We start from the raw sequence: 72,089 nt of genomic DNA, 5'->3' as shown, positions 1-72,089 counted from the left end.
TGAAGCCCCACCCTCTTTTTATGATGCATGTACCGGATGTATGGAGGCTACGCAGAGGGAAATTGGGGGGTCTGGCTTGGGAAATAAGAACAGGATTAGAGGAAGGGAAGAGGTCAAAGAAAATGAGGTCATGGGCTGGATCAGAGAGCTTCATTAGCCACACTAGAATCAGAGATCCAGAATTACCCAAAGGACCCACTGCCACATACAAGCTCTCCATAGATCTTCTGTTGTGTGGACTTTCAGTTGATTTTGGAAACTGCATCTTTCTCTTTCTCGCCTCTCGGCTTAGTGGGAAACGATTGAATATAATGAAGAATTTAACATCACTGAATTGGATCCCAACACAGAATATAATGGAACAATACACATCCGACACGCTGACAAAATCAGCAAGTCCTGTGTGTTTCAAGTACGGACATTATCAGGTATGGATCTCATATCCAATTAGATCTTGGGCAAAGCTATTTTCTTTCTTTGAATTAAAAACACTTCAAAGTCTGCTAACAGTTCAAGCAGTTTGCATCATATTGCAATGGAATTGCCCCCTCAGAAGGGTCCCTGGATCTCTGCATGAAACATGTCATCTCGAGGGCAGTGCTGCCCAATGGTTAAATGATCTGGATATTTGGCCATAAGCTCAAGTAGTCCTCGACTTACAACAGTTCATTTAGTGCTGTTCAAAGTTATAAAGGCACTGAAAAATTTGACTTATGACCATTGTTCGCACTTATGATCGTTGTGGCATCCTCGTGGTCACATGATAAAAAATCAGACCCTTAGAATTGGTTCATATTTATGACAGTTGCAGTGTTCCAGGGTCCCCTTTTGCAACCTTCTCACAAGCAAAGCCAGATTCACTTAATAACCGTGTTACTAACTTAACAACTGCGGTGATTCACTGAACAACTGTGGTGAGAAAAGGTCGTAAAATGGAGCAAAACTCACTTACCAACCATCTCACTTAGCAAGAGAAATTTTGGGCTCAATTGTAGTCATAAGTCGAGAACTTAACTGTATAGCCACCCCAGTTACTGCTCATACATAATTTAATTTTTGTTCATAATTTTACTCATCGTTCATGCTGCAATTTTTTAAAATGGTTCACTGTTCTGGTGTTTTATATCCTGATACACATTTTACATTTGTGAGGTTTTATGCATTAACGCTGTATTCTATTGCACCGTACAAAATAAAAATAAATAAATAAAACAGTTCAAGCAGGTAATATCCTCATATAATCCTGCTTTATATTTAGCATAACACAAAGATTTAAATGGGGCTTTCTGGGGCGGTTTTAAATTAATTCTGAGAGCATCATAGGTCTTGTAATTATTGTTCTACTGTTTGGATGCTAAATTTATGGTTATGCTGCTTTGTGCTTTTATTACATTTTTAATATATTTATTGTGGACATTTTATTCATGTAAAATGATGAGAATCATAAGATTGCAGTGGTCTCAAAATCTAATAAATATATATCAGTAAAAAGCCATACAACAAACTTTCATAATTCATAACGTTACCTGTTGTCTTTTCCTATCTGCATCCACTTTGCAACTAAGAGAAAACTTTAAAGTTTAATTTCTTCCTTTTTATTGACTCCTTTGTTTAGTTTCCAGATCCCAACTTAAGTAAAGCCCCTTATAGATATCATGTTTTTAAGCTGGCTCATTTTAATTTAACTTCATCAGGCAGAATAGCAGAACAAACCAGGACTACAAACTCAGCCTTTTGAAACAATAACCTGCATCAAGTATCAAAATGTTTCTCGAGGACTGAACTGTGGCTGTTGATATGACATGCTAACATTTAAATCTGGATTAGCAAATAGAATTGTTCTGTTGTGTACACATGGCTCTAACCTGGTTGGTTTAGTTCTGTTTGCCATGCTAGAACCATTCTCAAAAAGAAAGCACAGCTCATTTTTTTTCAACAAGCAACCATTTGCAGCAATAATCCATTGAGTTATAATGTTATTTTCTAATCATGATCTGTCATTAAATCTGATTAAAAATCATGGTTTATTTTTAGCATTTATTTTTTGTTGTTGTTTTTGCTTGTCCCCATCCATTTTATGAGATATTGGCAAGATAGAAAATGGAACAAGTGGGAATGAGGTGAACAGACTAGAATTACTTGATTGACCTATAAGAATGACTCTCATTTATATAAATTTAGATTAGAAGTTATGCCTGAATGTAGCTTTTTCTTGGCCATCTTTGGTTGATTTTTATTTTTGTTCTCTTTCCCATATAATTGAGGACATTTTGATAATTCAAAAGAATGAAATCATTGGATCCTTTAAATACAGACAGAAAGATGGTTATTCTCAGTCCTGCCCTAGAAGATTTGAACAATACAGGAATATTTTTTTCTTCTGCATATCTTAATTAAATACTGATTAATTAATTAATTTATTGCCTTCTGTCCATAGATAACACGTGGGTGCCATATCTGTTTGGAATGCTTATATTTATAATCCTATTTACCTTTGGAACTGTATTATACTTCATGTATAAGTATGTTAAACAATACACCATTCAGCAACCCACATCTTTGGTATGTAATTTTCAATTACTATAAAAGTCTCTCCATTAGTTTTTCATCTGTTTTTTTTTTTCATCTACATTATTTTTTATAAATAACTCAAGGTGGTAATATACCCAATACTCCTTCATCCTCCTATTTTCAGCACAACAGTTGAGTTGGGCTGAGAGAGAGATCATGATCCAGAGTTATCCAGATGGCTTTCATGCCTAAAGTGGGACAAGAACTCACAGTCTCCCAGTGTTTTACCCAAAGTCACCCAGCTAGCTTTCGTGCCTAAGACAGGACTAGAACTCACAATCTGTTAGTGATTTGTCCAAAGCCACTCAGCTGGGGGGGACTAGAACTTTGATCACGTGACTAGACCAAACTGGCTCATAAATAATGAATTAAAGTTTCATATTGAAGTCCATATATTGTTAAGTTGCCAAGGTTTTAAAATACTGCTCTAATGTTTTGTATCCCTGGAGAAAATACATATAATTGACACTTAGTTTTGAATTTAATAACCAAAAGGGATGTTAACTTTTAATGAATAATCTAAATTTTAAATTGCATATTTTTATAAGACTCTGAACTAGCATCTAATGCTGAACCTTCTTCCTTGATAGGATTTCAAAGGTATTTCCCGTTTCCAACCTCTCATATTAAATGTGGAGCATGCCCTAAATCCTTATGATTCATCCAAGATAATCCAACCAGGGGTGCATTCAGCTGAGATTATCCAGGGCATGCAAGAAGACCAAAAATTATTTAATCCAACAATGACATCTTACCAGCAACAATCCAAAATGCCACCATTCCAGCCTCTTGCCCAACCCTTGAATGGTCTTTCAGTTGGATATGCCCCGCAAGTGATCAAGAACAGCCGGTTGCGTATCCTAGGAGACAATCCTTCCACATTAACGTATGGATTATGCATTGAAGGGGCCAGCCACAAGGCAAACCGAGGGATTAAGTTTGATTCTTTTCTAAGCAATGGACACTACAAAGCCCAGAGACCAGAAAGGACTAACAAAGAGTTGACCACAATTCAGCAGAAGGAAGGGTTGGTGGTAGAAACCATCCCCAAGATTCAACATCACCCACTTCAGGAAAATGCAAAAGGTCCACCACAAGAATCTCCAAGACTTCTGGGAGAATGGAGACCTACCACAGCGGATAGAAGCGGAGGAAGCTACAGAAAGCAGGCAGAAGTTCTACCTTCCAGCTTAGAAGTTGGCCAAAGTGCTATCTTGGAGGGAGGTGATTCTCTACTGTTAACTGTCTCGCCGCCACACTTATTTGCACACTCTTCTTGCCACAACCTCCCTCAAGATCCCAGTACAGGGCAACTGCCAGCTTTCTGTCTCTCAGCCTGGACTGATAATTTTCTACATTCCAATCCATTTGGATGCCAAATCACAGACTATCCAGTTCAAGAAAGCCAGGGATTAAAAAGTGAGCCTCAGAGTTTAGATATTTCCCCAAATATCCTGGACCTTAATCAACTCAATGGACCTTTCCTCAATTTGTTTAATGACTTGGAGCTGAAGCTCCAGTGGGATGGTAGCCCAGAGGAAGCAACGTCTTAAGCAATTCAAAGATTTGGGGAATTTCTTTCTACAAAATGAAGTGGAAAGCTGATACTTTATTTTCTAACACATTCTGATTGCTCTCCATGAGCTGCATGTCTATGATATGTCTTTAAAAAGAGGAAAACTGCATTCCACATTGATATTTATACTGGCTAAGTGGAAAAGTGAAAATAGAATGAAATAAATATTATTCTATGTTTGACATATAATCTGATAGCGTTTTTTTACAACTGTGGAATACTATATATATATGTGTGTGTGTGTGTGTGTGTGTGTGTGTGTGTATATGTATATGTATATGTATATGTATGTATATGTGTGTGTGTGTGTGTATATATATATATATATATATATATATATATATATATATATATATATATATATATATATATATATATATATTTGTTTTCTTAAGTTTTGGTACTTACATGTATGGTGTTCGGCTTGGTTCGGTATTTTCCCACGTCATTGTAGTTCTTTTAAAGTTGTAGCAACGTTTCAGCAGAATCTCATCTGCCATCATCAGGCTTCTGTATTGTGTCCGTCTGTGGGTCAGACTTTTACAGTGGTTTCAGATTTAAATTTGGGGCAGCCTATTGCTGTGCCAGAATATATATATATATATTTTCTGAGGTTCTCGCGGGTATTTGTATGTGGATCTTTAGTTATTCGGGTTTTCTCCCGTAAGATTGGAAGTATCTAGGCAATGTTTCGATGAAGTCTCATTCAATCATCTTCAGGCTTGTGTCTTCTGCTCTGTGCTTCTTTACTCTGAGAAGCACAGAGCAGAAGACACAAGCCTGAAGATGATGAATGAGACTTCATCAAACTTGCCTAGATACTGCCAATCTTCGCGGGAGAAACCGAATAACAAAGATCCACATACAATACCCGCGAGAACCTCAGAAAACAAATATATGTATGTATGTATGTATGTATGTATGTATGTATGTATGTATGTATGTATGGTATTCAGCTTTGTTCGGGTATTTTCCCATGTCATTATAGTTGTGCTTTTAAAGTTGTAAGATTAAGAGTATCTTGGCGATGTTTCGGCGAGGTCCCACTCGCCATCCTCAGGCTGGTGCTTTCGGCTTCATGCCAGTGCATACCTGTACCCATGAAAATCTACGAAAACATATATATATATATATTCCTCCAAAGACTGCAGGAAATTTGTCAGGAATAAGTTGGTGTTAGTGGAGAGGACTGTATATATATGCGCTATTTTAGCTTTATTTTGTTTTTATTACTCTATCTTTTAAGAAATTATGCCATCTGATTTTAGCAGTGCAATCTTGGGAGCTCCAGGGCTGCAAAAATAATGGTGTGAGTGGGTGATAGGTAGTCCTCGATGTACGACCGAAATTGAGCCCAAAAGTTCTATTGTCAAGTGAGACATTTGTTAAGTGAGTTTTGTCACATTTTACGACCTTTTTTGCCTCAGTTGTTAAGTGAATGATTGCGGCAGTGGTGGGATTCAAATTTTTTTACTACCGGTTCTGTGGGCATGGCTTGGTGGGCATGGCAAGGAAAGGATACTGTAAAATCTCAATTCCCTCCCCACCCCACTAACCTACTTTCCAGCTCCGTTCTCCTGTGCAGGGCAACCAAAGAAAACCCAGCCAATCAGCTGGGACTCAGGAGGCAGAGAATAGATGGGGGCGGGGCTAGTTAGAGGTGGCAAAGAAATCCAGACAAAAAGCACACCCAGAAGGACTAGCTCTTTAGAATAGATAGGATAGATAGGATAGGATATAGAATAGGATAGGATGGATAGGATAGGATAGGATAGGATAGATATAGGATAGATCGGATAGGATATAGAATAGAATAGAATAGAATAGAATAGAATAGAATAGAATAGAATAGAATAGAATAGAATAGAATAGAATCTGGAAGGTCTTCTAGTCCAACCCCCTGCCTAGACAGGAAACCCTATACCACTTCAGACAAATGGTTATCCAATCTCTTCTTAAAAACGTTCAGTGTTGAAGCACTCCCAACTTCTGGAGGCAAGTTGTTCCATTGGTTAATTGTTCTAACTGTCAGGAAATTTCTTCTTAGTTCTAGGTTGCTTCTGTCCTTGATTAGTTTCCATCCATTGCTTCTTGTCCTGCCTTCAGGTGCTTTGGAGAATAGCTTGACCCCCATCCTCTCTGTGAAAGCCCCTCATATATTGGAAGACTGCTCTCGTGTCTCCCCTGGTCCTTCTCTTCACTAGACTAGACATACCCAGTTCCTGCAACCGTTCTTTATATGGTTTAGCCTCCAGTCCCCTAATCATCTTTGTTGCTCTTCTCTGCACTCTTTCCAGAGTCTCAACATCTTTTTTACATCGTGGTGACCAAAACTGGATGCAGGATTCCAAGTGTGTCCTTACCAAGGCGTTATAAATCTTACTTTATTGGATGTTACATTAACAGAATCTTGTAAGACAGAAAATGCATCTCTCTCTGTGTCAGGCTGTAAAAGCCAAGAAAGATCCACGGAGGTTCTTCCAAACAATCTCTTTTATTGTTCCTCAGCCACAGACAGAAATGTTGCCAAGCTGAAGCAGGTGACTTGCATCATGAAATGTACGCGCTGAAACTATTCGGGAGGAGTTATCTTCAGTCTCTTCCTTCCACGCAAGCTATCTAAACTTTGCTGTGTTTCACTCCTCTGGAATGCAGCCCCTGCCTCCTGGGAATCCAGACGACATTCTACCACACTCTCCCCCTCCCCTCCCCTCCCCTTTACGGTCCAATAACCTAGGGAGGGTCCCTTATGACATGTTTGCCATGCCCTCATTCCTTCTAAAGGCTCAGCTATCTCTGATCTTGCCTAATCTGCAGCTCTTCCTCCTATGTCCCAAGATCATTCCCACATACCATTAAAGATTTGGGGTCATACTGAACTGGTTTGCATTGGCATGTTCTTAGCAACTAACCTGTGTAAACTATGGAGGGGAGTGCTCATTTATTTATTTATTTTTATTTTTATTTGTCAGTTGCTTACAAGATAATAGGTATAAGTATAAACATAGTTATTAATACATGGATACATATAAGAAAAATAAAAGAAACAATAGGACAGGGACGGTAGGCACGTTGGTGCGCTTATGCACGCCCCCTAAAGACCTCTTAGGAAAGGGGTGAGGTCAATAGTAGACAGTCTAAGATTAAAGTTTTGAGGGTTTGGGGAAGAAACCACAGAGTCAGGTAGAGTATTCCAGACATTGACCACTCTGTGGCTGAAGTCGTATTTCCTGCAATCAAGTTTGGTGCGGTTAACTTTGAGTTTGTATCTATTGTGTGCTCTTGTATTGTTATGGTTGAAGCTGAAGTATTCATTGACAGGTAGGATATTGCAATGTATGATTTTATATACTATACTTAGATCGGACCGAAGGCGGCATAGTTCTAGGTTTTCTAGGTCTAGAATTTCAAGTCTGGTGGCATAAGGTATTCTGCAACGAGTAGAGGAGTGGAGAACTCTTCTTGTGAAATATTTCTGGACTTTCTCTACTGTGTTAATATCAGATACGTAATGTGGGTTCCAGACTGATGAGCTGTATTCAAGTATTGGTCTAGCAAATATTTTGTATGCTCTAGTTAGTAGTGTAATATTACCAGAGAAAAAACTACGTAGGATTAGGTTAACAACTCTTAATGCCTTTTTGGCGATGTAGTTACAGTGGGCTCTAGCACTTAGATCATTTGAGATGAGTACTCCAAGGTCCTTGACAGAGTTTGGATCATCAACAAGGTCTTGACTATTCAGCCTGTATTTTATTTTGTGATTTTTTTTTTGCCAATATGTAGGACAGAGCATTTATTTGTTGAGATTTGAAGTTGCCATTTGTTTGACCATTCTGATACATAGTTGAGGTCTTTTTGGAGGGTAGCAGTATTGTCTGTGGTGTTGAATAGCTTTACATCATCAGCGAAGAGAACACAGTTGCTCTTAATATGATCACAGAGGTCATTTATGTAGAGTATGAAGAGAGTTGGTCCTAGAACACAGCGTTGAGGGACACCACTGTTGACAGCTACAGAATTTGATAGTTCGCTTCCAATTTTAATCATTTGTTGTCTGTTTGACAGGAATGCTTCTATCCAGTTATGCAGGTGTCCAGAGATATCGTAAGATTTTAGTTTTACCTCCTCATGTGTCCCGGGGGATACAAAATTCTGGTTCTTGCACTTCTGGCTGCCTCAACTATTGTTATTTGATGCTGTTGTATTGTGTCTTTGAAGTTGTCTCTCCATCTTCTGGATCTGCCTTGCATTCTTTTGCCTTCTCCTCTTTTTCTATATGCTTTCTAGGTGTAGAATCCCAAGACTTTCTCTTCAGATGAGCAAACCGCTTCACTTGTGGCTTTTGTATGAAGTTTAAGATTAGTAACTTTCTCCATCATATCAAATGTAACCTTAAACCTACTTTCGTGAAAAATTCTACAGACAGCAATCCTACATATACTCAAAAACAACTGGCATGTCCTACTAGCAAGGGATCTACAGACATGGCGGGTATCACGCCCTTTCTATCCACATTTCCAGATCCTCCACCCATTATTTTTGGCTCCCTTCTTCTATCAGATAAGCATTCCAGGGTGACACATAATGCAGATAAAATCTATGCCAAAGCGTATAAGACCTCATATAGTACAGATAGTCCTCAATTTAAGACTATATAAGAGCCTGGCAAGTTGTGTTGTTTGGGAAACAGGTCATCACATGACTGTATCCATTTTATGAACTTTTTTGTGGTGGTCATTAAGCGAACACTATGCTTAATGTGAATGCCGCAATTGTTAAGCAGGGGCAATGTCTGCTGCGAATCTGTTTTTGTTGGAAACTGGAATAACCAGTTTCTGGTGAAAATATTGTCAATCACAATCACATGACCACGGGACACTGCAATCGGCCATTTATGCAGACTCGTTGATGAGCAACCACAATGCGGTCGTGTGGCTGCAGCAGCGGCTGTTACAGCTTCAGAATTGGATCATAAGTCATTTCTAGAAGATCTGTTGTACCTCTCAAGAGTCGCTAAGTAACCTATCATAAGTCGGTGATTATTTGAGTCACGGTGGTGCAGTGGTTAGAATGCAGGGCTGAAGGCTACTTCTGCTAATCACCGCAGTTCAGGTCTCACTGGCTCAAGGTTGACTCAGCTTTCCACGCTTCAGGTCAGTAAAATGAGGACCCAGATTGTTGGGAGCAAGAGGCTGACTCTGCAAACCGCTTAGAGAGGGCTGGGAAGCACTATGAAGCGGCATATAAGTCTAAGTGTTATTGCTACTTGAAGCAGGTGTTTCACAACTTCTATAAAATTACAGGTAGGTAGTCCTCAATTTACCACCACAGTTAAGCCCAAAATTTATATTGCTAACCAAGAAAATTGTTAAGTGAGTTTTGCCCCATTTTACGACTTTACTTATCAAATTTGCAGTTGTTAAATTAGTAAAATGGTTATTAAGTGAATCTGGTTTCCCCTTTGATTTTGCTTGTCAGAAGGTCGCAAAAGGGATCACCTGATCTCAAGACACTGCAACCGTCATAACTGTGAGTCAGCTGTCAAGCATCCGAATGTCAATTGTGACTATGGGGATGCTGCAACGGTCATAATTGTGAAAAATTGTCATGTCACTTTTTTCAGTGCTTTGTAATGTTGAATGGTCACTGGTGAATGGCTGTAAGTCAAGGATTATCTGTAATGAACAAAATAAGTCCATTTTTTCAGTGCCATGGTAACTTTAAAGGGTGTTTGTAAGTCGAGGACTATTGTACTAATAAATCTGCCTTTACAAACATATAAACCAGGTCTACAAGGTCTATTCAGAAAGCTAACAAAAGAAAAAGCAAACATCCTGGGCAAATCCATATTCTAGATAAACTAGAATCAATACAGCAGGCAGGAACAAACTGAAATAATGCTCCAATAAAATAATAAAACAACAAAGCCAAATAGGTCCATCAGAAACAGCCACTTCAATCCTGACCAGGACAGGTAAGGACAAGCCATCATACATAAAAAACCAGCACACACTCCACTCCATGGTATGAAAATGCTGACAGTGTTACCTGGTTTGGTAATTAAATGTTTGCAAGAAAAAAGCAAAGTTTATTGAACATCAAGATCTCAAACATCAACCTTGAACTGCCCATGTTCTCAACTGTTGCTTTTATTTGAGCCAAAGTTCATCTTTAATTATTGGATTGATTTGGTTTTATTTCCTGCCCTGTTTTTACATTACTTCATATCATATTATTGTTAGCTAACTTGGGTACTGTTTAATGGGAAAATGAGCTATTGGTTTGACAAAAAAATAAATTCATGTTAAAAGATGTCTAACTTTTTACTTTTACTTTTTTTCTAAGAAAAATCAAATATGGAAAAAAATAGTTGCAGAAAACTCAATAGTGGGGCAACCTTTCCTGGAATGTATATTTTAATGATACAATAAATTTGGAGATTAGGAAACTAAACCATATCATAAAACTGCTCATTCAAATGATGAGAAGTGCTGAATTTGACAAGTCTGTGCTTTAATCAAACAAGGAAATATTCTCTTTGCTTTGAGGTATTGTTTCTGTAAATCATGGAACCTCACCCAGCAGAAAAAAATTGTTTATCACTGAACATACTTACAACAGTTTGTGAAATCAATGCACTTTGCTCCAGTTTCAGGGCTAAGGACAGCAAACATTGCAACTTGGTTTACTCAGTGCTGCTACTTTCTATTAAAATAATAGCTCCCCCTAGCCTCTTACCAGTGTAGAGAGAATCCTTGGCTTACTGAATCTCGATTGAACGTTTAATGACCGTTCAAATTTACAGCGAAACTGGAAAAAGTGACATAAGATCATTTTTCACACTTACAACTGTTGCAGCATCCCCACAGTCATATGATCAAAATTCAGATGCTTAGCAACTGACTCATACTTATGACGGTCAATAGGTACTGTCCCGGGGTCATGTGATCACATTTTCTGACAAGCAAAGACAATGGGAAAGCCAAATTCACTTAACAACAGTGTTGCTTAACTTAACAGCTGCAATGATTCACTTAACAACTTAAATCTTAAAAAGTGGGCAAGGTTGAAAAAAATGGTTTAAACTATAAAGCCAGCTGTAACAAGTAGGATGCATACAACACAGTGAATCACACACACACACACACACACACACACACTAGCCAGGGTAAGGGATAACCAGGTCTAACAGGTAAAAAGCATGTTTAAAAGCAGCAAACTAGGTTTACACTTGACCTGGTTAAGCCTGGGCCCTAGAGCACAGGTCTCCAAACTTGGCAACTTTAAGACTCGTGAACTTCAACTCCCAGAATTCCCCTGCCCTAAATACAGCCTTCCTTTTCTTTCTCTGACACTGATGCCAGAGGTGGTATTCAGCCGGTCCTGACCAGTTCTGGAGAACCAGTAGCGGAAATTTTGAGTAGTTCAGAGAACCGGCAAATACCGCCTCTGACTGGCCCCGCCCCCACCTATTCTCTGCCTCCTGAGTCCCAGCTGATTGGCTGGGTCTTCTTTGGTTACCCTGCACAGGAGAACGGAGCTGGAAAGCAGGTTAGTGGGGTGGGGAGGGAATGGGGATTTTGCAGTATCCTTCCCCTGCCACGCCCACCAAGCCACACCCAAAGAACCGGTAGTAAAAAAAATTTAATCCCACCACTGCACTGATCCCCACAGCATCTCTTTCTAGTAGCAACAGGTTTTTAAAAAGGGCTAAATAATTTACATGTGATTTATCCTTTGAGATTAGGAGAGAGAGAAGAGATAATCTCCATGAATTTGCTAACAGTCTAGGTTCTGGATTGTACATGCAACAAAATAATTTCCCCCAAAAAATGAGTGGCAGGATGAATTGGACTATGGTTCTCTCTGAATAGTAATAAAGTGATCCGCAGGAGGGACTGCCAAGCATTCCCCCTCCCCCCTTTCAATTTAGCAGGTGCAGAAAATTACCAGTAGCCTGCCCACCTGCCTTTTCCTTTTTTTTTCCCTCTCCTTTTCCTTTTTTTGCTTGGAACAAGGGGTTTTTAAAAAGTGTGCTTCTTCATCTGCCAAGAGATTTACAGGGCAGGCTTTCTGGAGCAAATGTCCAGGAATTCCATGCCAGCAATACAGTATATCAGGGGTTCCTCTTGCAATAACTGGTTGTGGGCCTGTTGTTTATTCCAGTTTGTGTTTTGGAAAGCAAATTTCAAGCAGGGACCACTCAGGGATCAAAAGGAGTGAAATTCCCCCACCAATACCTCTGGTTTGTCACTTGCTGAAAAGTACGTGCTGAGTCAGAGTTTGCTTGTTTCTGATACACACAAGGGCTGCTTGAGCTTTATCCTGCTTGAATGTCAGTAATCAGTGTAGCAAATTGAGGTAATTGCATAATTGCATTTAATAAGTACACTAAACACAGCAACACGGAGATGCTAGGATTGTATAACATACTAGGCTGAAACAGGGCTGTCATTCATTCTGTTGCCGGAACTTTGGTTTAGCTGAAGTTAAGTGTGCCTTGTATCCTCCAGTAATATTGTATGCTTAGGTGTGTGGGTGTGTGTGTGCATGCGTGTGTTTTACACAATCTTAGGCAGATGAACCTAGCCTATGGACATGTTCTTTGAACAAAAACCAGAAGTAGCCAGGTTTCAACAATCCAAGGTGGGTAATACACACTGACTGACCTCAAAGTGACTCTTGGGGGGGTGAGGGGGTGGGAAATAGGTATTTAAACCCACTATTTCTCAACAAAAAATTCTTGGATTCACATTTATTAAATCAAATTTCAAGGCAGTTCTCAGAAGATCTCAGCAAACGGAATAATTTTCAAGAAACTGTGGTTTTTAATTGATCAGTTATTTGTAATCTTGTAAATTATCCATACTTTCAGTTGTATACAGGTAGTCCTCAACTTACAACCACAACGGAGAACAGAATTTATGTTGCTAAGCAAGGTGTTGTTATGTGAGTTGCGCCCAATTTTACAATCTTTCTTGCTGTGATGATTAAGTGCATCAGTGCAGTTTGCATGTTGGAAAGCTGAGTGGGAAGGTTGAACTCACATGAGCTCAGGACACTGCAACCACCATAAATAAATTAGTTATAACATTATTGGGGGGAATGACTTACAACTTATGACTGTTGCAGCACCTCTATGGTCACATGATCAAAATCCAGGCATTTGACAACTGTCTTCTATTTATGACAGTTGCAGCACCCTGGAGTCATGTGATCTCCATTTGTGATATTCCAAGATGGCTTCCAGCAAGCAAAGTCAATGGGGGAAACTGGATTCACTTAGCAACAAAGGTTGTAAAATTGGGGGCAACTCATTTAACAATCATCTCTCTTAATAACGGAAATTCTGGTCCATCGCCACTGTTTGGAAGTGTGACTTTTTTAGAAGGAAGGAAGGAAGGAAAAGATGAATGGTGGGAAGGGAGGGAGGGAAGATGGATGGATGGATGGATGGATGGATGGATGGATGGAAGGAAGGAAGGAAGGAAGGAAGGAAGGAAGGAAGGAAGGAAGGAAAGGAAAGGAAAGGAAAGGAAAGGAAAGGAAGGAAGGAAGGAAGGAAGGAAGGAAGGAAGGAAGGAAGGAAGGAAGGAAGGAAGGAAGGAAGGAAGGAAGGAAGGAAGGAAGGAAGGAGCAAGCAGAAGAGGCAAATCAAGTTCCTTGATTGTTCATTGTAAATCTTTCTCCTTAACTCCATCTCCAAAAATAAAACAAGACTGACAAATAAATAGAACTACTTTCCGGGAGAAAGACCTTACCAATTCTTCAGAGAGAATTGCAGAGGGAGCAGTTTCACAGACCAGCTCCGTGTGAATAATCCTCAAAAGAAGTCAAGAAATCTATTATGCACCAAACAGAATCTGTTCAAAGCCACATTATGAGCGAGTCTACACAGCTATTCTTGCTAGCTCCGGCCTGACAATGGATATGAATACTCGTGAGCCAGAAAAATAATCCAGATTTCTCAATGCAGAGAGATCATAAATCCTGGGTGGTTTGCTCCATTGTCATTGAAGTGACATGAGATAATTCTATATTTAAGGCGGCAGGGGTGGGCAGTTTATCCTTAGACACATTCTTGTGGAGACAGTCATGCTTAATGCCATCAAGCAAAGGACGGACATCACTTCTATTCTTCTTTAGAACTGAGACCTTCACCAGCCCTGCTCAGGTTTTCCTCTACTCCACTGGGATCCTTAACATTGGGGAAATATTTTTCATCCTTAAGGTATGCAATATTCTCCCCTCTCAAATATGTAACTTGCTTTGAAAAGTTGTTTGAGATTCTTCAATTATATTTTGCATGAAATAAATCCTATCCCACCAGCCTTTTATTTTACAAGAACGTTTTGTTCTGTTCTTTTCTTCTACTTTAAGTTACTATGAAGAGGAATCCAATTAAAAACAAAGGACCTATTCTTTTATATTAGGTCCCAAAATAGCTTATCCTTTTAAAATTACTTCTGTTTATTATTTATGTCTACAGTAGGTTGCATTCCTTTATCAATAAAAGCAGCCTGGCTGAGAGTGAGATATTTCCATCACGCCATATCAAATCGTGGCAACATCTAACCTTAATTCATGACTAATACTTTTTGTTTTAGGTAAATGCAAACTATAGCTTACAGTTTCTGATGAAACAGCAAACTCTGGTTTCCCATAAACAAGGATAGGGTATTTCTAATTCTCATATGCAAGCGTGATGAATATTAATGGGACAAACTCTTAGCATTCATTTTTCTAACACTGAAGGTTGTCTTCATACCATTCTAATATCCTGCCAAGGATTTGTAGAGCTTCAACAACTTGGCACTTCAACCTCAAAACCTGGGAAGTGTTTATTTGTCCTCGACTTCAAACCACAATTGGGACCAGAATTATGTTGCTAAGCAAGGCAGTCGTTAAACAAATCACATCTGATTTTACAACCCTTTTGCCAGAGCTGTTAGGTGAATCACAGCAGTTATTAAATGAATCACAGCAGTTGTTAAGTGAATCAGCATTGACTTTGCTTGCCATAATCTGTCTGGGAAGGTCGCAGTGTTGATTATGGGACCATGTCAATGTTGTGTGGATTATAAATGTGCACACCAAGAATAAGTCTCTATTTTCAGCGTCATTGTAATGTCAAAACGGTCACTGAATGAATGGCTGTAAGTTGAGGACTGTTTCATTATTTTATGATAAAAAAACCAAGTTAAAGTGTTAAAGTGAGTCCATTGCTTCAATCATTTGTCTGATTCTGTCTGGCACATATTCAAGATGAGTCCAGCATGGAGCTGTTGGAGAAAAAAAACTGCTGGCCATAAGGAAGCTCTGCATACAGACACAGAGAGGAACTCCTTGACTTACTTTGTGGCCATTCAAAGTTACAGTGGCATTGAAAAAAAGCGGCTGCTATCATTTTTCACACTTACAACCGTTGCAGCATCCCCATGGTCATGTGATCAACATTCAGGTGCTTGGCAACTGGCATGTATGATGGTTGCACCTTTTGCGATCTTCTGACAAGCGAAGTCCATGGGGAAGCCAGATTCACTTCACAACCATGTTACTAACTTAACAGCGGCAATGATTCGCTTAACAACTGTGGCAAGAAAGGTCGTAAAATGGGGCAAAACTCGCTCTGCAACTGTCTCACTTAGCAATAGAAATTTGAGGCTATTGTGGGTGTAAGCCGAGGACTAACCTGTAATAGCACCTACGAGATTAAGAGCCACATTGCTAAGATGCCACTGCTGATGCCAGAGATGGTTGCAAGTACTTGGAGTCCTTTCTAAGACAGAAGTCTTAGTTGGTCAGCATTGTCTATTTCAAGTTTGTTACTTCAGGTTCGTTTGTGTATCTGGTTGCAAGCTTCATACTCTTTCCCTTTCAGTGCATTTACATTATGAAGGATGGATGATGTGTGTTGAAAAATAATCACATGCAATGAACATGAGATAAATGTGTACAATAAATTGCAAAGACTGAAACTAACATCTGGAAACTGGTGGTTTTTTAATTATTTTTTATTATTCAATTTCCTTTGTTATATATAAAATTTCCATATCCACAATGGCAGTGTACTGTCTGGTTACAATCTCTTTTAAATGCAAATAACAAACTTTATACATTAATTATTATTATTATTCTCTAAATCTATTCACCATAATCTTCGCTTATCCTTATTAAACAATTTCCATTATTTAATTAAACACTCTGTTCAGTTTTGTCGTATAATTAGTTAATATCAAACCTTATAAATATCACATTTATCACCATTACCCTCCAAGTCTAATAATCATAATATTATTTGTTGAGGGGTAGAAAGAGATCAAAAACATTTACTGAGATTGAACCATGGCAAATTTATTTTTGACTGCAATCTCTTCTTTTCGATGTGTGGTACTCTCTTATAAGACCCACATAGTCTTTTAATTGTTTAGGTGAAAATTTAATTCTATTCTTCTTTTCCAACCGTTCCCTTCCATTCATTACCAACTAATTCTTCCTACGATCGTAAAGAATTTCGTAATGATTAGAAAAATGGAATAGGAAGAAATGGCTTTATTTTTTACAAAAGGGAACTTTCTAGACATAAAACTGTCCACCTGTCTTATCAAAGTGTTTCAGTTTGATTAAGAGGAATATGAGTTAGGAGTTGTCACTAAATTTCTGTTTTAATTTTAAAGAAACTTTTCTCCAGCTCGCAGAGTCTTTTTGCTGTGAGATATAGAATCGCAGTTCAGGATTTGTAGATGACCATGAGTTTCTCCATGAGCAAATTCCTCCAGCCTGGAGGAACATACAGAATGTCCTCAGCCTTTGGACTCCATTTTCACAGCTAAATCATCTTGCAATGTGAAGCAGAGTACAGCAGATCCTTTGAGCCTGTGAGCTGCTGAGGATGTCAGCAGAGCATTTGAACAGATATTGATGGAATCTAAGTCTAAAACTCAAAATAAAAACTCATGTTCTACCTCAGAGGCAAGCAAATGTCCTCTTCTGGCAGAGGTTTTTATGGGCCAGAATTCATGCAAAAATCAACCTGTTTTCTTGTATTGTGTCAGAAGGCTGTTGGTTATTTTCACTCCTCTATAAACTTAAACTTGTGATACTTTTCAGAATTAACAGGAAACAGGAGACCTGAGGTGGGTGGGTGTCATTCCACCAGTATTGTCACCCCAGCTTGGATTACAGAAGTACGTTTGCACAACGCTGCAGTATCCATAATGGCATCTTATGATCTTGGAATACAATTTAAGGGGTAATTTTCTCCTCTCATTTTAATCCATAAAGATCAGATAAAGGCAACTGTATTCCTCAACTTATAATTATCACTTAACGGCCATTTGAAATTATGACACATCAGAACAGCTGTTTTACACCCCACAAAGCATTTCTGGCCATCATAAAAATATCACTACACACACACACACACACACACACACACACACATCTATATCAGTCATGTGACTGCATTTGGATGCCTGGCACCTAGCTTGTATTTAGGACTGGTGGAAACCTCCCACAGACACGACTAGTGATTTTTGCCAGTTTCTGGCAAAATACACCCATTTAAAAGAGTGGATTTGAACTTATGACTGCAGCATTTTCTTAATGACCATGGTGATTCATTTAACAACTGCTGCATAAATGTTGTAAAATTAGGTTCGGTCATATAGGTGCCTTATGACTGTAATGACTTAAGACAGGAAATTTAGTTCCAATTGTGGTTTTAAGTCAAGGACTACCAGTATAAATGGATATTGTATTTCTCACTTCCCCAAATCTGAAAAAAGACAATAAGCAGAATATGGCTTCCTCCTATTTTGTGAGTACACCTCTTAGGAGGCAGAATTGTGTAAAGTAGCTATTGATAATCCTCTCCTCCATAAATTGCCTTTACTGTAAAGCCATCCAAGCTGGTAGTCACTGTTACATCTTGTGGTGGTGAATTCCACAGAGCTCTTAGCTGTCCTAAATTTCCCCATAGTTTAGCTTAGCTTTATTGAACTAATCTTATATGAGAGAGACAAGAGTATTTCTACAGTAACTGGTCATTAGAAATTTTTGATTATATAATTACTACCATTGCCTTGATAAGAATTTGCCAAATATATGCCTATTTATACTGCATATAAAGTATGATTTGCAAACATAAAAAAATCCTGGGAAATAGTGCTGTGCAGATCATCAAGAAGCGTGCTTGTTTTTGCATTGCAAATCCTTTCAATTGTGAGATGTTTGAGTTTGGGATGGGTGCTCGTGGTCTCTTTTTCAATTTATATCAGAGGAACAGCACCCATAAAATAGGGCGAGACACAGCTGCCATCTTTTTGACTCCCCTCTCTTGAAACCCCAGCAAAACCATTCCAGGCACCCCTTCAATGCCAGTTTAGGAGCAATGAAAACAATTCTTTTCATCCTTTCTGGTTCAAACGGTGAGTGCAAAATCCCAGCGAATCTGTCTACCACCCATTCAAATCAGCCACCTGTTCAAAATATGTGTTTGTACCTGCCAAGTATCCTGTGTAGAATCTTTTCTCAGCATTGGCAAGCACCAGTTCGGGCAGGCAGAAAGACAGGGGGGGGGGGGGCTTCATTCAAAGCCAAACCTGTTGCTTTTCCTTTTTCTGTTTTGCCCCATAAAAGGAATTACATCACGTTTGCGGCAAAAAGATCTTAACTGAGCTACATCCGGGCTACCTGACACAGATAAGATTTGCTGTGGAAGAAGTGTAAAGGAGTTTAGAACAGGAAGTTCAAGGACATCTCATTCATGGCATTTTGCAAAGGAAAAAATTCTTCTCAGGTGATCCATTACAGTCTTCCTCTTGCAGATCATGAGAACAGCAATATCACTAATAATATTTATTTGCATACTGCTCTTCATCTAATTGTCTTGAAACACGTTGCCACAATGCAATCATCATGCAGTCAATGAAGCATTAAAACAATACGATCAAATCTTCTACTTCAGTCAGAAGCAAACATGTTAAGCTGCGGGGGGAAATGTATTCTGATGTAGGTCTAAAGGCAAAAAGCTCATCAACCTGGCTAGTCACATCAAGAACATCTTTCTTGGATAGTTGAAACTTAGCCATTATTCATTAGTTGCACCACAATATGATCATGTTTGCAGATTTAGTGGGTGTGTCAGGGTTTACCAACAAAATCTGATCATCCAAGCCATTTTGATCCTGAGGTCAATACATCTATACCTTGAGATAGTCTTAGAAGTCATTGGGCAACTTGCACAACTGACTTGAGAATAAGAGTGATATGTCTCCAGTTGTGCAAACTACATCATGGTTGTTCCATTCCATGTTAACTGAAATTGGCAAACCATCTTCACCAAGCAGAAGGCAGCGTGGTCACCTAACCCATTCCTGAGATGTCCATGTGTCCACCTGTCCCCGATGCTCCTAGTCTGGATAAGCTTCCTTGATACAGATGTTTATTGCTTCATCCAGTCAGACTTCCTCAGTCCACTTAGCAATAATTCTCTTTCCTTAGTTCCTCCTCAACCTGTCAAAACACTTTGAATTTTGAATTTAAGAGAACAGTTGTTCATTTGTCTGCTGGATTCCTGAAGCTGGTCTTCTTGTCCTGAGCTTCACCAATGTAAGAGTGATAGAGACATGTGTCCTGAGTATTTATTTATTTTTTGTTTCTTCACTGTAACACATGGGCTATTTTAAAACCTGTCAGTTGTACTCAAGCATAAACAGTTTATTAAAAGTCTTAGCCTGATACATTCTGATTAAAATTTTAAAAAAAATGTTTTCAGGTTCAGTATGCAACATGCCATAAAACCAATTTGAAACAAGGATCTCCTTAAATATAAGGAATATATAAATACAGGGAAGGGTTTTTAATAATTTTTTGAAATTATCAGTATTATCATGTTCTCTCTTGCCCTGCCTCTTCTCATAATATTGTTCAGGGACCAGACTGTATTGTCTGTCATAGTTATCCTATTGTTTTCATACCACCTCTTTCATTATTGAAATGTAGCAAATCAATTAAAGGGAAAAAGAGAGAATAATTCCACCATGATCCAGTTCATGCGTAGCATCAAGCCATCATTTTCTTAAGGAAGTCATCTTTGATTCGGTCTACAGGTTCTGGCTAAACCAGAAATGCTGGTTTATTTACTGCATTAGCTGGATTCACACAACATGCCAAGGTGAAGCCAAAGAAAGTGCTTGATGGCTTTGCATAATATGTGCATCCGGCCAATGTTTCTTGACAGGTAGTGAAGCAAAACTCCTCATCCCTTCTGAAGCCAAAGATTTTTTTACATATGAACCTGAATCAGATTGGTAAGATTCAGAGAACATTTTAAAGTTCCTAAATCTTGATTCATATCTTTTACCAAATATTTGCAGAACAAAAGAGACAGTTGGATACAGCAAAAATCCGCATATGTACAGAATGATATTAAAAGAGAGCTTTCAAATTTAAAAAAAGGTTTACACATTTGACAAGACTCCTTCCTTCTACCAAACCAGACCTCTGTTTTCAAGATGTTTTTCTATTTCTATTCCTGGCTTTCTGAAGATCTGGCTGCCCATGGAGTGGTCCAAAATATTTTGCTACTTGAGGTAAAAGCCAAGATTGTGCTGTTTCTGGGATACAGGAATGCTGACTGCCGTGGGTGGTCCAGAGGACCTCCAGCCTCAGTCCCAATTCCTACCTGCTTGCTCTGACAGCATCTGGCTCTGCTTCAGACAGATGCAACAGCATCACCAACCACGGCTCAATGCCTGTCCATTCCCATCCAGATGTTCCATATGAAAGAGTCCTCTTGGACCCCCAATTTTCTACCCTTCCTGCCAGCTTCTCGGAATGCTGCTTCCACGCAGAGGGATGGCAGAGTTCAGAAAAAACAACTTCTGATGTCTGTTGAACAGCTGGGGTGTGTTTTTTTTTGGTCTCTTTCCAATCTGTTGTTGCCAGATTGTAGATGCCAAAAGGCCAACAGGCTAAAAGGAGTGGGCTTCCCCATATCAAAGGTTCCTAAAATATTTGCCCTCACACCTCCCTTTAGTGTAATCTTAATGTACAGACATCTCCATAAAAATCCAAATGCTACAATGAACATGGAGTAAACGAACAATGAAAACAGCACAATGAAACTTTGGAAAAGGTGGATTTAAACATTGCTGTGCACTTCATAGTTTGGGAAATCCTGCCCTATAGATTATACTTTTTAATAAAACATATAGGGCAGGGTTTCCCAAACAGTGAGTTGTTCCTCCTTTGGAGAGGTGCAGAGAATAACAGAATAACAGAGTTAGAAGGGACTTTGTTGTTGTTGTTGTTATTTGTTTTTTATTTATTTAAATTTTTTATTTTACTTTTAATACAAACAATCCATCATCCATTAAACAATGTGTCATCTGGGTACAAATATCCTGTGCATCAACAATCAAAGTTTCCAACCATAACCATTTACATTAATATTAATTCTCTACTCTTAGCTTATTACTAATATACATAATATGTCTAATTGTTATAATAATCCTCACCTTAATTTATTGACTTCTATTAACTTATTGGCTGTATTTCATTAGTCTTCTTTTGTTTCTAGCTTTCGTATTTCTTCCCTAACCATCGATAAAATGATTCCCATGTCATATAATATTCAGTTCGTTCTTTTGGAAGGGACTTTGGAAGTCTTCAACTCTCTGCTCCAGCAAGAAATCTTATACCAGGGGTGTCAAACTCAACTTCATTGAGGGCTACATTAGGGTTATGTTTGACCACGGGGGGCTGGGAGTGTGCACAGCCAGGGTGGGTGTAGCCAGCTCGACATCACTCATTGAGGCTCCATTTTCAGCCACAATGACCTCCTGCAGCCCTCTGCCAGGCCTTCACAGAGACACCATTGGCTGGTCCTTTGCTGTTTCCAGGGTGGCACCACGGGCCAGATCTAAGTATCCCATGGACCTCATCCAGCCCACGGGCCTTGAGTTTGACACCCCTGCCCTATAGCATTTCAGACAAATGGCTGTCCAATTTCTTCTTTAAAAACCTCCAGTGATGGAACGCCCACAACTTCCGAAGGCAAGTCGTTTCATTGTTCTGTCAGGAAATTACTCCTTGGTTCTACAGATAATCCAAGGGAGGTGTGTGTTAGATCTGGGGTGGATCGGTTCGAAGGAGACGCGAGACCATCTTAGTGAGTTCAGCTCTTTATTTAGGGTAAGAATAGTCTGAATAATACAAGCCGCGGCAGCCCTTCATATAGGGCTGGCTCGCGGCTCTGCGGCCAATGGCAGCGCTTTGAATCTCCCGCGATCGGTGCAGCCAATCGCGGTAGATTCTTAGCGCTCCAATCACGGCCGGGGTTTCGACCAATCAGGTCGCTGTCCGTCCGGACCAATCAGTTGTGAGGGTTTGGAGTATGCTAATATAGTACAGTGTGAACAGCCTCCTTGTCTAGTTCTCAATCACCAGGCTGAATTGGGAGGCCAGGGCAGGTGATGTGACCTCCCCAGCTGTCTTCCAGCAGCCAGGATGAAGTTCTTGAAGAAAAGTCAGGGAGCTGCCCTTCCCTTCCCCCGCCCTGGCATTTGCCACCTGAGATGGTCACCTAACTTTGCACTATGTCTGAATGCTGCATTTGTCCCCAGCCATAGTGAGCTGCTGGTTCCTAAAATTCTTTGGCAGGGTGGATGAATGTGCTTTAGAAGGCCTCATGCATTGAATCCCCCAAGCATTTCAGCTGTGTCCAAATGGAGCCTGATCCCAGGGGGGAGGGCTGGTGGAGTGGATGGTATTGTAGCTTGTCTTTGGCAGCCAACAGCACGAAATGGACCTCGGCCAAGTGGAACTGCATTGTTTCTCTCCCTCTTTCTATCTTTAAGAAAGCAACTGACCTAATCCCATTTTTGTACACCTCCCAGTCAGGCTTCTAAGAGTTTTAAAACATCGACATGACCACAAATAAGCACTCATTAACCATTTCTTTCCCAAGTCTAGATTTTTTATTATTATTAATAATAATAATAATATTGTACTGATTTGGATCTTGGGTTCAGAGATGAAGAAAACTAAAAAAATAATATTCTTGTGAATGAAAACAGACTTTTTCCATGCTCAAATGTGTGACAATACCAAGGAAATGACTTTGGTATTGAAAATGAAAATTATTTTCTTAAGCTTCAAAAGAATGCAGGGGTTGAGCCTTGATGCTTAGAGGAATTTTCAGCTGGGTTTCCTTTTTTTGAAGGCTGGAAAGAAATGTACTGTACATAGGTACATGTTAACCTATGAAGAGTTTAATGCACTTTATTTGGTTCTGTCAGCCTTCAAGATTTTCTCCCTTTGCTTTGCATCTTTGGGCTGTCATAAGTAACGGGGGGAGGAGGGGGGAAAATTATGGGAAGTGAGCTGGAGGTGTTACAATCTAGTATTGTATAAAATGAGGAGGGGGGAGTACATTCTTGCTTAGGTTTCTATTCCTTGCTTAGCTTTCTCTTCTATGCAGCTGCAAACCTTTATCAAAGTATGCCAAGGTCAACGGACAGAAGCCTCATCACCACCTGGAGATGTCCACATGATGATATTCACAACTTTTAATTGGAAGAACCATTTGAACTATTGGGGGTGGGAACATTGCCATTACTTTATATATGTGATTTATGCACCCATTTTCTTAGATTCAGAATTCTTTTGTTGCTACCACTTGATTTCCAGTAAAAGTTATCTTTTCTCTAATTAAAAGAGTCTAAGTATTTCTTTCTTGGATTTTGAATGGAACACCAGCTGACAGGTTCCTTCTATTCTCAGGATGAATGGTGGAGCTGAGCATTTACTGGCCAGATGCTCTTCCTGATATCTATGTGGAGTTTGCAGCAGATATTTTCTCTTTGTGCCCTGATAGAGAAATATCTGTTGTTCTATCCTAGGCAATGAGAGATGTTTCTCTATCAGGGCACAAAGAGAAAATATCTGCTGCGAACTCCACATAGATATCAGGAAGGGCATCCAGCCAATAAATGCTTTGCTCCAATCAGTCACCCTAACTCCACTCTGATAAAAGGGTTGTAAAAAGAAAAAAAATGATTCCTTCTCTTCTTCCTCCTCTCCACTTCTTTTTCAGTTTTATTGAGCAATTTATTCATTTATTTAATATCTATGTCCCCTACAAGGTGACTCTGGACTCTTGATGTTTTCTGGCAGCCAGGAATCCTCTGGTCTCCATCATGGCTACCCACACCTTTTACCACCACAGAGAAGAGGAACAGAAGGCAGAGAGGCACCGTGATTTGCAAATGACTTCACAGACAAGAAAGTCCAAATTCAGGACCAGGTGAGTCTAGGAATTAAGAAAGTCACAGAATACAGGTTGAGAAAAGGGTTCTGAGACATATCTTGTATGACCCATTTAAAATCTAGTGGCTGTGTTTTCACAACCTGCTCAACTTGTTTGGTTGGTTTCTGTGAAAGCTTACCTATTATGTAAATTCAGCTAATTTGGACAGGTTAGGCTTTAATATACAATACATTGAAAATAGATATATTCAGTGGGTAGAGTTTCCATAGCACAGGAAGCTACCAAAACTTAATCATAATCAAACTCAACATATTATGTAAATGCATCTAGCACATCTTAATAATAGTCTCCATTATTTACGCACAAGCTCTCCAAACAAAATATTTTATTTATGAAACATTTTTATCATTCCCCGTTCTTTCATCCAAATATTTATGTTTCTAAATATTCTCTTCTTTTTTTTTTTTTGTCTGCCATCTCAACTTTCTTGGAACAGTGAAGAAGAAGAAAGTTTTACATCTCTGGATAGATCCATCGCATCTGCTCTTGCGCTGACCACTGAAGTATCTTGGTATGTCCAATGATTTACTGGAAGGAATTTTTTTTCTGCGCCAGGCTGGCTTGATAAATATAGTTAACATTGTATTCTGCATCGATGGACTTCTTTTCCCTTTCTGTCAATTATATATTTTGATGGATTTCTCTGAAGGCCACATCCACAGCCAGAGAAAAACTTTATGCAGAAACAACTATTCATTTAGTGAACTTTCAAAGTTACAACAGCACTGGAAAAAGCAACTTATGGCTGCTTTTCATACTTAGGATCACTGCAGCATCCCCATAGTCACCTAATCAAAATTTGGTTGCTTGGCAACTGCACGTATTTGTGACGGTCACATGATCTATTTTTGTGACCTTCTGACTAGCAAAGTCAGTGGGGAAGCCAGATTTATTTAACAACCGTGTTATTAACTTAACAACTCTATTGATTCACTTAACAACTGTGTCAAGAAAGGTCATAGCATGGGGCAAAATTCACTTAACAGCTATCTCATTTAGCAACAGAAAGCTTGGGCTCAAGTTCTGATCGTAAGTTGAGGACTGCCTATATCCACAACATAAACACCTTTATTTTATAAAACAATAACAAATAGACATCTAACAAGATGTCTATTAGTATTTTTGTACAGATACTCCCTGACATGTATATATGATACTAGCATGTATATTTCCATATTAGCAATTTCGTTTATCTCCATATGTCATACGGTGTAATTATAGTAAGTGAATAACCACACATTAATAGTAGAGAAATGCCTCATAAAAATACAGATATGTGTGGGTGAGATTTGATTATTCACCTTTTTCTGGAGCCAGAATAAAACGGAATCAAAAGAGGAGATTCAGGGTTAGCATGAGGTCTATTTCTGAACCTGAAAAACTGGACTTTCCAATTCATGATTACCTTCCTCAGGGAAACCAGGATGAGACGGGAGGCCACTGTACTGGATCTGGAGGAGAGGGGAAAGAAGAGAATTCGCTTTGGGAATGACATGGAAAAGCTAGAGAAGGACGTCATCAGAAACTGCCGGTTCTTGCGGGTGAAGGCTGACAGGATGGCCCTTCGGAGGAAGGTAAAAAATGGGAGGTTTGCAGGGCACCTGGAAGGAGATGGCTTTTAAGCCTTAAAATACAGTCTGCAGAATATAATTTAGCTTTTGGGTCCAAGGAACTATGTAACAAATAGAAGAGGAGGGAGGAATAGTTTTTTAAACTTGTAGCTTTTTATTTTTTCATCTGGACCATTTTTTTTCTTTCCTGTATTATTCTGGGGCAGCAAAGAGGGCTCAATAGTGGTGATGTTTCTGGGATGAATTATTCAGTGTTGCACCATTCTTTCTTTTTTATTGATAGAAAAGTACAATCTATTGGACATAGTAAAACACAAAAGAGTTTCCTGTTAAAAAAAACTCAGTTGAAGCAATTGTTTGTATAACCCTAACTTTACCCATCTTGTGTAGAAGTAAATGTGTGAAGCTGAGCTGTAATCGTCTACTAACAGATTGAGTTTGTCTCAAGATTGTTACAGGAATGCATTATTATTAAAAGGTATTTTTAAGACTTAAAAAAAAACAAATAGAAGAGAATATTTGTAGTTAGGGTTGAACTGTGGAGTGAGTCCTTGATGGACTCTGAACTTTGTGGCTTTCCCTGCAGATGTTTCATTACCCAACTAGGTATCATTGTCAGTGCACTGATATTGTTTTCTAGTTATATAATGCAACATCTGCAAAAAAACTGCCAAGCTCAGAGACCACCAAGGGCCCCAACTATGAAACTGTTTGAGTGCAGTAGTTCTTGACTTATGACTGTTCATTTAATGACAGAAGCTTCTTTGGTTCTTGATATTGTTGAATGAGAAGCAAAATGTTTTCAAAGAAAAAAACCCAAGAAAGTCCAGTTGCCTTTTGGAAAAAAAACACCTTTGGGATAATTACCATGATGTTCTTCTTTACATTTCTCCAGAGGAAGCTTTGCAAGTGTAAAAACCCAGCATAAGTTCCTTTTTAATGTAACCAGCACTGTTGACATATCAGAGTTGGAAGAGACCTTGGAGATTATCTAGTCCAACCCCCTGCTCTCGCAAGAGACCTATACTAGATTTCTGATAAATGGCTGTCCAATCTCTTCTTAAAAGCCTCCAGTGATAGGGCACCCACAACTTCCGAAGACAGTTTGTCCCAACGGTTAATTGTTCTCACTGCTTGGAATTTTCTGCTTAGGTCTAGGTTGCTTCTCTCCTTGATTAGTCTCCATCCATTGTTTCTTGTCCTGACTACAGTTGCTTTGGTTAAATAAGTTGGTCCCCTCTTCCTTGTGGCAGCCCTTCAAGTATTAGAAGACTGCTATCATGATATGTGACATTGAATGACGTGTGACGTTCAATAGCATCCTAATCTTCATTTGTCTTTTCTTTGGAAAAGTTGCATCAGGGAAAGAAAGTTTATTTGTTTTGATGGCAGCCTTTGTACCACGGTAACAGTCCAAATATCACAGAGAGATTTCTAGGCAATTGTTAGTGTAGTACCTAGCCCAGTGGTGGCTAACCTTTTTGGGCTCCTGTGCCAAAAATTGTGCGGCATTTCCATGCCAGCACCCAGAAGGCAATGCATGACCCCATGACCCCAATGCATGACCCCATGACCCCAATGCATGCACGTGCAATCCCCACCCTCACCCAGCCGCCCCATTACCTGCACTGCACTTCACAGCTGATTTTCGGCCAGTTTGAGGCCTTTTTCGGCCTCCCGAAGACTTGAGGAAGGCTTCTGCAGGCTTCTGCAGGCTTTGCAGGCCGAAAACTAGCCCCGTTTCATCATTTCCAGTATTTTTGGAAAAACAGGAAGTGACAAAACGGGGCTAGTTTTCGGCCTGCAGAAGCCTGCAGAAGCCTTCCTCAAGCCTTTGGGAGGCTGAAAAAGGCCTCAAACCAGCTGAAAATCAGCTGGGAGGCACGTGCATGCGCAGTGAGGTAAGCTTGCCTGCAGCTCGCATGCCAGCACAAATGGCTCTGCATGCCACCTATGGCGAACCTGCCATAGGTTCGCCATCACAGACCTAGACTAACCTGGCTGATCTGTGAAAAACTAAGCAGTGGGACACAATTGTTATTTAGATGAAAGACACCCAAGAAATCTCAGATTAGGACCTGCACTGAAGAATTAAAATTTTAAAAATCCTAAAAGATGGCAGTGTTAGATCAGTTCCATATTGTTACATGAAAAATAAATCGAACTGTCCAGGTGACATCCTGGACAATTTAACTCATCTAAAGGGAAGTGTTATTTTAATATTAACATCCAGAGAGTGCCAATAGTTCCCTGTCCCATGTCTGCGAAGGTATTTATAGAAACAGCAAGATAAAAAGTTATAAAACCATCTGCATTCTCGTCCAAGGCTGAAGCGAAGGCGCTACTGGAAAAGGAGGTGATGGGGCTGTTGTCCTGCCGGGCACCCATGTTTTGGGTCCCCCTGAGAGCTCACACAGTCTGGGAGAGGATGAGCGTCACGTTGGAATGCACTGTTCTGGCTAACCCTCAGCCCAAGGTCACCTGGTAAGTGGATCAGGAAGAAAATGTTGGCATCGTCTCTCTGAAACTATGAAAGAAGAACTCATTGTCCCTCTGAAAGATGGGTCTTCCATTGCTGGAAATTTTTAAGAAGAGGTTGAATAGCTATTTGAAAGGGGTCCTTGGGGGTCTCTGAGCTTTCTTGCTTTCTTGCAGACATTTCATTACCCAAACTAGGGGACATCATCAGCGCTAGAAGGGAATGGGGTTTGTCGAGTGGCAGAGAAGGAGAAGAGGAGAAGGAGGAGTGTAGGGTCCTTGGTGTTCTCTGAACTTTCTTGCTTTCTTGCAAACATTTCATTACCCAATGAAACTAGGTAATATCATCAGTGCTAGTAAGGAGTGCAGTTTGCTGTCAGTTTATATTCTAGTGTCTTACCTGTCCATGTTGGTGGGAGCAGCCTTAGAAATTCTTTGGTCAGGCTGTTTGCTGTTGGCTTCTTTGGAGGTTTCTTGATTGGGGTATTGTTTACCTGATTGTTGGTCTGAGCGGGAGTTTATCTATGCAGGTCTGAATGCTGATTACTGGTGGAGAGGTTCTGGGGTCTTTTTTTGTTATCATTTGGTGTGGTCCAGGGGTCCCCAAACTTGGCAACTTTAAGACGTTTTGGACTTCAACTCATAGAATTCTCCAGCCAGCATAGCTGGCTGGAAATTTCTGAGAGTTGAAGTCCACACGTCTTAAGAGTTGCCAAGTTTGGAGACCTCTGGCTCTGGTCAATTGTCTTTTTGTATAGACTATAGATGTTGTTAATATCTATGTGTCTATTGATGGCTAATTTGTCAGATTGCCAGGCTTCTAAAAATTCCCTGGCACTATTGGACTTGGCTTGGGCTAGGATGGTCACATTTTCCCAATGGAAACTATGGTTAAATCTGTCTATACGTTGTAAAAATATAGAGACGGGTTTAACCATAGTTTCAATTGAGCTACAAATATTCTCCTTTATTGAATAGCCATTTCTCTTGCTTGAGCAGGGGGTTGGATTAGAAGGTTGGATTAGAAGGTCGGATTAGAAGAGGGCATGCATAAGTGCACCAACGTGCCTACTGTCCCTGTCCTATTGTTTCTTTTATTTTTCTTATAGGTATCCATTTCATGTATTCATAACTATGTTTACTCTTATACCTATTATCTTGTAAGCAATTGACAAATCAAATTAAAATTTTAAAAAACCCTCTAAAACTAGTCCCTTCCAACTCATGTTATTCTCATGTTCTGAAAAAGTCGCTTGACCTCACCTGCAGATTGCAGATTTTTCAGGATTGTACCCTTTGGGCTTAGAAAAGTGGACATGGTTGAATATTTGATCCTGTTCACAGAAAAATAGCGAGAAGTTTTATGCAAGTGAGGATTTTTTTTTCCCAATGGAACATTTCAATGTGTATGGGCTATATCAGGGGTGTCCAACCTTGGCAACTTTAAGACTTGTGGACTTCAACTCTCAGAATTCCTCAGCCAGCTATGCTGGCAAGTTGCCAAGGTTGGACACCCCTGGGCTATATCGTTTATTCCCTATAATTGTAGGACATGTTATGCCTTGTTGAGGATATGGGAAGAACGGATTTAATACCAGCCGAACCTCCGTTTTGTTTGCTTGCTTGCTTGGATTTTTTTAAGTGATGTTGCAAATGAAATTAACATAGCTTCCTCCTCCGCAGGTGAAAGAGTTTACAGTTGGAAAAACGTTAAATGCATTGCCCAAATTCCAGAAGGGTGTTTTAAAGAATGCATCTGTTGCTCAGAAACCATCCAATCTGGGGTTAAATTTTGATTTAGCTCAAAACTTATTCTCTGTGGTTGTTCTTACAAGCACTTCCCTTTTTGTAAAACAACCAAACTTTTTTCACTTGCTTTCTACACGGTTTCTTCACAACATCACATTCCCCTTCCGCTGGTCTTTTTCTTTTTTAATGGTAGTGGAAGATTTTTCACAAATGCCAAAACTATAAATAAATTGATGATGATGATGGACAATGTTACCTAGTTTGGTAATGAAATGTCTGCAAGAAAAACAGAGAGCACTAGGACCTCATAAACAGTTGAATAAGAGTTCTGTATTGATTTTTAATAACCTTTTCAGTTCACTATGACTGATATACATCTTTTTTCCAGCTGGTGCCTTCCAAATGTGCTGGATTATAAACCCCATCATGCTTGGAAACTCTTCATATATGAAAGACACTAGATTATTTGAAAGAAATGCTGTGGAACTCCTGTGGGAACAGCACCACTCTGCAGAGCCTGAAAAAAGTTTAACTACTTTAATGAAATCGAAAACTCTTCTTTCAAATAGTTTTCAATGTGTGTCGTTAGATCATTCATTCATTCATTCATTCAATTTCTATAGTCGTCCCTCTTAGTCAGTGACTCTGACTGTCTTACAATTCAAAGTGAATAACCCTATGTGATCAATCTTGGTGGACTTTCAACATTTCCAGAAACATCCTGAACACTCTTCATTTTTCTTCTCTTTGTACTTGACCAGGTTTAAAAATGGTGTTCGAATTGACCCTCGTGTTGCTCCAGCAGGGAAATATAAAATGAAGAATGAATTTGGAATGCTTACCTTGGATATCAGGAGGTAACTGATGAATCTAAATAGGATTAATTTTTAGGATGATTGTAAGAATGCACGAAGAAAACAGGAGTCACAAAGTTAAGAAAGCAACAGGAAACAAAGGTTGTGATTACATCCCACATTAACAAAGCTCACTAATGAATAGTCAACTGCACTTTTGCAAGTTGCTAAGTTTAACTACTTTTGACCTTGGTTAGTTCTAAACCTGGATAATTTTTGTGCACAAACCATCTAGATTAATTGATGTTTCATGTACGAAAAAAAATTATGTAGTGTATGGCATATCATACATAATTAGCAATATATATTAACATTGGTAAAACACAATAAAATATAAATGAAAGAAAGATCTACATTCAAATACCAATGTCTAGGCCATCTAACCACTAAAGTGCAGCATTATTTATATCTTTAAAAATCAGATACTGGACCGGTATATGTATATTCAAGTTACAGCCAGTCACCATGTGATCTGAAAAAAATCAATTCTATGAGTTAAGAGATTGTTATGTGAAAACAGGTGAAGAGAAATCAAAATCCACAAATCATGTAATGAAGTTGAGATAGAAGGAGATAAAAAGTCACCACATCATTTGCTTTAACATATGGGCCAGCATTTCCCAACTTTAGCAAGTTTAAGATGAATGGACTTCAACTCCCAGAATTCCCCAGCCAGCACACTTTGGCTGGGGAAACACTGCCTTTGGTCAAATATGGAACAACTGGAGCATCTATTGTTTGCTTTTATTTTCAGATGCTCTTTGGATGATTCCGCCGAATACAGCGTGGAAGTGAAGAACTCTTATGGAGAGGCCAACTCATTTGCAACTGTATTTGTCAGGAGTAAGTCTCGACTTGACGTTGACAAGTGCAAAAACATCCTTGCAAAGTCAAATGTTCTCTGCATGAAACTTATTTCTTCCTCAGATGTACTGTTGCAATACAAGCGATGCGTGTTTTCTGACTAATTCCCATTACTCACTCATTAATCCAAACATTGCCAATTTTTTCTCTCCTCCAGGCATGTTAGAAAAGGATTCCCAGCACTCCCCTAGCTAGACGTTGATCGGCGGGAGGGTAGCCCAACAGCTGGAAAACACCTGGTTGGAAGGCGATTGCCAATTTGGGCCTCCTTTGCAGTTTTCCAACAGTTTTATGCCAAGGGTGTTTCTTCAGGCTAGGACCTAGGTAGAGTTCTCAATCCATTTTTGTCTAAAGTAAAACAAAAAAAAAGAAGCTTGATGGAGGCTAGAATTGGGTTTCCATCAAGTTTGGCATTCTTAGCTGTTTGGAGACTCACCTCTCCTGATTTCAATGTGTGCATTGCAACTTGAACCTACTTGGCTCCTGTGAGTAATCTGCCTGGGAATGAAACCAGTTTCAGAAATCCCTTTCAAACCACTAGCCGCCTTTGCTATGGGGGAGGCCTGGAGTTCTGTCTGGAGGAAACTTGAAACAGTCAACATATGGTGGATCTCCCTGCTTTTTTACCTTTCTAATCTCTACTAGGAAAGAAAGCAGAAACACTTTTTTTTTCTTTTTTGAGGTGCATTCTTCTTGGACTGTAAAACAAGAAAGCGAAAAAAAGGAGAGGGGAGTGGAGTGGAGGGCAGGGTGGGGCAGAGAAGGGAAGGGAAGAGCAAAAATGAATGGAAGTGAAGGAGGAGGAGGAGGAAAAGGAAAGGGAAACGGAAAGGAAAACAAGAGAAGAGAAGAAGGAAAAGGAAAAGCTAGTTCCCCCATTGGAATGGAATGGAATGGGATAGAATAGAATAGAATAGAATAGAATAGAATAGAATAGAATAGAATAGAATAGAATAGAATAGAATAGAAATATGGAATGGAGTGGGGTGGAGTGGAATGGAATGGAATAGAATAGAATAGAATAGAATAGAATAGAATAGAATAGAATAGAATAGAATAGAATAGAATAGAATAGAACAGACTTCTTTATTGGCCAAGTGTGATTGGACACACAAGGGATTTGTCTTGGTGCAAATGCTCTCAGTGTACATAAAAGAAAAGATACATTCGTCAAGAGTCAAGAATCATCAGGTACAATAGTCATAGGGTACAGTAAGCAATCAAATCATACTAGGAAACAGTCAATATAAATCGTAAGGATACAAGTGACAAAGTTACGGTCATACAGTCACAAGTAGGAGAGGATGGGTGAAAGGAAGGAGGATTAATAGTAATAGTAGTGCAACCTTAGTAAATAGTTGGACAGTGTTGAGGGAATTGTTTGTTTAGCAGAGTGATGGTGTTTGGGGAAAAACTGTTCTTGTGTCTAGTTGTTCTGGTGTGCAGGGCTCTCCTAGAATAGGAAAGTTTGAAGGTTGCGCCAATTTCCCCTACTCAGAAAAGAAAGTCCATGTTTTGTGTTCCATCCATATATTTCTTAAAACTGGACTTTCACTATTTCACCAGTGTATCTGTAATCATCATAATTTTTTTTAAAAGCCTGTCTTTATACTGGTGATCTTGTGTATCTGTGGGTCCGTGTAAAAAAAACAACGATCCAACATTTCAACAGTTCGGCAATCCTGGATGACAGCAGGCATAAAGAACAGGACCCATGGTGAGAGGCGAGAGCCTTCCCTGCCACAGCACCCAGTGTCCAATCAGAGCAGAGGCATTTGCCTATCATATAATGAAGCCCTGCAAGCCACACACAGCCACATTTGTGCCAGTAGAAGTCAGGAAATGCTATTTTGGATGCAGAGCAAGAAGAAATGGGCAGAGGCTACGGTGGGCTGGGGTAGATCGCGGGCAATGTGTGTGTTCCTTTCCTTAAGACATGGACACTGAACTGGCCTTCTGTCAGTCAGTCAGATGTGTGAGTCCAACCTTAAAAAGTTGGCCTTGACTTGACTTCATCCATACGAATCATTTAGGTCAAAGTTTTCAGCGACCAACTGTACATTATTATTTGCAAATGAAATGGTGAAGTGCACTTTTATCAATGCCTGTATTTCTCCCTCTCTTCCTTTCCCATTCCCCCATCAACTCCTCTCTAACCTCTTGTAGAATATTATGGGATGGAATCTGGATTTGACTCAGAAATCTATAAACGTGAGTAGAAGTTTACGATCCTTTATAATGGTAGTCTTGGATTTAGCAGACCATGCATATACATAGTGCGATTCTTTGGTTGGTCCATTTTAAAGATGGCTTCAGAATGAACCAGAGGTGAAAAGAAAGCAAGACTTGGATTGCAACGATAACAAAAATAAAATTTGTTCCTGCAACACACTTAACATGGTTACTGAATTAACCCCTTAATAAGGATTTGTACAGTATGTGAAAACATGGACTAACTAAGCAGGCGGAGCTTATGTAGTGATTTAATTTCAAAACAACTAAGATTAAAAATAACCAGTCTGACTGCGCTGTGTGATTGCAGCTGTTAGATATTTGCTTGACCTGATTAAGGATGTTGTACAGACTGCAGCCTGTAGGAGCATCAGTAGGAGGTGCCAAAATCTGCCAGATGGAGGGTCTGGAGTTGTGATCAAAGCTCAACCCTTTTTCTACATGGATGCAGCATTGTTACATACAAAAGGGGGAAGGGCTTCTGTGCAGCTTGGAATCTTCATGGAATAGAAGAAAAAGGGAAATCCTCCTCCAGGGAAATCTTAGACTTGTAAGTCTTCAACTTACAATCATAACGGAGTCTGGAATTGTAGTTAGTCATAGCAGTTGTTAAGTGGGCCTTATTTTACCGCCTTTTTTGCAGTAAGCATTAAGCAAAGTCATTAAATGAACCCATTATACTCAATGGGAGTTTTTTTTGCCAGAAACTGGCCAAAAATGCCAAAAATCAAGGAGATGTGGGAAGTTGTGTTCTCTTGTACAGCCATAAATGTAGGCCAGTAGCCCAGTGCCAAAAATGCAATCAAGCGATCACAAGGGAGCAACCATTGCAACTTTGAAACCGGGTCATAAGCAGTTCATAAGAGGTCTGTTGTAACTTGGAACAGTCATTAAGCGAGGACTGTCTGTACTTCCGGTTAGTAAAAGCTGGGAAGAAAGACCAAGAAGTCATTGAGGGCACCCAATAGTGATGATGGGGAATGAGCAGCTATAATGCACATCAAAGCATGTCCTATGTAGACACCTGAAAAGATACATTTTTGGTAAGTGGTAACTGGGACCTCTTTTCTTCTGCTCTCTCTCACGCACACATGGTGGTCTCTGCATTAAGATTGGCACAGCTGAACACCAGCTTCAAACACTGTGAAAAGAATGGGGCAGAAATGTCCCAAGTCAGAAGAGGCCTTTCCTTCTTTGTTGGCCATCAATGTTCAACCTTCTTCCTAACCTAACATCTGTTTGCTTCTTAGAGAGACTCAGAGGCATAGAAGCTGACTTTGCCAGCACCTTGAAGCCCATCTTTGCTAGAGAGAAGGAACCGTTCACCCTCTTATGCACTTTCACTTCAGATCTTCAGGAATACCAACAAAACATTTCCTGGTTCCGTGATGGTTTGTATATGTAGCCGCAATGCTGCATGAGAAAGCATCCAAATATGCTGCATCAGGTTTAGCAGCCTTTTGTTCCCCATCTTTGGATGCCAATTGTATGAGGGTGCTTTTACAGAACAAAACACTCTTTACTTGGCTACTGAATTGACTCATTTCAGTAGTTTGCATAATACAATGAGCCTGCACTTAACCCAACAGTTTTCACATCTTCATAAAGTTATCAAAGAGATCTATCCCACCTTCCCAAATAATCAAAATCTCATGCAAAGAGTACTGAAATTTTGTGAGGTTTCCAGATGATTTCCAGAATCCTTTATGAGATTTTTTTTTCCAGACATTTTGGCCATCTCATTTCAATTTGTAAGACTTCAGAAAATTGTAAACATTTTTAGGGAGGCAGGGAGGCATGTCACATGGAGGTCTAAAAGGACATCTTAATCTTACCTTGTTGTTTTGAAAAGTCTATATATCCTTGATGATCTGTCTTTAGTTTTTATACGTCATAATGAAGAAGAACAGCCCAAGATGTCTCACAAATAGTTTCAGTTGTATGTTTAAGGAGATTTCTCACCAGGGTGGGGAAATTTCTTTGATTTCACCCTAGGCTAATCCAATAAAATCTAAACTGGAGAACAAAGAATTTCTTCTTATCACAATTTTCATGTGTTCATGATTTTATTATCTAAGTTCCAGGTTCCAACATTTTCATTTATTATGTGAATTAGAATTTAAAATGGGAAGGAGGATCACTTTTAATGAATAAAAGTGCCCTTAGCTCAAGTCAAGTTTATTTGTACTCCTAGTGACTGCATCCATACAAAATTTTCGGTACCAGTTTGGAACTAGTTTGCCATTGATTTCTGCCAGAATGAATTTTGTCTTTCCAATCTAACCAACATGACTGGTATATCCAGAAGATTGGCCATCTATAGACTAACCAAGGGTGATCTTTGTAGCTTCTGAGATCCGCCAGGGTCTATTAATTGCTGCCAGTTGCTGAAGACTTGCCTTAAAATATATCCACCAATGTTTATGGAGATTCTCAGTCTTCCGGGTCATGGTTGTCCCAAAGGTGCTTTTTTCAAGAGGCAACTGGACTTTCTGGTTTTTCTTTGAAGACGTTTTGCTTCTCATCCAAGAAGCTTCTTCAGCTCTGACCTCTTTCAGCTTTGAAAGGGGTCAAAGAGGCCACCTATGTCAAAATTGAGCAGACCTCTCTCAACAGAGGGGGAGGGATAGGACATCACCTGTCTCCAGTCTACAGCACAGTCCTTTCAACAGTTCCCAAAAGGCTCCACACCCATTTGCACTACTCGGGTGACCCTGAGGACACAAATAAACCTCCAGGTGGCCTCAACAACTCTCTCAAAGAATGCAAATGTCTTTGTGTCTGTCTGCAAGGAATATAAATCTTTCCATTCCCCACCAACCAGTCAGAGCTGAAGAAGCTTCTTGGATGAGAAGCGAAACGTCTTCAAAGACAAACCAGAAAGTCCAGTTGCCTCTTGAAAAGGCACCTTTGGGATATATCCACCAATAGGACTTTTCCCCCAAAACTTGTTCCTCAAAAGTGCTTTTGCTAGTGGTGGAAGAGGAGGAGAAAAAGGAGCTATCTTTTCTTTTTTTAATTAATATGCTACTGTTTGACACAGGCAGCATATTTTACAAGTGAAATCTAACCTTTTCAGGATTCCAGATTCTGAACATGTGCTAAGTATCATGGATGAAACTGGATGAAACAAGGTGGTGCTTATCTCCTGTATGCTAGGTGAGTTGCTAAAAGATTCTGACCGCCGGCAAATGAAGTGTGAGGACCGGGAGGCAACCCTGATGATATCCTGTGCTTACAAGGAGGATGAAGGCCTTTATAGCATCCGCATCCCAACACAAGACGGCTACAATGAACAAAAAGCTTATGTGTTTGTTAGGGGTATGTTCATCATTATTGATCTGATAATTTAATGGTGAATTTTATTTCAAAAGTCTAAGAAGTTTCCACCAACCTTTTCCAACTAATTGACTCCAATTGAGCTAGATTGTTATTCTTACAACTCTTACTCACCGTGAAAGGTGCCCTTAGTCTCTTCACAGGTTCTCATGGATCCCCCAAATCCTGCGAAGCACAGTTTCAAACACCCTACATTTGAGCAGTTTCCCTCAGCCTGATGATATTTAGATGTATCTGACTGTAGTCTCCATACTATATATGGGGACTATGGATCTTTACTTACAATCCTAATTGTAAGTTGAGGATTATCTGTATGGAGAATATCACAATGATACTAGCAAAGATTGATGACCAAGACTTCTAGGGAGCATCTAAAAGGAGAAGGATGGCTGGTTGAAGGGCAAGAGAAAGAAAAAAACAGACTAGGAGTTAACTTTATACCTCTAATTTCCTTCATAAACTCATGCCACCATATATACAGTAGATGGCCCTTTCTCAAGGTTGTGAAAGTGACTTTCCCAAAGTTACTCAAATGAACCTTGTCTCTGTTGTCTAGCAAGCATCTTAAGTATTGTATATAGGATAGTGAGCACTTCCCATCACCAACAATTATTTCGGGGTAGGTAGATAAAATTGTGAGATGTCCTTTATCTTGATTCAACAATCTCACCATAGCTTCCTGTCTTTTTCAGATGCTGCAGCTGCAACAGCTGGTGCCCCCGGATCTCCTCTCCTTGTACAATGTCATGATGTGAACAAAAACAGCCTCATACTTTCATGGGCACCTCCCAGTGATAATGGTGGAAGCCCCATCATTGGTTATTACATTGAAAGGTTCACACTCTATAGTAGCCCAGTCTTCCTCCCTCCCTCCCTTCTATTCATTCATTCATTCATTCATTCATTCATTCATTCATAATCAATTGTACAAAAGTGTTATTTTTGCCTTCCAGGTGTGAAATGGGCACAGATGAATGGGTTCCTTACAATGACCAGCTGGTGAAAACTTGCAGGTCACCAGTTTTGGGTCTCACAGAAGGAAAGAGTTACCAGTTCCGAGTGAAGGCCGTCAATTGTGCAGGAATCAGTAATCCTTCAAAGGCCAGCAGCCCTGTGACAATGATTGATCCCAATGAGGCCAAGAGGTTGCTAAGTACGTCATTCCTGGTTTAGACCATGAGGAGGCTCACAAGAATTGAAGGAAGTCTTTAAGACAATGCAGACCACCAATGACTTCAAGTAAAAGAGTTGTGGTACAAAGAAGGAGCAAAAAAGTTTTTACTAAATTGATCAAGGGATTACTTTGTCCTAGGACAGTTCAAATATTCCCTTTGGTGGAATTAATCAAACTGAAGCAATCCAATGGTCTATACTCTATTCGGTTTGACAATTCAACTGAACTATAATTTATATATCTATAAATTATAATGTATGACTTCCAACTCATTAATTTTCTTTTTCTTTGATTAGACATTCCTTATGATGATGGGATGAGGACAATTATAGTTTCGAAAGATGAACTGGAACGTAAGTTCATAGGCAACTTCATTCCTTAAGTACTCCTCCAATAAGTACTCTATTCCAAAGGAGTTTTCCTGTTACATTGAACTGCTTATACATTTTGAGTAGTAGCAAGTCTAGAATTTGTCCTTTCCACTACAAATGGAAGTTCTTGTAACAAAAGAGTTACTCGGGAAGTTGCCTTAAGTCAGACCAGAACCTAATCTTTCCAGTTGAGTATCTTCTACCCAACTGCCAGTGATTCTCCAGGGTCTAAAAAGTATGTTATCTTGGAGATGCCAAGAACTAAGCAAAGTGTTTCTGTGTAAAAAAATTAGATATTCAGCTCTATTGTTCCTTTATAGACACATCCCTTGATTCTATCGTAGCAGTCATGCTCTCCAGATATGTTGGACTTGGCTGAGAAAGTATGGGAAGTGAAGTCCAACTTTACTAGAGAATACCATATTACCAACCAAGCTATTATTTCTTTATTGCAAATCTGGTATCACTACAGTGTGTAATGGGTATTTTAACTCTCCTTTCCTATAGCTGAGATTAAGATCCCATTGCCTCCCACCAATATCCATGCCAGTGAGACCAGAGAAGATTATGTGATCCTTTCTTGGGATGAGCCAGACCCCAGAGGCAAAGAGCCACTGAATTACTACATAGAAAGGGTAAGGAGACGGCACAGTTGCAAGATTCAGTAGATCAGTAATCTAAAACTACCTTTAAATTAGCCTGAATTTCATTCAGGCTCTTCCAAACCAAATTCTTCCTCAAACAAATTTGAGGACTAAGACTAACTGTCCACCAATCCTGATGACCTTCACCAGAATTGAGATAAGGGCAATATCATGGGGATATGGCAGAAAAAAGAGGTTGCAGGATGGAAAAATAATAACATGCACATTGCTAGTTTTTACATTTCATGGTAGACCACCAAATGGAGAAGAGCCATAGTCAGTAGGCAACATTCTAATTTCTACATCACAAGTTATGCAACTTTCCATAATTTCTTCTAAGAATTTGAGCCTTAAGTCAATTCTTGTGGGTTTCCAGATTTCCACATTGGGTCACTGGACATGAAAATTCAGGGTTGGCCATTGTGGGAATTGCTATCTGTTTCCTGCACAAGGCGTGCAAGGACAACGGGCCTTCTGGTAGTTTTTTTTTTTTAAAACAAGTTTTATTAAAAGTTTCAACAACAAACAAATCATTACATATTAAATCTTTCCTGTCTTTCTACAATAATTTCCCCAATATTCTCATAAAACACAAACAAACACAAACAAACATAAAAATCTTTTAGTAAAGTACCTTGGCCCCAGTTACCTCTCTTTGCATGGGCTAAAATAATAGCGCATATCACTCTTCACAATTCTATCTTATTTAATCCATCTTAATTAAATCATTAAATTTGTATCTTTTGCCCATTCATTATCCCTCTATCTCTTCTTATAATAAAAAGAATTTCTCCTGAAATCACTAATCAGAGTATGATGCCTTTCTATCCTCCCCTAAGTTAGTAAAATTAAAATTCAACATAACAAATACCCAATTTGGTTCTGCTTGGTACATTCTATCCACCAAAAATGTTTAAATACATTGTATCCTCCTTTCCTTCGATATTTTATTACATTTCAAAAATCAATCATTATTAAATCAATCATTATTAAAAACTTCAACATTTCAATTTTAAACTTCAACATTTTAATTTCTTATTAAATCTTAAACCATTCTAATTTACTATTTCAAATATAAATGTTACAATACCATCTTCTGTACCTTAGCAGAATCTTTCTTACAGAAATTTATATTTCATCCTTTGTCTCTAAAAAAATCCTCTTCTCCCATCCAATTTTAAAGCTTTGAGGCTTTTCTCCGCCTTTCCCTTTCTTTCTTCCCCCACCAAATCTTCCTACCCCCCTTCTTCTTCTAACCTCTGCCTTGCTGGGATCCCTTCTCTGTTGTGTTCCCTTTTTCTCTTGTTTGTTATCATTATATTTATTTTGCATCATATTTTTCTCTTTCTCAAATGTTTTTTAAATCTTAAGTCCTTCATTTTCCTTGCTCTCTTCCTTCCTTCTTCCTTAGATAAGTTTTGGGATTCAATGAAGATGGCGTCTTCGCCTCTTCCTTGTTGTTCTTCTTCCGTTTCCATCTGTTCCATTGTCTGTTGGTAATTGACCAGCGCCATTTCTAGAAATAGAAAAGCTTTTTCCATGCCATCTTTGCAGGCTGCTTTTGTTTGCTCATATTCATCCCTCAGGTCTTCAAAAAGGAAAGCCATTATAAATAAATCTTTTCTTTTCTTTATTCCTCTTCCTTCTTACACCAACCAAATATTCCGAGAGAAAGGCAAAACAATCCCAAAATCCACAATCCTCAATAAATCCAAGCAAGCCAAAATTCCCTTCCTCTTCCAGGGTGGTATCAAACAAATAAAAAAAAAAAAGAGTCCAAATCTATATTTTAAAGCCTTATTAAGATTATATTTCTGTCCTCAAGTCTTCAAGGCATCTCCTCCAACAAGATCCAAATTTATATATTTTTTATCCTCTCCCTTCCGGCTTAATTCCGTCGGGAGGAGAGTAAACTTCCCTTCAGCACCTCAAAATAGCCGCTTTTTTTTTCTCTTGTGGAAAAATCATCAAAAAACCATCTTTTCCAGGAATTAAATTAGATAAATCTCAAAGCCCTGGGTCAACCAAGAAGAACTTTCACTTTCAATAACTTTCTCTTCTTCCTCCTGCGCATACTTGCCCGGCTGTCAACTTCTTTGTGGCGGCCATTACGGACCGCCGCTGCACCGTCCTGGTAAAAGGGGGTTCTGCCGGCCAGGAGGGGTCTGCAACACCCCCAAACCCTTCCTCCGGATCCCCTTACCTTCAGCTACCCCTGCAGGGCAGCCTTGCTCCGCACCCGTCCGGGTCGGAGCCCCAAACGGCTAGCGCGGGCAGGGATCGCGCAGCTTCGCGAATCCCTACCGCCGCGGCCGACAAACCGGAAACTCCCCGGGCCTTCTGGTAGTTGTTTGTAACACGAGGCGAGGGACAAGGTCGAAATGTTGCCACTTCTTACCCAGAATTGTAGCAAACTTAAACTTTACAGCTTTGTATTCTCATATGGTATTTTGTGTGATGTAATGAGTTTGTAACAACACACTAACAAAAATTGCAAACGTTAACAAAGATTGCTTCTAATAAAAGAGGGTGTCAGAGCCTGCCCTGTGCTCTCATCCCGATTTGGCTTCAAGACGACTGCCTCAGTGTCTTCATTCATGAGAGACCACCACAGCCATTTTTTTCCCCTGGCAGAAAACCTGTTGCCTCAGGCTGATAGAAACCCATTTTATGACAAATAATGGTGGGCTTCCTTTTGTCTTTTCAGTCAATCGCAGGGAGTAACAAATGGCAGATGGTTAATCTGGATATTCCCGTCGGTTCCACCACTTTCCCTGTCTTTGGTCTGGAGAAGGCAAAATCCTATTGTTTCCGAGTACGGTCGGTGAACAAATATGGAGTGAGTGATCCTTCTTTGCCCAGTGAACCCATCTCTCTGGGAAAAAAGATTGGTAATCTCTCATTCTTTTTTCTTTTAATTGTCACTAAATAACATCTAGTAAATCCTGCTGTTGGCTGAAGAATTCTGAGAATTGACATCCACGTCTTAAAGTTGCTGACGTAGAGAAACACTAGTTTAACTGATAGAGATTGGAGAAGAGTTGAAAGAAAGCATAATGGTCTTCAAGTAGTTGCTGCATTTAAGCTTCCATTCCCCCTCCCCCTTTTTTTTGTTGTTTTTTTAGCTCCACTTCCACCCCCATCTCAGGTCCTGGCTTTCAGAGATACCAAGACATCTGTGGTTGTGCAATGGAGCAAGCCAAGAAAAGGAGAGGAACCACTGGGTTATTACATCTATTGCCAGGAGGTTGGGACAGATGAATGGCAAACGGTCAACAACAAACCTGTCACTTGTCATGAGTGAGTTCATTTGGTTATCCTTTCCATCTCTGTAGCTTTTAGGCATTTCTGAGAGGGGAGTGGGAAAATGGCACCCTGTTTTTGTGGTTTCAAAACAAGGAAAGGAAGGATGTTGTTATGTTGTTAATATGGATTCAGTTTCAGTTTCATTGAGCTAATTCAGATGTTCTCCCTTTTCAAGTCTCTAATTTCATTCAGCAACAAAGGAACTGGTTGTAATGGGCAAAATGATACTCATGGAATCTTCTTAGTTTAATGGGTTTGTCTTAGAAGCAGCTCATCTAATCAAACCAAGATCTAAAAAAGAATGGTGTTTCAAACAACAATTAAAGTATGTTTGTCTTGGAGATAGCAGCACAGAGATATCAGCACTTTAAAATGAATTAGTTAGAGATGATTTATCCAAGCAACTAGAAAGGTCAATCATAACCTGATAAAGTTTTATTTGGAAGGACAATTTGCAAAATCAGTGTCATTGTTGCAAGTATCCTGCTTACAACTGTCTACCATCTCGCATCTGGCAGACCTCATGGTTGCATTCACACAATGTGCTAAATTTGGTTATTTGCTTGTTGGCTTAGCAAGGTGCGTGAAACTAAACTGTATTGGTTTTTTATGATATATATACCCAGGGATGGGATTCAAATTTTTTAACAACCGGTTCTGTGGGCATGGCTTAGTTGGTGGGCGTGGCTTGGTAGTCATTTTATTGGCTGGGCATGGCCAACTCAATATCACTCACATCGAGGCATGCATCTCCTCGCCTGGCCTCTCATGACTGTGGGGATGCTGCAACAGTTGTAAGTGTGAAAAATGGTCATAAGTCCCTTTTTTCAGTGCCATTGTAACCTTGAATCACTCCACACAAGCAAAGTACCAGCAAAGGAGGGGAAAAAACTCCAAAGAAGTTCCTGAGACAGGAAGTCTAGTCCTGCCAAGAATGTAATAAGGGTTAACGGAGAGGCCGTTTCTGTAAGCAACACCAGAATGTTTCCTTCCTGCCTTCCTTACAGGATTAGGCCAGTAATTTCTTCTAACAACTGGTTCTCCGAACTGCTTAGAATGTTAACAACCGGTTCTAGTGAATAGGTGCGAACTGGTAGAATCCCATCCCTGTATATACCCATAAAGTAGGCTAATTCAATAACCAAAGTCACTGTGCTGTGTGAAAATAACCAATATCTTCCAAGATGATTGAAAGCTTCCACTGCTTTATACTTAGAATCTCTAGTGCAGTATTTATCAATCTTGGCAACTTTAAGGTGGGTGGATTTCAACTCCCAGAATTCGCCAGACTCCCAATTCTGGGGTTTGAAGTCCACACATTTTAACGTTGTCAAGATTGGGAAACACTGCTCCAGTATGACAAACCAGTGCTAAGAAGTAACATTGAAGAATGGATGGGTGGCTTTCTGTTTTGTTTCTTAGATTTACTGTTCCAGGACTCAAAACTGGCAAACAATATGTCTTCTGTGTCAAATGTGTCAATGAAGCTGGCGTAGGAGAAAGCTCTCCAGAATCTGATCCCATTCTTGTGAGACAGGCAATCTGTAAGTACCTATTGTGGTATGGTGCGGTCTCTCTACTTACATCTGATCCAGAACACCCTCCTTCACCCTGGTGCTGCCAAATCATAACTTTCACCATAGCCAGCCTCCATGGCTGGCTGTGATGAGAACTGTTATCCAATACATCTAGAGAAGATCAAGTTTGGGGAGGATGAATTGTGTAGTGTCACTATGTGCTACCATGAAATCTGGGAGGAAGGCAAGAACAGGTAAGAGGAGGAGGAGGAAAGGAGAGTGGAGGGGTGAGAAGAGGAGAGAGAAGAGGAGAAGAGAGGAGACGAGACGAGATGAGATGAGACGAGACAATCTTTTGGGATGTGACTAAGATTTTCTGTTTTTCTTCAGCTTTGGAAATGATGGGGAAAATCTTTGTTTTGACATTTCCAGCCTAAAAATAGCAGAAGGTCATTGCCATTTTTCAACAATTATGGGCAAAAATGGAACTACCGAGGCTACATTTGCCCCAGGATTTTAAGCGGAGAAGCAGCACGCTTAATGAGATGCTCAACTTCCATGATATTTTCATGTTTTTCCTCCCTTGCAGCTCTTCCATCCGCTCCACGAGATTTTGCTCTGCTGAACTGTGGGAAGGACACCATGACCATAGGCTGGAAGCCTCCAAAACACAAAGGTGGTTCAAAGATTCTGGGCTATTTCTTGGATCAGCAGGATACAACACAGGCTGACTGGCATGAGACCAACATTAAGCCCATTGCTGAACGGGTTTATACGGTATGGTGTCAGTGCCATATTTGGACTTGGACAAGGATCTCAACCTCTGTCCCTCTCTGATTGCAGCCATTTTTTAATTAGGGCTGAATCTTTTTCTTTTGCCAAAAAAGCAAAAACAAAATTAAAATGGGTGCTTGATTGTCAGACATTGTGGACAACAAAACTGGAGGAATTAGAAAAGTGCTCTAAAAATACACTAGAAGTTTTTGCATATTCACTAAGCTAGCTTTCCACATCTTGATGCACTTCAGATAATTCATATTCAGCTTCCTGAGTTCCTTCTTTCACTCCAAGAATTCTTTATCTTGTGTTGGCTGGGAATTTTGAGAGTTGAATTTTACATAACTAGGGGTGGGCATCCTGTTGGAAAGGCTGGTTTCAGTTTTTAGTGGGAATACAAAGACATGTCTCTGTAAATGCTATACCTTCTGTTCAAGGCAAGGCTTTGGGAAATTCTCAATATCTCTGGTGATTCTATAGGTCACCAACCTGGACGAAGGACAATTTTATCAATTCCGTGGTTACGCCATGAATATAGTTGGTGTCGGGAAGGTGTCAGAGCCCAGTGATATTTTCAAATGTGAGGAATGGACAATGCCAGAACCAGGTAAAGATCTAATCTTGGATTAAGATTAATATCCAAGCCACATATATTAATAATATGGGATGTTTGGGCATATTAAGCTATAGCTTTGGTCACCTGTAGCCTCCAAAACTGAAGGAGTTGAACTCAATAATAAGGAACCTTCCAATATTATATATCTATGTTTCTTTTTGTGAAACACCAAACCTCTTCTAATGTGGACATGGGTGTACATAGAGATGACCTGGGGAAGGAATGTATCTTCCAGAATAAAACATGATTTTAAGCAAGGAAGAGAAAAGAACATTAGAAAGAAATATTTACACCTTGACTGTCTTTGGGAGGAAGAAAACATTGTGTCAGGCTTTCAAGATTTGATTATAGATTATATCAATAAAGTAGAGATCCAGTATTTCTTGTGGAATCAGTTCACTGACTTGATCAATGCTGGCTGGAGTATTCTGGTATTCTGAGAGTTGAGGTCCATACATCTTAAAATGGCTAAGGTTGGGAATCACAGGTCCAAAGGATCTTTGCAGTATTCCAGAGTGCAAGCCTTGAAATCCACTCTTCTTTCCAAAACAGGACCTCCTTATGATGTCAGATGTACAGAAGTAAGAGATACCTCTCTGATGCTGCACTGGGAGCCACCTCTGTATACTGGAGTGGGACCAATCCATGGTTATTACGTGGAGGGCCGCGAGGATGGATCAGACACCTGGGAGCAACTGAATAAACAGCCGATATCAAAGACACACATGAAGGTTTGGGTTGCATTTGACATTCATGTTCCATTTGTGATAAAGTCTACAAAAATTTCATGGCAGCAATGTCTAAACCCTTGGTCAGCCATAATATGTGGCTGGGAATTAAGTCCTATGATGGGCCACCAAGTAAATTGCCACACGCTAAATAAACAAATGAGTACATCATTTTTTTTTCTTCCATTCAAGTTGTATCTGATTAATTGGAGATTGTCTGGACAAGTTTTCTTGGCAAGTTTTTCAGAAAGGGTTTGTCATTGCCTCCATCGTAGGACTGAGAAAAAGTGACTGTCCTAAAATCACCTAGCTAGTTTTACACCTGAACCAGGGCTAGAACTCACAGTCTCTTGGTTTCTAGCTTAATGCCTTTACCACCACACCAAAGTATCTCTCATCACATATATTAACTCTCATCACATATATTAACAGATAACAGAGTCGGAAGGGACTTCAAAGGTCTTCTAGTAGTCCAACCCCTGCTCAAGCAGGAACCCCTATACCATTTCAGACAAATGGTTGCCCAATCTCTTTTTTAAAAACCTCCAGTGTTGGAGGACCCAGAACTTGTGGAGGCAAGTCGTTCCACTGATTGATTGTTCTTGCTGACAGGAAATTCCTCCTTAGTTCTAGGTTGGTTCTCTTCTCTATTAGTTTCCATCCATTGCTTCTTGTCCTGCCCTCAGGTGCTTTGGAGATACATTAGTCTATCTGAAAACGCATTTCCACAGGTACTGGTTTAACTGGAATAAATTTGGAACCATTTTTGATAGATGCTGTCAGTCAGTGCTGTTTAAGATGTTTAGTTATTATTTATCAAATTTATGTGGCTGTCCATCTCACAAGAAGTGACTATGGGCAGCATACAGCAAAAAGAAAAGGAAATACAATAATGAATATGTCACACACACACACACACACACATATTTTAAAAGTTTTTGTTTGGTTTTTTTAAAAAAAGCACACAAAAGAGATTTGATCAGCAACATAACTACCCTAAGATCTCACCATTCCTTTGAGGTCCCCAGGCCTGATGACAAAGTCAAATCTTGAGGGACTTCTGGAAAATAAGGAGGGATGAAGCTTATAATTCTAGGCTGATTCATAAACTTTCAGCATCAGTTCTAGCCTTTGAGATTAAAAAAGAAGATTAGTCTAAAAAAGAGGATTAGTCTAAAATTCTGCAAATCCTACTAGCCTCCCTTCATCTATGGACAGGTAGGAGCCCCTAAGTCAGAGGCCAGCAATTAATTTTCCCAAGTGGCCACATGAGAAACTGGGATTGTTGTACAGGGCTGAACCAATAGGACTGTGAAGGTACATAGTCGTATACCCACACATATATGTCAACTAAATGTATAGCAGTCACCTTCAAAATAAAAGCAGTCCACATTTATTTATTTATTTATTTATTTGATTTGCCAATTGTTTACAAGATAATAAGTATAAGTGTATACATAGTTATGAATACATGAAATGGGTACATATAAGAAAAATAAAAGAATAAGAGAAACAATAGGACAGGGACGGTAGGCACGTTGGTGCGCTTATGCACGCCCCCTACATGGGCTGGACAGATGGACACATGGACTGGACACATGGGCTGGACAGGAAGAGCAAAGGGTCAGATCTGGACTAGAGGCCATAAAATGCTCAGTCTGTCCTAAGTTAAATCTATTCATATTATTTTTAAACAGAAAGATTCATAATGGTTAATAGACAGTGGTCATTTGACCACTTATGGAAGGAGAGTAACCAGGACTTACGAGCACAGAGATTTGTATTTGTGTTTTTAGTACAGTATATATTTTCCCAGCTTGAGACTCCAGATATTGTCAAGCTTATGGCAGTTAATTCAACAAAAGCAAGTTTATCTCTCAGAGTCTTTCTCCACAAGGTTTATCAAGACAGAAAAAAATGAGATTACAACATTTCAGCAAGTGGATTACTTTCACATTCTAGCCAATTTATTTTTCAATCCTTCAGGGCAGAAACCTATATTTTGTAAGAGCTCCTGTTTGAATGGGAAGGAGGTGGTTGTTTCATAGATAATTGAAGAATTTGCACTTAGTAGTTTTCCAAAACTTCTCCTGAAAGTTTGGCAGATTACAAATAATCTGTTAGAAATATATTGGTATTGTCTGCAATTTTGAAACTCTCCAGCCTACATGGCTAATGAACATATGGATTGGCAATTCTGGAACAGGAGAAAGAAATTATCTTTTTTTTTTTTTTTTTTGTAAAAGTTTTATTGATTTTAACAACAAATAAAAACACATAAAACATAAAACATAACATAAGAACATCATCATTCTTCATTAATTTACAAACAGTGTATCGGTTGGTTTATCACTCCTTTTTGTGCATCTATTTCACAGTCATCATAATAATTATGTTACATAATAACTCATATTATCAATCAACAATTATATATCCTAATATCCTTATTAAACAATCATTTGACTATAATTTAACTAATTCATGCTTAAGCGAGATAACTATAATTTAGTTAGTTTATAACAAATTGTAAAATCATACCAAATCTATCTTAATATAATATTCTAAAAATATTATCAAAACCAATATATATATATATTCTATTACTATATTGTTTTATCTAACCATTGATAAAAAAGATCCCAAACTTCATAGAATTGTTTATCTTCTTGTTCTCTAATTTCAAATGTCAATCTACTCATTTCAGCACATTCCAGTATTTTCTTAATAATTTCTTCCTCTAATGGTATTTTCTCACTCTTCCAATTTCTAGCAAATACAATCCTAGCCGCTGTTAACACATTTACAATCAAATACTTTAAGTTTTTATTAAATGTATCAGGTAAGATTCCCAATAGAAAAACCTCTGGTTTCAAATCTATATGTTTTTTTGTCATTTCTTCCAACCATATGCGAATTCTAGTCCAGTATTTCCTGGCCTCCTCACAAGTCCACCACATATGGTAATATGAGCCAGGGATCTGATGACATTTCCAACACTTTTCGGATTTATTCTTGAACATTCTTGCTATTCTTGTCGGGGAAAATGCCACCTGTAAAACATCTTATACAAATTTTCTTTATATGCTACTGACATTGTCATTTTATAATTTTGAGACCACAATTTTTGCCATTTTTCTAAATCAATCCCATATCCAAAGTTCTTCCCCAAACAATCATTGTTTCTTTGACTTGTTCTTCCTCTAATTTAATTTCCAACAAGTAACTATATAGTTTTTTAATCACTTTTTCATCAGCACCTGTCAAAATCCCATCTAAATCAGTCAATTTATCATAAAATCCTTCTGTTTTAGAATCTTTAAGATACCTTGAGTGTATTTGCGCATATGAAAACCAATTCATCTTTATATCTTGTTCTTCTAGCTTTTGCATCGTTTTAAGTTCACCCTTTTCATCCAGTGAAAAGGGGATAATTTTGACGTCAAGATGTACTACACTGAAAGAGAATAACTATATTAAACTTAAACAGCAGATAGCATCTGACTTGAAAAAATGGGAAAACCTACAATTATCTTTGATAGGTAGAATCTCAACAATTAAAATGAATATTTTACCCAGAATTTTATATTTGTTTCAAACAATACCAATTAGGCTTGGTAAAGACTATTTTGATGAATTAAATAAAATGGTGTTGAAGTATATATGGCAAGGTAAGAAAGCGAGAATAAAACTAAAACTTTTACAGGATGCTAGAATTAGAGGAGGATTTGGCCTTCCTAATTGGGAGTTGTATTATCAAGCTGCAAATTTAATGTGGGTTAAAGAATGGATAACGTTAAGAAAGTCTAGATTACTGGCATTGGAAGGACATGATTTATTATTGGGTTGGCATGCTTTTTTATGATATAAGGGAACTAAATCGCAGGGTTATTTCAGAAGGCACTATATACGGGAATCGTTATGGTTGAATTGGGAGAAAATTAAGAAACAATGTTATTTGAAAATTCCAGTTTGGTTATCAACTATTGAAGCTTTTTCCTATCCCATAATTTATAAGAAGGAACAAACAGTTAGATATGGGGAAATACTGAAAGAAATTATCTTTATAATCCATTCAAAGAATGTAAATTGCTGGGAGAATTAGGTCAATAATAAATATAAATTCTATTTTATTTATTTATCATATTTAGAAACTACCCATCTCTCTCATAGAGGAACTCATAGAGGGTGGTGTGCAAATAAAATATTAAAAGCATAAAAGCAGTATGTAAAATTATAAAACAAATAATATTGATCAGTATTCAGAGGGTATCAAATTAGGGAAGGCTGAACTAGTTGATTTATTGCTATCACTTTTGGATGTCTCCTTCCCTATTTAGTTCTCAAATGTATATGGCCATCCATCACATGGACTCTAGGAGGCATACAACAATCTCTTGTTAACCCTATTTCTTCTCTATATTATATTCCCCATCAGCTGAGTGACCTGGAAACTGGGAAATGTTATATTTTCCGAGTGCGAGCTGAGAACAAGGCAGGTGTTGGCCCACCATCACTGCCATCAGATCCTGTGATAGTGAAAACTAAACCAGGTATAAAACTTTTACTTTTCTTCTATCTGTCTATCTATCCATCCATCCTCCATCCATCCATGTATTTATGTATGTATGTATGTATGTATGTATGTATGTATGTATGTATGTATGTGTCTATCTATCTATCTATCTATCTATCTATCTATCTATCTATCTATCTATCTATCTATCATCTATCCATGCATTCATCCTCCATCCATGTATCTATGTATCCATGCATCTATGCATCTATATCTGTCTATCACTATCTATCATCTATCTATCATAATTATCATAACAACTAATTCCCACAACACTGTCAAACTATTTACTAAGACTGTATTACTATTATTCTTCTTATCCTTCCTATTGCCTATCTCTTCCCACTTATGACTATAACCTGTTGCTTATATCTTTATAATTTATATTGTTTTATTTAGTTTCCTAGTATGACTTGATTGCTTATTTAGTATCCTATAACTATCACTAGTATCTTATGATTCTTGATGAATGTATTTTTAATGCACACTGAGAACATATGCACCGAAGACAAATTCCTTGTGTGTCCAATCACACTGGCCAATAAAGAATTCTATTCTATTCTATTCTATTCTATTCTATTCTATTCTATTTTTTCCTCTCAACATTGCTGTTCTTTCTGTTTTTCTCCTGTCTTCCTCTCTTTCTCTGCTAACCTTTCTCATCAAAAGCCACCATCTTTTGGGTATTGACGCTATTTCTTGCCTGAGGAGGAGATAAATGATGATGACGTTCTTAATTTAGTTCCTCTGTTGAGTTTTTTTTTCTCTTTCTTTCTCTCTTTTGCAGACACCAAAGAAATTGAAGTTGGGGTAGATGAGGAAGGGTTCATTTACTTGGCATTTGAGGCTCCTGAGATGGTTGACACTTCAGAGTTTATTTGGTCCAAAGATTATGAAGGACCTCCAAATCCTGACCGAGTTGAAATTGTAGACAAAGATGACAAGTAAGTTCTAATGAGAACTTGGAGGAAAACTAGGGTTGCACCTAACCACAGTATTAGTTTCTGTGCCCTCAGGAGTAGCTTGTAGAACTTGTAGAGAATTTTTTCCACACCAGTGACCCTCAAGTTGAGCTTTATCTCCTGGTGATCTCCTGAGTTCATGTCATTTTATTGACAGCAGGATGAAAGTATTTGTTATTGTCCTCTTATGGGATTTTTTTTCAATTTTCTGTAGCAGGCTGCCAAATTCATAGGAAGCGATCTTTGAAACAAAAATAAAAAATAAAAAGTTGCCCCCTAATGAAGCAGATTCCTTCAACAGGGGGCTGGATCATTTCATACTTGCCTTTTGATTCATCCCACACTGTCTAGAACTTGCAGGATTGTCTATGGTCTCTGCCACTCAGATGCATCTGTTTCCCCATCTCATTTCAAAGTTGATCTATAGTCCCATTTGTGTGACCAATTTTGAGATCCTTGATGCACTTCTGAGCCTGTAATCTTTGCATTTTATGCATAGAGGTCCCATTCAAATCTTCTCTCATGTGCAAAAATCAGACTCTGCCAGATTTATTATCCTGAGTTTACTGTAATTTATTTTATTTGTGTTGTACTTTTGCACAATTTATTCTGTTATACATTCAAGGGGCACGTTTACTGTAGGGCTCCACCTGATTATTAATCTGGGTACCTTGCACAATTACAGGATACAAACATATATGATGTTTAGATTGCACGCTTGCATTTTCTTTTCTTTCAGGTCCAAGGTCATTCTGAAATATGCTACTGAACGGGACCTGGGAACATATTCAGTAGAAGTAACTGATACCGATGAAGACATTTCTGCCAGCCATGTTTTAACTCCGGAAGGTAAATTACAGAAAAATTGTTTTAGTTGTTACACAGATTGTTGGGGCAATATGTTGACTCTGTAAACCACTTATAGAGGGCTGTAAAGCACTATGAAGTGGTATATAAGTCTAAGGGCTATTATAGCTCTTGCTATTTGGGGTTAATTTCCCCCTTTCTGTTGCAGATAAGTTAGCTAGAAAGTTTTGTATACCTTATCAGTTAGAGACAGAACGGCTAAGGCTGTAATATTTTAGAAAGAATCCCTACTTTATATGCATAATTTTGTATTTATTTATTCTGTCATGGTTATGTAATGTATATTGGAGGTGGTGATCCTTTGAGAACTGTGTGCAACGAAATTTCATTTTAATCTTTGCCAATTAGTGAACATTCAAAGTTACAACAAAGTTATTATCCTATCCTATCCTATTCTATTCTATTTCTGGGAGGGGCAGGTATTCTGCATGTAAATATTCTTTCGTTTGTCGCCTATTGCTTCCTAATTATCATGTGGTTCTGTTTTCCAAAAGCTTATAAAAGCTATACTAATTTATGTATTGAGGCCCCTTGATATGTAATTTAGTGCCAAGAGCACATCTCTTTGCACTGCACAGAATAAACAATTTCCTACCTCATGCAAGAAATTGGCTGCTTCACACATTGGATGAACAAATTCAGCATTCGGCATGGCCAATTTATGGTTTGACGAATGAAATTATTGTTTTAAAAGGCAATGTGATTCTATGGGTTTCAGGCTTATTTTATAGCCTACTGTGAGCTCATGATAGCTATAACAACCATCAACCTTTTCCTCAATCTAGTATTTATGTAACTACAGCAATGGTTCTCCACCTTGGCAACTTTAAGATATGTGGACTTTAACTCTCATGGAATTCAATTCTGGGAGTTGAAGTCCACGTATCTTAAAATTTTCAAGGTTGAGAAACACGGGCTGTGAAACAAAAAGGAAAAACTAGTTTGGGGCATCATGAATACTAAAACACAATCTTGATTCTGTCTCTCAAGTGTGTTCTTGCTCTTTCTCATTTCTTAGAACTGGACCGCCTACGAATGATCAGCCAAGAGATTCGAAATCCCTGTAAGTTGCCAATGGTTAATAATAAATAATAATTATTACCACAGCGACACAATACAAAATCACTGTATTGTTGTTATAAGCCAGCCTTTCGAACCCTTCCAGATCTTTTGAGATATCAAATGTCTTCTGCAGAGGGTAGGCCACTAGTTTATTGACATCAGACTATGGAAAGTCTGCAACAGATGTTAAATGCGAGGACCAGACGGAAGTCACTTTTTCAGTGCCGTTGTAACTTTGAACGGTCACTAAATGAATGGTAGTGAGTCAAGAACTACCTGTAATTCATCAGATGTCATTAGTCCCTGGGAACTTCATTGGTTAAACTTCACTGCTCAGTTTGGCATTCCCATAATGTCCATTTTCCATTCCTTTTAGTGATTGAGCTGATATCTGGATGGAACATTGACGTTCTGGAGAAAGGGGAAGTACGGCTTTGGCTAGAAGTTGAGAAACTCTCTCCAGAGGCTGAGCTTCATTTGATCTTCAATGGGAAAGAGCTCTCAAGCACCCCGGTGAGTTCCCCTCACTCAGTTTAGTGCAAACGTCAGGACTGTGTGATGAAAACAAGGCAGCATCTTCTCTGTAGATTCTCCCACCGTCTACACACAAACTGTAATGGAATGTGAGAATGGCCTTGGAAGTCGGAGTGAAGAGATGCTGCCTTGGCTGACAGTGTCTTCTTTCTCTTTACTCATGACTAACTACTATTTGGTTTTTTACATCAGACGCATAAGATCAACTTTGACAGAGCTAAAGGCCTTGTGGAACTGATCATCCAGGACTTCTGTGAGGATGACAAGGGCTCCTACACTGCCCATGTGAAAGATGGCAAAGCGGAAAATCAATTTACTTTGGCTCTCACTGGGGATGGTATGTAGAAGGCAAAATTTACATCTTCATTAGTTCCTTGGCAGTGTCACTTTTCATGGTTTATACTTGTTGTCATCTTACCTATCATGTTCTTCCTTAACAATTATAACTAATTAACTAGATGAGGACACCATCTTGAAAATATCAGACATTCAATATATAAAGACTATTCTCAACACTTTGATTATGTGTCCAGTTAAGATTATTTTTCAGAATTATCTAAAGATCTAAAGAGCCATGGTGGTGCAGTGGTTAGAATGCAGTATTGCAGATTAATTCTGCCGACTGCCAGCAGTTTGATTCCCATTGGCTCAAGGTTGACTCCGCCTTCCATCCTTCCAAGGTTGGTAAAATGAGGACCTGGATTGTTGTAGGCAATATTCTGTAAACCTCTTAGAGAGAGCTGTTAAAAGCACTCTGAAGCAGTATATAAGTCTAAGTGCTACTGGTGTTGCTATCTTCCTGTTTGTCCTGATTTCTAATCTTGCACTGTGGTAACTCTTCAGTGCATTTCTGTGTTGTATTCCTGTATCAATTTTATCATTCTGGGAGATTTTAAACTCATAATCTTGTATTAATTTTATTGATTCCTTTTTATTACAGTCTGATTTAGCATTACTCTTCATGCAAAGCAGGTAATGAAAAACAAAATGGTAATGATGACCATCTGGATGGAGATGCAGAGAAGAAGGAAAATTGTGTTATGTTTGTTGTTTGTTTGTTTTGAGGTACAAAAATCTTCTTAAGGCCAGCCTTACCATTAGGCAACACTACTACTACTACTGCAAAAAATATTATTTGGGCCTATCTCCCAAAGGAGCAAATAGCTGGGTTTTTTTAGTTTCCTGGTAGTGTTACTAGGAAAGCCCATAATGTGATCTTGCAAGTATTTTCTGCCTCAGTTGACGTAATAACTGAGTGTTGTGAATCCTGGCTGACGTGAAAGTATTTTCTGTTCTCCCGTAGGCAATGAAGTATTTGGGGGTGATTCTAATTTTCGGTTCTGAAACTCTAAAGCAAGCTTTAGGGAAGCATGTTCAAGACAGTGCAGGCAGAGTCATCTGCTCCCCTGGAGCAACGGACATTCCTATGGCTCTGTATAATTGCAGACCAGGAAGTGACCATTCCTGTGTCTTTCCAACCCCTTCAAAGGAAGCTAAGAGGCTGTCACTTCCAGGAAATTATTTCCCTCATTTGAATAAGCTGTATCTGTAGCTAGAAGGTAAAATGTTCTTCAATTGTCTACCCACTCAACCATGTACAGTAATGGCTGATCCAATATTTCTTTCATTCTTTCTTTCTCTTCTCCTTCTCCTTCCCCTTCCATTTTTTCTTCTCCTTTCCTTCCACTTCCATTTCTTCTCCTTCCCCTTCTCCTTCCATTTCTTTTCTTTCTCCTTCCACTACTTCTTCCCTTTCTCCTTCCCCTTCCACTTCTTCTCCTCCCCTTTCCCTTTCCCCTTCCCTTTTGTCCTCTACTTCTGTTGCTCCTTCTCCTCTTCTTCCTTCCAGATTTTGATAAACTTAAAGCAGAGGCTGATGCCAAAAAGAAGGACTGGAAAAGAAAACAAGGTAAGGCATGCTGTCAGCCTAAAAGAGCCATACTCTTCCCCAAAGGATGTAAAATAGGGCAAGTCTTCCTTAGAAAGAAAGGCAAATGAGCCATTATTAAAATGAGACCTCCCAAAAAATAAGTAAGAAGGGAACTGGAGCTCTTTTAGGAAGTGTGACAAGAGTCTCAAAAATGAAACAGAAACATTTCAAAGCATTTTACATTTGTTGCCCCTGATTTGTGTTACCCCATCCTACTCAATCAATTCAGTCACTTATTCAGCTAAACCTCTTTAGCAGTTTTTCGGCAACACTTAGCCACCCTAAACTGGGTCAAAAGTTACCAGAAAAAAAAAAATAGCATCACCATTTAAATTTGTTCTAAACCAGTTTTTCTAATTTGGTCCCAGGAGGTTAACCATGTTAGCTGTTTGCAATAGGAAAAAAAAAAAAAAGAGTTACCTGGGCAATTTATTACAGGTCAAGATTAGAGGATTTTCAAACTCCAAGCCACCCAGAGTCCCTTTTCAGAACGAGATGGGTGGCATATAAATTTAATAAATAAATAAATCCTCCTCACTTGCCCAGTGCAATCCAATCAAAATACTCGGGATTCGTTTTTTTTAAAGGGCATGATATTTAATTGTGGCTGTGGAAAGTCCTCACGCAGAACAGCAGGCATGGCCTAAAAGGGAGAGGGGAGAATCAGGGTGACTTTTTTTATTTCAAGCAAGATATTTCTCACAATTAGGAAATCATTACATGATACCCGGCGATGTGGGGATTACCCCTCTTTTGCTTATTATGAAATATGGGGAATTTTTCCATTCCTTTCTTAGACAAGCCCAATCAGGAAGCAAGGTAGTTTTGCAAGAACAAGGAAGACTGGTTTTTACCTGCTCAGCTGATGAAATGCCTAGCAGAACGGCTGTTTCTTTACCAGGTGGCAGGCTGATATGCTGTATGAGCATGGTGTTGGGAAAGCTAGTTTTAAAGTTTCAGGTAGTCCTCTACTTAAACCATTTGTTTAGTGACTGTTCAAAGCACTGAAAAAAAAGTGACATGACCATTTTTCACACGTACGACCTTTGCAGCATCTCCTTGGTCATGTGATCAAAATTCAGGCACTTGGCAACTGGCATGCATTTATGGTGGTTGCAGTGTCCTGAGGTGATGTGATTCCCCTTCTGTGACCTTCCAACAAGCCAAGTCAAAGGGGAAGCCAGATTCACTTAATAACAGTGTTCCTAACTGCAGCGATTCAATTAACAACAGTGCAGTGGTGGGATTCAAATTTTTATACTACCGGTTCTGTGGGCGTGGTTTGGTGGACGTGGCAGGGGAAGGATATACTGCAAAATCCCCCTTCCCTCCCCACCCCACTAACCTGCTTTCCAGCTCCGTTCTCCTGTGCAGGGCAACCAAAGAAGACCCAGCCGATCAGCTGGGACTCAATGGGAGGTGGAGAAGAGATGGGGGCGGGGCCAGTCAGAGGTGGTATTAGCTGGTTCTCCAAACTACTCAAAATTTCCAGTACTGGTTCTCCAGAACTGGTCAGAACTGACTGAATATCACCTCTGTGTCGGTAGCAACAAAGTTCCTAAAACAGGACAAAATTCACTTAACAATTGTCTAGCTTAGTAACAGAAATGTTGGCTTCAGTTCCGGTTGTAAGTCAAGGACTACCTGTCATTCAAGAAAATTTAGCCATTTCCACATTAGAATCTTATAGCATCTTCACTGCAACACCCAGGCATTGTTGAAGAGATATAAATCCTGTCCACATTATTGCGGTTTTGGCACAACAATAGTTGGTTGACTGTAGAAGATGCTATAAAGCAGGGGTCCAACCTTGGCAACTTTAAGACTTGTGGACTTCAACTCCCAGAATTCCTCAGCCAGCACAGCTGGCTGAGGAATTCTGGGAGTTGAAGTCCACAAGTCTTAAAGTTGCCAAGATTGGACACCCCTGCTATAAAGCAAGGCCTGCGGGCCAGATCTGTCCCACTTGGTGCTTAGATCTGACCTACAGGGCCACCCTGGAAACAGTGATGGACCAGCCCATGGTGCCCCTGCCAGCAAAAACGGAGCTTGGGAGGGCCATCCACTGGAGCCCCATTTTCACTGGCAGAGTGCTCAGGCTACCACAGGCGCCCCGACACGAGTGAGGTCGAGCTGGCCACACCCACCCCGGCCCCCCGAGGTCAAACCCAACCCTGATGCGGCCCTCAATGAAATTGAGTTTGACATCCCTGTTATAACAGCTTACTGCAGAAATTACTTCAGTCCAGTTTCCACATATTTTTTTTATGTGAATGAGACACCTTTCTCTAAATTAAGAGTTAGAGGATGTACTGGCTAGGAGTCTGAGTGTGGAAATCCACTACAGGTCATCCTCAACTTACGATCATAATGGAGCCCAAAACTTCTGTGGTTCAGTGAGAAATTTGTTAAGTGAATTTGCCCCATTTTATGACTTTTCTCACCACATTTGTTAAGTGAATCACTACAGTTTTTAAATTCGTAACACAGTTGTTAAGTGAATCTGGTTTCCCCATTGCTTGTCAGAAGGTCACAAAGGGGGATCACATAATTCCAGGACACTAACCGTCATAAATGTGAGTTCAGTTGTCAAGCATCCGAATGTAAATCACCTAACCATAGGGATGTTGCAATGGTCATAAGTGGGAAACATGGTCATAAGTCATTTTTTTCAGTGCCACGGTAACTTCAAACGGTCACTAAATGAACTGGTGTAAGTCGATGACTACCTGTATATGGTAGATGTCAACTTGCAGAAGTCTGAAGTCCTGAGCCACCACAAGGTCATCCCAAAGGTGCTTGGATAAGATTGGTCACTAGATGGCATCCCAAGACATCCAAAGATGTTCAGCGCTGGTATTTTTTTTTCTCCTCCTTTCACAGGTCCTCATTTTATTGAACAACTGGCATGGAAGGTCACCGAAGATTGTGAAGTCCTGCTGACTTGTAAGGTAAACACTTCTTTCCCCATAGTTGCACTTCACCAAACAAAGCTATGTTTTACAATTTTAGCTGTCTTTCTCATTTGATGAAGTGCTGGAAGCCATGATGGATAGGACTTTAACCACGTGACTGATATTACAGTAGTCCTTGAGTTATAACCATAATAGAGCCTGCCCATCATAGCCACAACTTGTGACAGTCTTAAATTGGATCACATGTGACTGAGATGATTTTCAGCAGTTGTTAAGTGAATCACCAAGGTCATTAAACAAACTAAAGGTGCAATTTTGCCAAAAACTGGAAGTAAATTCTGGGTTTTTGCAAAACCGTTGTAAAATGCAGTCATAAGACACTACCAAGCACCCTAAGTCTGGTCATGTGACTGTGTGGAGGGCATGTCCATTAGAACTTCCAATCCAGCTGGTAAACACCAGGTCCATCATAACTTTGAATGGTTGCTAGTCCTATTTTTACAATATCAGTTCTGCCCATGTCAAATTGGAGATGAGGTGGATTGAGGCAGAGTCATGAACACAATGTGGTCAATGGTACACAGGGCAAATTTATGATTTTCTCCCCAAGATGTAGGTGTTCCTCCAGTGAGTTTTCCATTTCAGGAATTTTTTTGGCCTTAGAGAGCCACTTCCACTATATCTCAGCCAGGTTAAAATGCAGAAGGGAAGGTCATTGGAAAAAGCTAAATTTCCTTCTTTGAGGTAGGAATGGTGAATGACTTCATGCAGTGCAATTGAACTTGCTTTCATTTTGCAAATGGTATCTGCTGCACATCACGTGCTTCAAATTTTTGTAACAAGATTTATAACTGCTAAAATGCAGCCTCCAAAAATTTAGTGAGCAAGTATTTATCAAAATAAAGTTTTTTTCTTTTTTTCTTTGTTTCTTTGTTTCTTTGATTCTTTCTTTCCTTCCTTCCTTCCTTCCTTCCTTCCTTCCTTCCTTCCTTCCTTCCTTCCTTCCTTCCTTCCTTCCTTCCTTCCTCCCTTCCTTTCATTAGGCATCAAACATGAAGAAGGATACTTCTTTTCAATGGTTCTTTGATAACAAAGCCCGCTCAGATGGTCAGTATAATTCAAACACAGGAGCTGGAATCCTACAAATTAAAAGGGTAGGTTTATCCTGAGTTAATGATTAAATTAATAAAATTACCTACAAAATAGGAAAGAAATGGAATGTCATAAATGAAAGAACAGAGTTGGAGTTTTGTTTTTTGTCGCTGTAGCTTTTTCCAGTTTTGTACCAGTTTAGAAATTCAAATTCCACAGACAATTCTATTTCCCCATTACTGTTACCTACAAATGGGAGAAGGTGTGGCTTCGTCCACTATCATGGGTCTTTTAAAACATATTGTGGAACCTACCAGGTAAACAGTCCATAACTGGACAATATATTTGTTGGAACTAAAAAAAATAGCAGTAAAAAGTGTGCAAACTTTTGAGTTCTGCAGAACTCTTCATTAAAAGAAATGTTGGAAAAATATGAAATGAGTAAGAAGCAAGGAACACCCTCAAATTAGGTCTGTTTCTTTCTCTTTTTAGAAGAATAACAGAGTTGGAAGGGACCTTGGAGGTCTTGTAGACCAACCCCTGCTCAAGAAGGAGACCCTATACCATTTCAAACAAATGGTGTCCAGTCTCTTCTTAAAAGCCTCTCCTTTGACGGAGCTCCCACAAGCTGTTCCACTGATTAATTGTTCTCACTGTCAGGAAATTTCTCCTTAGTTCTGGGTTGCATCTTTCCTTGATAAGTTTCCAACTGCTACTTCTTTGTCTGGCCCTCCTCAAATATTGTCCCATCTAGTCCTTCTCCTTCTTAGACCAGACCTATCTAGTTCCCACAACTATTCATCGTACGGTTACAGGGATTGGCAATATGAGACTCTGACACTAACTCTGACCTATCTGTACCTATAAATATTGAACAATGTTTAATTTTTTTTAACATAAATTGATACGGTCACACATCAACTGATATTTTCTGGGCAATTTCAAGATACTTCATTTTCTAACCTGTATCTGTGTTCACACAACATGCTACACTAACTAAAAAGGGCTGGCCCTCTTTGTGCTTTGTGTGAAATGTAGGAACTCAGCCAGTCTTTACAAGTCGCGTGAGCCAGGCCACCACATTAAACAACCACATAATTCATTTATTTGGTCATTGTGGAATAGGGATGCACAGCTGCAACTGGGTTTTTCTAACTTGGATTTAGGGTTCAGTGTGTTGTGCAAACCCAGATATCATCTCTATATTTTGCTAGATTACCAAAGCAGACAAAGGAGTCTACAAAGCTGTGGTTTCTGATGACCGCGGACAAGACACAACCCAACTGGATCTTACAAAGGAAGGTACAATCCTTTTTTCTTCACTGGCCGAAATATTATTTGTTCATTCAGAGCAGACTTCCCAAATCTGGTGCTTTGGCAATATTTTGTGCAATTTTCACCCAATTTGGCCAAAAGAAAGCAGAAGAGTTTAAATTCCGCATGACAATCAGTAAGGAGGAAGTTAAAATAGAAGAAAGATTTTAAAATGCTCCTTTATTTTGCACGCTGTGACAGAGGGCTGGGGGAAATATTTAAGATTTTTCCAGTTCACAACCAGTTAGCTGAACAGGACTGAGAATGACAGCACATGAATTCAGAGATATAGCCAAGTTTTTACTGATGTAACATTTTCATTAAACCATGCAGTGGATAAGTAGTCTTTCAAAGGAGCTGGTGTGTTGGTGAGATCACTTCTGGGAGTCAGTGGGGTTTGTAAAATTGGGATCTTACATTAGCACCTACACTACCTTTCTCAATGAAGGATGATGATCTCTTGGCTTAACCTTCCTTCAAAGATTGTCATTTGATTGTTGTGAATGTCTGGACAATGTGATCCCATCCCATTCATGTCGGAGGCCCCGCATAAGGTGCTTCTGGATTAAAAGGATTAGCTGGTGATATTACCATGGGCTGGGAGAGACTTGCAAGGGCTCCTTTCATGTTCCTGTCAAGGAGCTAGAGTGAATGACGGGAGCTCACCTGACCACACAGCAGCACTCGGGTCTTGAAAGTGGGCCTGCTAACCTCCAACCCAGCATCCTAACCACGTGAGCCCTAACTCTTAACAATGTGATGATGTAAAATATGGGAGAACTGGCTTTTTTTAACCTGGATTTGAGAAAGGTTTGCAGTGGTGGAGTAGAAAGAAAATATTCTTTTTGGTTCTTTTATTTAGAGACTTATCTACACCTTTTCTGGGTTTTCTGGCTCTAAACAATAGAAAACCATGATATTGATTTTTGGAAGTTGTGACTGGAAGGACCTCTGGGGTCAGGAATCACATATATTCCTCAGGCTGAAGGCTACCTGGTCCTGATCTAAATGAAATGTTTCCTTGTCGTTCAACAGTCATTAATAAATGTCTAAGGAAACCCAAGTATAGCCAGGACAAAACTAAACATTATCTACAGCGGCTTGCTTGCTATATGGTGCTATTCTTTACTATTATGTGATGCATTCTGTTTTACAGCATTTGATGACATCCTCAAGGAGCTGGCCAGAATCAGTAGTAAGTTGCTGACCTTCAGATCCTGTTCTGGTGCCATTTATTGTACCCAAGGCACAGGAGATAGGATTCCCGTTCCATAAAATGTCCTTCTTTGGACTTCAGTTTAGATTTGGACTTGTAGTCTCATCAATCCCAAGCAGCTAAGGATTATGGGAGATAGGTCCAAAACATTTGGAGGGCCTTTGGGTTCTTGTCCTTGCTGTAAAGAACTAAAATTAGTTTAATTTATCAGGGAAAGCCTAATTGTCTTTCCTGAAGTATCTCTCTCTCTCTCTCTTTTTCTGACTTTTTTGATTAGTTCTTTCTGCATCACCTTTGAAAGTGCAGCCAACTGTAGAAGGCATCAAGATCTACAGTGAAGTAAAGTGCTACACAGATACCATGAAGACCACCTGGTACCACAAGTATGTGCTTTTATCCTGTGACTCTAAGTTTGTAAGGTAAGGTGTTGTTATGGGGCAGACAGAGGAGGGTCTATGACAATTTGCCACAACCCACTCACCATAGCCAACTCACCATGGTCAACTCACCATGGCCAACTTGCCATGACCATCTCGGCACAGGACAGCTTGTTGCGGGACAAGAGTTACACTAATACCAAAGAAATGGTGGAACAGAATCATTAAAGAAAGGATGCAAAAGGAGGGACAGAATGAAATGTGAACAGCAAAAATTAATATATTTTTTGTTTATTTTAAATAATTAAATAGAATTGTTAAATTGTCCCACAGCGAGTTGTCTTGTGGCGAGTTGGCTGTGGCAACTTATCCAGTGGTGAGTAGGCCATGGAGAATTGGCCATGGAGAGTTAGTTGGCTATGGTGAATTGGTCGCAGCAAGTTGGCTGTGGCAAGTTGTCCCCTTCCCAACAGAGGATGCACAAGGCATAAGCTAAGCTTAAGGAGAGGGATGCCCACCCAAACTTGGCCAGGACCCTCCCTTTGGTGGGATCCCTTTCCTCCTCCCTGCTCAACATCCTGTAGATCATCCAGAAAACCCTCAGCCTTGCAAAGTTATTTGTTTCAACTGATTCAGGTTCTTAATCCTATTTTGTTCCAGAGCTAATAGTAACTAAAAATTGTCCATAGTTTTGTGATGGAATGTTGTCTGGATTCCCAGGTAGGAGGGGCTGCAATCCAAAGTACCAAAAGACAGCAAAGTTTAGATAGTTTGGTTGGGTAGGAAAGGATCAAGATTGCTCCTTCTTAGAAATTCTCAAAGTCTACCTTTAATGACACAAGTAGTTCTCAAAGTCTACCTTTAATGACACAAGTATCTGACTATAGGTGAGGAACAATAAAGTAAATTGTTTAGAAGTGTGGGGTTTTTTGTTTTGTTTTTGGAGCCTGACAAGTTTACAGCACAGGTGAAATATGGCTCGTGGTGTCCTGTCTTGGGACAGCAATGGCTCATGTGGTTAGGAAGCTGAGTCAAAAGACCATTGGAGGTCGACAGCTCAGCAGCTCAAAACCCGAGAGCAAGCCACATGATGAAATGAGCTCCTAACAGTTCACTCTAGCTCCTGCCCACCTAGTAGTTTGAAAGCATTCAAATGCAAGTAGATAAATGGGTACCACTTCGATGGGAAAATCAGGGACATAAAAGGAACCCCCTCGAGCATCCCCTGGGCAACAGTGATGTCACCAGCTAATTCTTTTAACCTGGAAGCACCTTAGTAGGCAGCTTTGTAGGACTACCATCATTAAGATGTTTATAGCATAACTATGAACACAAAATGAAAGAGAGATGTTGTTTAAGCAGGGATATCCAATCTTGGCAACTTTAAGACTTGTGGGGAATTCTGAGAGATAAAGTCCACAGGTCTTAAAGTTGCCATGGTTGGACAATTATAGTTTGGAGGCTGTATATTAACTGACGACTTAATCACCTGCTTTACCTTCAGCGACAAGCGTCTAGAAGGAGGAGATCACTTGAAAATAGGAACAACCATGGACCAGGTTTGGTTGCACATCCTTGATCCAAAGGAGTCTGACCGAGGCAAATACACCCTGGAGCTCACTGATGGGATAGAGATGCGCAAATTGACAACTGACCTATCTGGAAAAGGTAAACCTCACTCCCTTCTACTTCTACCACTGATGATATTACACAGTAGGGTGATGAAACGTCTTCAAGAAAACGACAAAGCTGAGAACACAAGGACCACACATTATAGACTTCTCAAGAGAGCATTACAACATCCAAAATATTAGGACTGATTTGTTCTAGGTTCCATTTGTTTGTTTTCTTGGCTGTCTGCGATCTTCTCAGGAGCCTTCTCCAACACCGAGGTTCAAAAGCATCAATAGCCTTTCAAAACCCAACTTTTCCTTACATAGAAAGTCAATTTATTTTCACCTATTATTAAAAGATTACCATTTACATAGCTATAGCTAAACCCTACTGTGTTTCCTCTCATTCTTTTTACAGGAAATCCATGACTTACAAAAGTTTATTTAGTGACTGTTTGAAGTTAAAATGACACTGAAAAAAGTGACATGACTGTTTTTTACACTTATGACCATTGCAGCATCCCCATGGTCACATGATCAGAATTTGGATGCTTGGCAACTGGCTCATATTTATGATGGTTGTAGTGTCCTGGGGTCATGTGATCTCCTTTTGCCACCTTCTGACGCACAAAATCAATGGGGAAACCAGATTCAATTTACAACTGCGTTACTAACTTCTGAATTGCAGTGATTCACTTAACAACTGTGGCAAGAAAAGGCATAAAGTGGGGCAAAATTCAGTTAACAAATGCCTAACTTAGCAACAGCAATGTTGGGCTTGGTCGTAAGTCGAGGACTCCCTGTATTACTTTTGATTTTAATTTCTAGAGAAACCTTTTCTTTTCAATACAACCCCCAGGGAAGTTCCCATTCTATGCAGCAATAGTTTGTGTGAGGACTTGAATGCTTCTGTTTGAGAGTGTTAAAAAGAAACCTTACTTTTTCCGTTTATTTCAAATATAATGACTAGCATCGTTTACTAGCAATGTACATTTCACCTGAGTTACATATGGTTGTAGCTTATTTTATTGATTAGATCATATCAAAAGATAGAGTTCCAAACACAAATTATTACTAAAATCCTATAAAAACAATTTAAAATGAATTTGGAACGCAATACAATTTAAAATGAAATTGGAATAAAGTATAACTTAATATAGAGATAAATCAAATAAGATAAAAGTATATTTCAGTATCACCCCTACAATCTACCCCAATGAGTCCCACGTATGCCGATCTTAACCGAACCATTTTATTCAAGTCCTGTGCCATATTAAATGTTGTTTTCAAATTCTGACCACACAGAAGACAGGTTGTTTTAATATGGGGTTCCAAATGGGTCATTTGTTTAGTACAGGGGTGTCCAACCTTGGCAATTTTAAGACTTGTGGACTTCAACTCCCAGAGTTCCTCAGCCAGCAAAGCTGGCTGAGGAACTCTGGGAGTTGAAGTCCACAAGTCTTAAAATTGCCAAGGTTGGACACCCCTGGTTTAGTATATGAACCAAGATACCCAGTAGTGGCATTCAGCCGGTTCGCACCAGTTTGGGCGAACCGATTTTTAAATTACGTACCACCCCCCCCCACCCCCCACCCCGCTATCAAAGTGGATCCTGGGCACTGCGCTGCAATTGAGAAATGGGCAATGGCCGGTGCGAGGGAAGAAAAATGCCGCTTTCCCTCTTTCTTCTCCCTGCTCCTTCTCCTTCCCTCATGCCGGCCACTCCATTGCCCATTTCTCCATTGCAGCACAGCGCCCAGGATCCACTTTGATAGCGGGGTGTGTGTGTGTGTAATTTAACAACCAGTTCCGTCACGGTCAGGTTGGCTGTCGTGGGAAGCTCGTCCCGCATGTGCAGCGGAGCTGGAGGATGGGGATGGACCACATTTCCTGGGCAAACTGGTTGTTAAATTATTTGAATCCCACCACTGAAGGTACCTGTCTGTCACCCTCTTAGACAGACAACAATCAAAGAGTAAGTGAGCCAAGTCTTCTACCTCTGCTGCTCCACAAATGCAGATACGTCCATTATATTTTATTTTTCTGGTACAATTCTGGGTTCCAATGGCAATTCCTACAACTGCATTCATATATAAGAATAGGTTTTAAAATGGAAGCATCTGGATGAGAGAAGAACCAAAGAACTTTTAAAATTCCACATTTTGTTAGCTGTTCTTCCCCCATTTCATGTAGTGTACCATTTCTCCAAGACAACCCTTCTTTTTCTTGCTTCCTTTCTGTAGCTTTCGACGATGCGCTCGCCGAACATCAAAGGCTGAAGTAAGTAGGGTGGGGTTGTGGTTATTGTTTGCTCTGAACAGCTTCCTTTTTTTTAGAAAACTACCACATTTGGAGAATCGATTGTGTTAGACTGCGGTCTCCAACATTTCCGGCTTTGTGGACCGGTGGTAGCCATGGCAGGCAAGGGATGGGGGGAGAAGAGATGGTTCTGCACAAGTAGCAGATAAGAGCACTCATGCATGCAGATCCCCTTTGGCAAGCGGTTCAGTATGGGCCACGGCCCGGAACTGAGCTGTGGCTCAGGGTTTAAGGACCCCAAATGTAAGATCTGGTGGATGGATGCTTTGCTTAAGAAACCTGAAACATGCAGTACTTTGGGATTGTTGTGTAGCCTAAATGTGGTGACTCCTGGGCTGGGAGAAGGGTCTTGCATTTAATCCTGTGGTTTCTTCAGTGAAATTTAGGTAAACGTTGTATGTGACCTAAAAATGCCTTTTGTTTTGTTTTCATCGTAGGCAAGCGGCTATGGTGGAGGAGTGTGAGTATTAAAAGATGCACCTTTTTCTAGGTTTTTTGGTCTGTTGCGTTCTTGGGAGATTTATTTATTTGTTTGTTTGATTATAAAATGTATATAGCTGCTTACTCACTCACAGCGGCTCTGGTCGACTTACAAACAGTAAAAACACAACATGGGGAAAAAAACAATAAAAAAACAACAGCCCACCCACCCCAGCGACAGCACACAATTAAAAGGGCAACCAGTGGAAGTCAGTTTACTTTGAATCGGTGGTGATGTTCAGCCAGTCCGTGCCAGTTCAGGCAAACCGGTGTGGGGTTGCCAAACCGGTAGCAACTTTGGCCCCGTCGCCTGGTCACTGCTGGCTCGCTTGCCCCGCCCACCCGATGCTCGCTCACCCCAACCGCCTGACACTGGGCCACCCAATCGCCCCTTTTTTTCCTCCCAACAATCAGCTGTTCCTATGATCAGCTGTGCCAGGATGCTCCTGGCTTACTTACTGCTTCACCCAGGAGGCCTCCCTGAGGCCCAGGAAGGTAAAAAAAAAATGGAGAGGGGGAGGCAGAGGGGTGTTTTTTTTTAACCTTCCTGGGCCCCAGGGAGGCCCCAAAATGAAGTGTGGGAAAGCTGGGCCCCCCATGCTCCATTTTTTTCCTTCCTGACCCCAGGGAAGCCTTCTGGGAGCAAAAACGCCCCCCCCCCTCCCCGAGGACGCTTGCCTGAGGCCCAGAAGGCTCAAAAAAGGGGGGAGGGGTGCTGCAAAAAAGCAAAAGAAAAATAAAATAAAACCCACCACGCCCACCTAGTCACGTGGCCACTTCCCCTGGCCATGCCCACAGAACTGGTAGTAAAAAAAAATTGAATCCCACCACTGCTTTGAATCCAAAGTGTGTTTTCAAACCTGCAGCTTTTGCAGATTTATTTTAAAACAACTTCACAGCAACCAGGTAAACTGTATTGCATGAATCTTGCCTTAGCTACGAAAACGGGCTGGGTGAGTTTGGACCAGTCTCTCTCTCTCTCAGCCCAACCTACCTCACAGGATTGTTGTTGTGAGGAAAATAGGAGAAGGAAGGTGTGTTGGAAATGTTCGCCTCCCTGAGTTATCTGTGAAAATAGTAAAAGTAGGGGAAGGAAGGAGAAGAAGAAGGAAGGAAAAGGGGAAGGAAGGAAGGAAGGAAGGGAAGGAAGGAAGGAAGGAAGGAAGGAAGGAAGGAAGGAAGGAAGGAAGGAAGGAAGGAAGGAAGGAAGGAAGGAAGGGAAGGGACTGCCTGTTGCCAAAAATTAGGATTAAAAACTGAATCATGATGTCTGTTCTCCCTCTGCAGTCCGAGCCAAAGTGGTACGTGGCCTTCCAGATGTTGCAACTATCATGGAAAGTAAGGTAATGAATTGTCTTGGGTGGTCTCCAACTGTGCGAGTGGGGAATAACTGCTGTGGGAACCCTGCATTATATAAGGGACTCTTGCATTACCATTTTTATTAGCAACTGATAAGGCAAGTGTTGTGACATTCCATCTCTCTTTGTGTGCACTTTTGTGCAATCCTTCCAGGTCCCAGATTCGTTGCACAACTTCAGGTTTCTCTCCCCTTCTTCCCCAAAGTATAAGATCCTCAATGTTTCCAACAATCACCCCTTGGTTCCCACAAGACCCATAAAAACTCATGCACAAATGCCAACATGGTGATCTTGTAGCATTGCAAACTTTCTAAAAAGAAATATCTGTTTTTAATTTAATTTCTGGGAATTTCAGGTGCCCTTTGGAGGTTCAAAAGAATATCCCAGCATGGGGCAAGAGGGACAGGGGTCCTAGAGGGCATACAAGGGCTGTCTGCCCATACATTGGTACTGTCAGACCTGCCCTAGTCCAACCTCTTAGGAAAGGAAGACCCTGGATTCCATTTGGTTGAAGTGATAGCTTTTTACCAAAAGATATTGGTTGCAGTAGTGTCAGGCTGGACCTAATTTACCACGTGCAAAAGATACAGAATTTTTTCCCCCATCCCAGCCTCTCCCCATGACCAGTCCATGTTCAGCCAGTAAGAGTCTGCCTAGGTGTTTTGAGAACACTGCAATGTTTAGAGGAATTCTTTCTCGGGGTGTATGGCCTTGATCATTGGCACAAATTGGTCCCGAGCTCCCTGTTCTTCGTCAAGCTGTCATTCCCCCCTCCCAATTTCCCATCACATATACATGCAGATCGATTGCCCATTTGTTCCCCACCCCCCACCCCATGTCTCCCTCCTCCCTCCTCGCCTTTGATGGCAGACCTGACAGGGACCGATGGACCCTGCCCTGCCTGTGTATCTGCCTTGCCCGATTATATTGCCTTTCCCCGTCCAATCTTGAAGTCCTATCATGACTCCTTTCTTTGCTTTCCAAAATAGACTTTGTGCTTGACCTGCATCATCTCCGGAGACCCTTACCCAGAAATCACCTGGTACAAGAACGAGAAGGTCATTACCTTCAAAGATCGGTACAAGATGGAAGTGAAGGGGACCGTGATCACAATAACCATTGAGAACGTCAGCAGTGAGGACACTGGGAGGTTCAGCATCCTTGTGAAGAACAAGTGGGGCTCTGAAACTGGGAAGGTGACTGTCAGCGTCTACAAGCAGGGGGAAGAACCGAAGGAGCTGAAAGAGGAGCCCCGCTCTGCCTGAGCCCAGGTTCAGTTCTAAGGGCCAGGTCTGGTCCAGTAGAGGAGGATGGTCCTTATTCATTGCAAGGAAAGACCCGCCTCCCCATCTCCCACCCTACCCTCACTGCTTTCTGAGCAGACTCCTTGGCTTATGATATTTATAGATATTTATAAAAGTCAGCCTCCAGCCCCATCAGGTCTCTCTCAGTGTTTTTCAGTGCTTTCAAACATATATATTCATAAATAGCACTTAGACTTAACATACCGCTTCACAGAGCTTTTACAGCCCTCTCTAAGCGGTTTACAGAGTCAGCAAATTGCCCCCCCAACAATCTGGGTCCTCATTTTACCCACCTCGGAAGGACCGAAGTCTTGAGCGAGGTGAGACTTGAACTGCCAAACTGCTGGCAGCCAGCAGTCAGCAGAAGGAGCCTGCAGCACTGCACTCTAACCACTGCGCCACCGCGGCTCTTAAAGAAAGTCAAGAGCTGGTGAAGATACAGCCGTTACTGGTTTTAGCTCAAAAGACTAATGATGAGTTCATACATTTCAGTAAGCCAGGTAATTTTTTCCCCCCATTTTGGGGGGAATACAGGCAGTCCTCAACCTACAGCCATTAATTTAGCAACTGTTTGAAGTTGCAATGGCACTGAAAAAAAGAGACGCATGATTGGTCCTCACATCTGCAAACCATGGCAGCATCCCCACTGGCTATGTGATCAAAGTTCAGGCCCTGGCCACCTGATACAGGTAGTCCTCGAGCTATGACCACAATTCAGCCCAAAATGTATGTTGCTAACTGAAACATTTGTTAAGTGGGTTTGCCCTGTTTTACAACTTTTCTTGCCAGAGTTGTTAAGTGAATCATTGCATTTGTTAAGTTAGCCAAATGGTTGCAAAAGGGGATCCCATGATCTTGGGACATTGCAACCCTCATAAGTAGGAACCAGTTTCCAAGCTTCTGAATTTTGATTACGTGACCCTGGGGATGCTGCAACGGTCGTAACTTTGAAAAACGGCCATTAGTCACTTTTTTTCAGTGCCCTTGTAACTTTGAACGGTCACTAAATGAACTGTCGAGGACTACCTGTATATATTAATCACAGTTACAACACCCTGGGGTCATGGGATTGCTCTTCGCCACTTTCCCAACTGGCTTTCAGGAAAGGAAAATCAGTGGGGGAAGCCAAATCCCTTTAACAACCATATCATCATGCACTGAACAGCTGGCCGTATTCCCTTAACAACCGTGCCCCACCCCCCCAAAAAAATCATAAAATTGGACACACTGAACAACCACTTTCCTTAGCCACAAAAGTTCTGATCTCAATTGTGGTTGTAATTCGTGGACTGCCTGGGAGCCACAGTAGGAGGACTCCCGTGCTGTGTGATACTACACTATTAAACAGGATAAAGTGCATATTTTGGAGTGTGATTCACGTTCTTCAACCCAATGGGTGGGACCAGGTGAACAGTTAAATTGGGCTCTATTTCACATTGAACAATATTGAATTAAAGTTAAATATACG

General features: G+C 39.9%; 2 protein-coding genes across 2 annotated transcripts in view; both read left to right on the top strand.

Moving 5' to 3' along the window:
• Positions 1 to 4,329, top strand: part of IL22RA1 (interleukin 22 receptor subunit alpha 1) — a 14,896-nt gene extending 10,567 nt beyond the window's left edge. Inside the window, exons 5-7 of the mRNA XM_087970586.1 lie at positions 293 to 428; positions 2,438 to 2,562; positions 3,162 to 4,329. Coding sequence (XP_087826712.1) covers positions 293 to 428; positions 2,438 to 2,562; positions 3,162 to 4,124 — 1,224 coding nt within the window. The 3' untranslated portion in view covers positions 4,125 to 4,329. The remainder of the gene's footprint in view (positions 1 to 292; positions 429 to 2,437; positions 2,563 to 3,161) is intronic.
• A 9,892-nt stretch (positions 4,330 to 14,221) lies between these two features.
• On the top strand, positions 14,222 to 67,466 carry MYOM3 (myomesin 3). The gene is made up of 34 exons (XM_087970585.1): positions 14,222 to 14,381; positions 24,301 to 24,461; positions 24,922 to 24,996; positions 25,900 to 26,059; positions 28,383 to 28,540; positions 31,045 to 31,140; positions 31,892 to 31,980; positions 34,168 to 34,212; positions 35,484 to 35,624; positions 37,393 to 37,554; positions 38,265 to 38,406; positions 38,526 to 38,725; positions 39,043 to 39,099; positions 39,625 to 39,752; positions 42,469 to 42,652; positions 42,887 to 43,061; positions 44,490 to 44,611; positions 45,174 to 45,361; positions 45,842 to 45,968; positions 46,530 to 46,708; positions 51,141 to 51,255; positions 52,066 to 52,222; positions 52,980 to 53,089; positions 54,126 to 54,170; positions 54,546 to 54,682; positions 54,896 to 55,040; positions 56,553 to 56,612; positions 59,517 to 59,584; positions 60,592 to 60,702; positions 61,855 to 61,942; positions 63,111 to 63,149; positions 63,448 to 63,553; positions 65,052 to 65,215; positions 67,404 to 67,466. The coding sequence occupies exons 2-34, from the start codon at positions 24,355 to 24,357 to the stop codon at positions 67,442 to 67,444; spliced, it is 3,921 nt and encodes a 1,306-aa protein (XP_087826711.1). The 5' UTR covers positions 14,222 to 14,381; positions 24,301 to 24,354; the 3' UTR covers positions 67,445 to 67,466.
• Positions 67,467 to 72,089: the final 4,623 nt, after the last annotated feature.

The sequence above is a fragment of the Notechis scutatus genome, chromosome 8, assembly GCF_049901735.1.
Source record: "Notechis scutatus isolate UNSWTSFEM ecotype Mainland chromosome 8, rNotScu1.2, whole genome shotgun sequence".
Taxonomy (NCBI): Eukaryota; Metazoa; Chordata; class Lepidosauria; order Squamata; family Elapidae; genus Notechis; species Notechis scutatus.
The sequence above is the reverse complement of the archived record's forward strand: the minus strand, read 5'-3'. Positions and strand labels throughout refer to the sequence as shown.

Excerpts from the sequence above, each read along its gene's own strand:
- MYOM3 (XM_087970585.1), top strand. The coding sequence starts at position 24,355 with ATGGCTACCCACACCTTTTACCACCACAGAGAAGAGGAACAGAAGGCA. Across the intron at positions 31,141-31,891 it reads CTTACCTTGGATATCAGGAG|ATGCTCTTTGGATGATTCCG; the intron begins GTAACTGATGAA and ends TTTTATTTTCAG. Across the intron at positions 35,625-37,392 it reads CATTTCCTGGTTCCGTGATG|GTGAGTTGCTAAAAGATTCT; the intron begins GTTTGTATATGT and ends CCTGTATGCTAG.